General features: G+C 48.9%; 4 protein-coding genes across 5 annotated transcripts in view; 2 read left to right on the top strand and 2 right to left on the bottom strand.

Annotated features, from left to right (window-relative positions):
- Rad51d (RAD51 paralog D) overlaps positions 1-15505 on the bottom strand; it is a 16600-nt gene extending 1095 nt beyond the window's left edge. Inside the window, exons 1-10 of one of the 2 annotated variants that reach the window (XM_041664963.1) lie at positions 15251-15505; positions 14501-14562; positions 14221-14339; positions 10231-10312; positions 9862-9996; positions 9292-9387; positions 5705-5798; positions 5536-5606; positions 280-447; positions 1-112 (exon numbers count right to left, since the gene is read on the bottom strand). The exon at positions 1-112 is cut by the window's left edge and continues 1095 nt beyond it. In XM_041664963.1, coding sequence (XP_041520897.1) covers positions 29-112; positions 280-447; positions 5536-5606; positions 5705-5798; positions 9292-9387; positions 9862-9996; positions 10231-10312; positions 14221-14339; positions 14501-14562; positions 15251-15332 — 993 coding nt within the window. In that variant the 5' untranslated portion in view covers positions 15333-15505 and the 3' untranslated portion in view covers positions 1-28. The remainder of the gene's footprint in view (positions 113-279; positions 448-5535; positions 5607-5704; positions 5799-9291; positions 9388-9861; positions 9997-10230; positions 10313-14220; positions 14340-14500; positions 14563-15250) is intronic. The other variant, XM_041664965.1, reaches the window with a different exon arrangement.
- Positions 15506-17647: 2142 nt separating this feature from the next.
- Fndc8 (fibronectin type III domain containing 8) lies at positions 17648-27083 on the top strand. Its single transcript, XM_041663940.1, has 4 exons — positions 17648-17859; positions 24569-24938; positions 26165-26401; positions 26934-27083. The coding sequence occupies exons 1-4, from the start codon at positions 17648-17650 to the stop codon at positions 27081-27083; spliced, it is 969 nt and encodes a 322-aa protein (XP_041519874.1).
- A 1248-nt stretch (positions 27084-28331) lies between these two features.
- Positions 28332-37782, bottom strand: Nle1 (notchless homolog 1). Its single transcript, XM_041664920.1, has 13 exons — positions 37715-37782; positions 37467-37610; positions 36434-36651; positions 35279-35358; positions 34509-34585; positions 34283-34380; positions 33746-33938; positions 32973-33108; positions 32825-32871; positions 31265-31467; positions 29271-29430; positions 29103-29173; positions 28332-28614 (listed from the first exon to the last, which is right to left on the bottom strand). The coding sequence occupies exons 1-13, from the start codon at positions 37730-37732 to the stop codon at positions 28602-28604; spliced, it is 1458 nt and encodes a 485-aa protein (XP_041520854.1). The 5' UTR covers positions 37733-37782; the 3' UTR covers positions 28332-28601.
- Positions 37783-40521: 2739 nt separating this feature from the next.
- On the top strand, positions 40522-68729 carry Unc45b (unc-45 myosin chaperone B). The gene is made up of 20 exons (XM_041664982.1): positions 40522-40642; positions 40889-41056; positions 41561-41597; positions 42218-42393; positions 44151-44240; positions 45894-46061; positions 46571-46739; positions 50491-50661; positions 52784-52955; positions 54976-55276; positions 55659-55753; positions 55914-56055; positions 56381-56521; positions 57659-57786; positions 58621-58687; positions 60215-60328; positions 60657-60772; positions 61825-61942; positions 64136-64291; positions 67261-68729. Exons 2-20 carry the CDS (start codon positions 40889-40891, stop codon positions 67519-67521), a joined length of 2790 nt encoding a protein of 929 aa, XP_041520916.1. The 5' UTR covers positions 40522-40642; the 3' UTR covers positions 67522-68729.
- Positions 68730-69145: the final 416 nt, after the last annotated feature.

Raw genomic sequence — 69145 nt, 5'->3', positions numbered from 1 at the left:
GGGCAAGAACGCTGTCCAATCAACAGTGTCAGGTCTGTTCGGCAGGCAGTTCTGGGCTCTGCTCCTCAGTCCCCAGAGTCCCAATGTCTATCACCTCCTGCAGACCTGTGGGCTGGAAGGAGAGATAGGAGAGAGGGAGCGATAGAATCAAGCAATCTTAAGTGGCCAGCTTTTGCTTCAGGGTTTTGGCATCAAAGAATCCTTCAGGAAGATACCAGTGGGCGTGGAAACCACCCTCTCCAGGGCCCAAGATCCTTGGCATCCCCTGGGCTGGCTCACCTGGCGAGGAGACTTGGTCAGACACACTGTGCGTTGGCTACTACCTAATGTTCCAGCCCCTTCAAGGACATCCAGGAGAATTCGGGTACTGGGCACAAAGCTCCAGGAGCGTCCCAGAGCAGGTTTGAACCTCCTTCCATCTCTGTCTCGGGTCAAGTGGTTGGTCACCTGCAGGAAGGGACAGAGATCCATGATGGCAGTGCAGAGGACACCTGCCCTACCGCCTCATTATACAGACAAGAAATCTGAGATCTCTGACTCTCCCGGGCGGTATAACTTACAGCTGAATCTAGAGCTACAACCCAGGGCTCCTGATCCACACCCAGCTTCCCACAAAGTCCCGGTGCTTTGGGTCTGACACAAAGCCAGGGGCACCTTTAGTCATTCTCTCCTGTAGAGGAGCCATTGCTGGGTTTGGGTCTGCCAAAGGTATCCTGAGACCAGTGCACTCAATCCTTGGCATCTGGAGTGTGTCTGCTGGGGTGAGGGGAGTCCCACTTTGGGACTAATTTTTTTTTCCCCTTGGCAACTGCCCTGGAACTCGCTCTGTAGACCAAGCAGGCTGGTCTTGAACTCACAGAGATCCACTTGTCTCTGCCTCCCGAGAGCTGGGATTAAAGGTGTACGCCACCACCGCCCGTCTCTCTGGGACGAGTTTTAAGCAAGCCAGACACATTGACTATGATTCCTTCCCTATAGCCACGCACCCACAAACATCCAGAAGCCAGGAGAGGAAGGTCCAGGACCTCGAACTTGAACAAAAGAGCAGGGAAACAGTCTTTCACACTGCCTGCAGGTGCACAGATTAGTATATTATTTCCTCAAAAATGGGAGATGACCTATTTAAAACACATGCAGTTCAGTGTGGTGATGCATGTCCGTAGTTACAGTCCCTCAGGATGTTCAAGTAGGACTGCTACTTCAATCTAGGAGTTTGAGGCCAGCCTGAGCAGCCTAGTGTAAAACACATAAAAGTTTCAATAATTACACTCCTCTAACCCCAGCACTCAGGAGGCAGAAGCAGGTGGATCTCTGTGAGTTCAAGGCCAGCCTAGTTTACAAAGGGAGTTCCAAAACAGCCAGGGCTATGTAGAGAGAACCTATCTCAAAACAAAAAAAGGCAGGAAATACAATGTACAGAGTTATGCACAGGAGTGCTAGCTGTAAGGGCTGGAGCGTGGTCACCAGCTAAGAGCACATGCTGCTCCTGCAGAGGACCGACTTCTGTTCTTGCACTGAGCTGCTTCCTGTCCTAATAGTCTCCCCTCCCTAGAGGTTATTACAGACAGATCTTTGCTGTTAGTTTTCTTTTCCAAGCTCAGGAAGCACTTTTTTAAGTCTGCATACTTTTCATAAAAAGATTAAAGAGCTAAATATAAGACTCAAGTTGTTATCAATCTTTACACCCGAGGAACCACACTGATAGTCTATCCCTGTAAAGTCTTTTTCTTTTGCATATATTCTTACAGTTTTAGACAATTTTTTTTAAGATTTTATTTTTATAGCTGGGCAGTGGTGGTACACTCCTTTAATCCCAGCATTTAGGAGACCAGAGTAGGTGATCTCTGTGAGTTCAAGGCCAGGCTTGACTACAGAGCGAGTTCCAAGACAGCCAGGGCTACACAGAGACACCCTGTCTTAAAAAAATCAAAACCAGCTGGGTGGTGGTGGTGCACGGCTTTAATCCCAGCGCTCGGAAGGCAGAGGCAGGTGGATTTCTGTGAGTTCGAGGCCAGTCTGGTCTACAAGAGCTAGTTCCAGGAAAGGTTTGAAAGCTAGAGAAACCCTATCTCGAAAAACAAACAAAAAATAAAAACCAAAAAATTAACATCTCAGGCCATTATTTTCTGCATTCTTACACAGATCCTTTTTTCTATTTGCATTATTGAATAAAATAAAAGAAATAAAAAGGAAGAACATGACTGCTCCTAGGTATGGGGTGAGGAGGTTTATTGTAGATAATAAGGGAGAAAGCAGCCAGAGGCATCTGGAAGGGTCCAGAGTGAACATGACCAGCAGACTGAGCAGGGCCATGTGAGGAGAGGGGGGAGGGAAAGCAAGAAAGGAGCCACTGACCAAGAGAGGCAGCCTGTGCCAAGAGACCGGCGAAGCCAAAATGGCTGAGTCATATAGGGTCCAGACAAGCTGAGGGAAGGGACAGCCCCGGCCCCGGGCTGGAGAGTTCAGGGTAAGGGGCAGGGTATGCCAGCCAGGAGAACCCTGTAACAGGTAGGAACTGAGGGATGCTGGGAGAACCTGGCAGCCAGAATTTGCTTTGATATGTTAGGCATCTCATCCATTTGTTCCAGGTTTGGGACCTAACGATTATCATCTTTTTCTGTTTTGTTTTATTAAGACAGAATTTCATTATGTATCCCAAAATATCCTTGAATTTGAGATCCTCCTGCTGCAGCCTCTGAGTTCAAAGAGCAAAGCATGAGTCACTGTACCTAGTTCATGATGCAGATTCTTTTTTTTTTTTTTTTTTTGGTTTTTCGAGACAGGGTTTCTCTGTGGCTTTGGAGTCTGTCCTGGAACTAGCTCTGTAGACCAGGCTGGTCTCGAACTCACAGAGATCCTCCTGCCTCTGCCTCCCGAGTGCTGGGATTAAAGGCATGTGCCACCATCGCCCGGCTTGATGCAGATTCTTTACGATGGCCATTTTTTTTTTTTTTTTTTTTTTTTTGGTTTTTCGAGACAGGGTTTCTCTGTAGCTTTTGGTGCCTGTCCCGGAACTAGCTTTTATAGACCAGGCTGGCCTCGAACTCCCAGAGATCTGCCTGCCTCTGCCTCTCGAGTGCTGGGATTAAAGGCGTGCGCCACCATCGCCCGGCACTACGATGGCCATTTTTAAGGAGGGCATGAGGGCACATGCCTGCAATCCCAGTCCTGGAGGCTGAGACAGGAGGAGTCTATGGGTTCAAGGCTGGCCTGGGCTACAAGGTGAAACCCTGTTAAAGACAAACATACTTGATTTACTAGAATAATTCTTGGGCCAGATGGCCCAAACTCTTCTATCCTATAATGATTTTCCCAATTCCTAATCATGGAGTGTTTAAATAATTACTGCTTTTATTCTGTAATAAAATTACAGTGCTAATTGTGGGGGTAACGCCTGTAATTCCAACACTTGGGAAGGGGAGGCAGAAGGTTCAGAAGTTCAAGGCCAGCCTCAGATAATGAGTTCAAAGACAGTATGGGCAACATAGGACTTTCTTCAAAAGAAAAGAAACACTTTTATCATGAAAGGGACCCAAGGGGTTTGTGGGGGAGAATGAGGAAGTGGGGGAAGAGGGTGCTGGGGGATGGGCCGGAGAGAAGGCTCAACAGTTAAGAGCACTGGCTGCTCTTCTAGAGGAGGTTCAGTTTCCAGCACCTACACGGCAGCTCATGGTAACTCCAGTTCTTGGGGCTCTGACACCTTCACACCAATGCATATAAAATAAATTTAAATTAGAAAAAAAAGAGGGAGGCCCTGCTGATGACATCACATCTCATGGATTTCTTCAGCCCCTTTCCTACCATTCAATATTTTTTTTAATATTTATTTATTTATATGGATACAGTATTGTGTCTGCCTGCAGGCCAGAAGAGGGCACCAGATCTCATTACAGATAGTTGTGAGCCACCATGTGGTTGCTGGGAACTGAACTCAGGACCTTTGGAAGAGCAGACAATGCTCTTAACCACTGAGCCATCTCTCCAGCCCCCCCCCCCCCCATTCAATATTTAAACAAAATGTTTGAGCCCCTCAAAACAAAACAAGGCACAAAAGAAAAAACAGTAAACACTTTTTTTTTTTTTTGGTTTTTTTGAGACAGGGTTTCTCTGTGGTTTTGGAACCTGTCCTGGAACTAGCTCTTGTAGACCAGGCTGGTCTCGAACTCACAGAGATCCGCCTGCCTCTGCCTCCCAAGTGCTGGGATTAAAGGGGTGCGGCGCCACCACCCGGCCAGTAAACACTTTTTAAAAATAAAGATTTGTCATTATTATTTTGTTTTTAAAGTGTGTGGGGTTTTGTCTGCATGTATATCTATTCACTACATGCATGCCTTGTACCCATGAAGGCCAGAAGAGGGTGTTAGATCCTCGGAGACTGGAGCTACTGGGGGTTGTGAGCTGCCATGTTTGTGCTGGGAATCGAACCTAGGTCCTATGAAAGAACGGCCAGTGTTTTAAACAGCTTGTCCACCTCTGCCTTTATCCTATCTATCTATCTATCTATCCATCCATCCATTTATTTGTTTATTCATTTGTTTATTTATTTATTTATTTTTGAGACAAGGTTTCTCTGTGTAGTCCTAGCTGTCCTAGAACTCACTCTGTAGACCAGGCTAGCCTTGAACTCAGAGAGCCATCTGCCTCTGCCTCCCAGACTAAAGGTGTATGTGTATGCTGGGAGTGCTGATGCCAGTGGTGGTCAGATTCCCCTGGAGCTAGAGTTGAGAGCCACCCAATGTGCCTGGGACTGAGAACTTGACAGGGTAAGGAGATAGCACATCCTATAGAGAGAAAGTTCACTCTTTAGATTTACTTCAATAATACAACTTAGAAAGAATGGAGCTGGAAAGATGGCTCAGCAGGAAAAAGTGCTTTCCTGGAAAGTCTGGATGCCCGAGTGTGATCCTAGTACCAGGTAAAAACGCTAGTGGTTTGCATCTGCAATCCCAGTCCTGGCATCCTACGGAGACCGTTAGAAGCAGAGACAAGGACAATCAGTCAGACCAGAAGTGAAATGGCAGAGATAAGATTCATCTCAAAACCAAGGTGGAAGGAGAGAACTGACTCCTAAAAATTGTCCTCTGACCTCCCCACGTGTGCCATGGCACACACATGCCTGTCCTCTTCTGAGCATGAGCACATATACACCAGTAACAATGAAATAGGTTATAGAGACACAGAGCAAGAGCCAGGTGCTGGCGGCGCATGCCTTTAATCCCAGCAGGAGAAAGCAGAGGCAGGCGGATCACTGAGTTTGCAGCTAGCCTAGTCTACAGAATGAGTTTCAGGATAGCCAAGGTTATACAAAGAAATCCTGTCTTGAAAAACCAATCAACCAACCAACCAAACAAACAAATAAAAAGACCCCCAAAACAAGATAGTCCCTAGTCCAAACCCCTCTGACCTGTGGAAGCTGAGCTCTGCACTCTGGCCTCTGCCTTAAGGACTATTATAGTTTCAAGCTGACATTTAAGAGAAACAGAAAGCTAGCCTAGCTACACCTAGAAACCATGTTCATAGGAAAAGTCTCCTCACCACCACTGCCACACCCAGGTCCCGGGCCAGGATCTTGAGCTCTCGGGCCAGCTGCATCATCAAGGCCAGGCCTGGGGGAGGAGCAAAGGAGAGGGGCAGCAGAGAGCAAAAGGCCAGGGCAGGGAGGTGAAGTCTCCACCCTGTCCCCAGGTTCCCCCTCGCTACTTACCTTCCCTCTGCTGACCTCCCAGAAGTGGGGTGACCACTGCGGTGACAGAATCCACAATCACGACCTTCACAGTGCCTGAAGAAGCTGTCGCCTGCTGGGATGGGAAAAGCAGTGGTGGACCAGTGACCTCTAGGGGACGCCCGGGGCAAGCGCTCTACTAGAAGAGGGAGGCCAGCGAGATGGCTCAGCAGATAAAGGTGATTGCTGCACAAGCCTGGCAGATCAAGTTTGATCCCTGGAACCCAAGTAAAGACGGAAGGAGAGAACCAACTCCACAGAGTTGGCCTCTCTGACCCCCACCCCCCTATACACACGCAGGGTGGCATGCATGTGCTCACAGTTGTACATGTGTGTACATACACACACAACTGAAAAAATGAAGTTTAATCTTTTTTTTTTTTTTAAAAAAAGAAGACAGTCATAAACAACCTTTCTTACCCCAAATCTGGCTGTACAGGCCTCACTGAAGCACCTCCCCGACCCATTCAAAAGCATAACAGACTCCACTGAGGATTTAGAAGACAGGGATGGCTTAAGCCACAGGACACCATAAGCTCTCATTTGGGAACCCCATGCAGATTCCAGTGGCAATCTCACACCCAGCCTGTTAGCCCCCTCTCCTCTTCAGAATCCCCTCACTGCTGCTCAGTTTCACTTCAAATCCCCAGGATTTGCTTTATTTGCCGAAGAGTTAGCTCTCCACTAAGGCACCCAGGGTCTGGGGCATGCTGGGAATGCACTCTACCTGAGCTACATCCTCAGCCCCTTAGTCTTATTCACGTTTCCATCTCCTAGAGTTTACCTCCTAAGCCCTCCTCTCCCATAGCTACCATGGTTCCAAATAAAGACAACTGTTTCAGTGGGGCTGTGGTGGTGCACACCTTTAACCCCAGGACTGGGAGGGAGGGGGGTGTGCGCAAGCCTGGTCTACAGGGCGAGTTCCAGAACGGCCAGGGCTACACAGAGAAACCCTGTTTCAAAAAACAAACAACAAATAAAGACCGTTGTTTCTCTAAGAACCAGATGCCATTTCTCACACTATTATCTGGTTTCTTTACACACATGTGAGCATGATCCTAGCGTCTGTAGATCTAAGCTGTCTTCCATGCTTCCTTTCTTCTCTCCCTTACTTCTCAGATCCTGATTCTGCTTACATGTATTGTTTCCACTGCCCACTGGCCAAGCCTTGACTATTTGGCATTTCTGCTCTGCCTTTTGTGTGTCTCAGTTCCAGCCTTCCGGCCTCTGACTCCTAACCTGTTACCAATGTGTCTAAGAGGATGGCAGAAATGTGAGAAGTTAAAACCAACCAGCTTGGGGCTAAAGAGATGGCTCAGCGGTTGGAAGCATTGGTTGCTTTTCCAGAGGACCAGGGTCCAGTTCCCAGCACCCACATGGCAGCTCACAATTGCCTGTAACTCTTATTCCAGGGGATCCAGCAGATCCATCTCACACAGATAGAGATGCAGGCAGAACATCAATGTATGTAAAATACAAATAAGTAAAACAAACAAACAAACAAACAAAACCAACCGTCTTAGGCACTTCTCAGCTCTATCCAGCTAAACGGCAGAGCAAGCCCTTTGCTGCTTTTGCCGAGGATCTGGGTTTGATTCCAGCAGCCGCAAGAGGGCTCATAACTTTCTGTAACTAAGTTCCAGGGGAATTAAATGTCCTCTTCTTGCCTCCAAGGGCACCAGGCAAGCACGCCATGGATATACATTCATACACACAGAATACAATTTTTAAAACTTAAAAAAAAAAAAAAACAAGTCAAGAGCCATTCAAAATCTCCTTCTCCCTTCCTTATAAACATTAGTCTGAACATGTTCAGGTACTGGGTAGAAATCTCCTGACATCAGTGAGGATGGGCCCAGCCCCCAGTTCTAGATACGTATAGAGATGATTTTTTTTTTTTTTTTTTGGTTTTTCGAGACAGGGTTTCTCTGTGGCTTTGGAGCCTGTCCTGGGACTAGCTCTGTAGACCAGGCTGGTCTCGAACTCACAGAGATCCGCCTGCCTCTGCCTCCCGAGTGCTGGGATTAAAGGCGTGCGCCACCATCGCCCGGTATAGAGATGATTTGCTTTTGGCTACGACTGGAGGGATACCTCAGTGGCAGCGTTTGCCTAATGGGTATAGGCCTGGATTAGATCCCTAGTGTCACAAAAAATATTTATTTACGTATTTATTTGTGTGTGTGTGTGTGCGCACACATGTAGTCATGACACGGCACTTGGAGTCAGTGGATAACTTGCAGAAGTTAGTTCTTTCCTTCCACCATGTGGATCCTGAGACTCGAACTTGGGCTGTAAGGATTGGCAGCAAGGGCCTTTGTCCATGAAACTTCCTCACCAGATCCGTATCATCACAACTAAAAAAACAAACCTGTATTGGCAGCACGCGTCTTTAATTCCAGCACTCGGGAGGCAGAGGCAGAGGCAGGTGGATCTCTGTGAGTTCAAGGCTAGCCTGCTCTACAGTTCCAGAACATCCAGGGCTACACTGAGAAACCCTGTCTTGAAAAACCAAAAAACCAAACCAACCTGGCTAACTAAATGTAAGAAGAGGGATAAAGGCCCTTGCTGCCAATCCTTACAGCCCAAGTTCGAGTCTCAGGATCCACATGGTGGAAGGAACGAACTAACTTCTGCAAGGTATCCACTGACTCCAAGTGTTATGTTATGACTGTATGTGCACATGCACACACATACACACAAATAAATACATAATTTTTTGTTTTCTTTTTGGTGACACTGGGGATCTAATCTGCTAGTGGTCCTAGAGTAGTAACCTTTTTCTTTTTTTGTTGGGTTTTTCAAGACAGGGTTTCTCTGTGTAGCCCTGGCTGTCCTGGAACTCACTCTGTAGACCAGGCTGGCCTCGAACTCAGAGATCCATCTGCCTCTGCCTCCCAATTTCTGGGATTAAAGGTGTATATCACCACTGCCCAGCTACATTTTTGTCTTAATAAAAGGGAAGAGATAATAAAAAATCATCTATCGCTCACCTTGCTTGAATATGGAGCACATGTGGCTGTGGACAAAATGCTTGGGGCTACAGCAGCCACTTGCTGTAGTGGCGATTTTGAGGCAAAGAGCTAGAGAATCAGACACAGGACTCAATGCCAGCCTTCAGTATCACTAAAGATAATCAGATTGTCTCAAGAGTCAAGTCTCCTAGCCAGATGTTCTGAAGCATTATCTTTAATCTCAGCATTCAAGAGACAGGGCAGGAGGAATCTCTGTAAATTCCCAACCAGGCAGGGTACCTAGCAAGACCCCCCACACGCATAGTTTCCTAACTGATTTCAGTGAGTAATGCAGAGGTGAAGACTATATAATCCTCTACTCAAGGAGCTCACTGTTGTACAGGGCTGGTATCCTGTAAACAATGAAGCAGATGAATTGTGAATTAAGCTGCACGGAATTCCACCTGGGGCGCGGGCAGGCAGGGGTGGAGGGAGGGAGAGGCAAACACAGCTGGGCTGTTACACTGGACACAGGTATTCCAAACAGCGTCAGTGGTAGGACACGTGCCTCAAAACAGACAACACCTGGCCCGTTGGGTGAAGCAGAAACAGGCTCACCTGCTGGGCCATGGCGCCCCGTAGGTCCTGCAGCATATCCAGCATCCTGAAGATGTCAAACACATGCGCCACCTGTATCCTCCGGAGAGCACCTGCCTGCGGGGTGGGAAAGAGAAGCAGGGACTTGCAATAAAGAGCAATCATAAAGCTGAGAAGGCAAAGAGGCACTTAGACACAGTGCTGGCAGCCAGAATGGCAAATGGGTTTTGCCTAATGGGCTGGATCTTACAGTGGTGATACCTGGGCACTGAGCTGTAGGACATTCAGAATTCAGCGGGAAGGACAGATATGATTGATTAGTGATGCCTGCCCTGGCAAGAAATGGGCTGGAAACACAGATGCAGGGCTTTGCTGGCTCTGATTTACGGTATTCGAGGACTTGGAAGTTCCTGGAGAATCAGTGTGGGTGGCATCCAAGCTGGGATGATGACATTAACACGAGCAGCTCTAGGAAAGCAGAGGACTCTCCAGTTTCAAAGCAAGAAATGATGGTTCTTACAGATGGTGTAAAGAGTCATGGAGTCTTCTAGCATCGAGATTTTAAAGGAACCCAGCCATCTTGCCCCCTACCTGTTTCTCCTCGTCTTGGGTTCTAGCCTGTAGCAGCTGGAGGAGGCGGGACGCTGTCATTCCTCCATTGGAATCGACGTACAGTACATTCTGCTGCAGGCTGTGGGCCACATTTGCAGCCACACAGAGACATACCTTCAGAGACAAGATGGGGTGCTGGGTAAACCTAAGCCCTTGGAAGGCAGCTTCTCCACCATAGCCTGCCCAGATTCCAACAACATACACTGGCCAAGGCCACGTCCGCTCTCAGTGCCCATCTGGTCTGTTCTGACCTTGCAACCCACAGGGTCATCCGCAAGAACTCCCCAAGGAATCCAGGCCAATGCACCCACCTCCCCCAACCCTCCCTGCTGCTGGTCCCAAGGGTACCTGGGTTTTTCCGCTACCTGGGCCGCCCGCAATTTCAGTCACCTCTCCAGTATAGAGGCCAGCATCAAGTAGTTTGTCCAGGCTGATGGTGGAAGAGGAGAGAACGGGGATGGGCAAAGAGAGGAGAGAAGAAACTATTAAAAAGCAGATAAATTTGGGGAGTAAATTGGGCATGGTGACAGATGCCTTTAATCCCAACATCAGGGAGGCAAAGGCAGGCCTCTGTGAGGTCAGGGGCCACATGAGACCCTGACTTAAAAAAAAAAAAAGGAAAAGAAAGGAAAAAACATATTTGGGGAGATAGCTTGATGGTAGAGTACTTGCTTATCACATGCAAACCCCTGAGTTTGATCTCTAGTATTGGGGGTTGGGGTCAGGGAAAGTTGGCATTCACTAATGTAGAATCTTGTAACCTATGAACACGGAAAGTCTCTCCATTTATTTGGGTCACCATTGATCTTCTTCATTGGCATTTTTCATTTCCAGCATACAAATTCTACACGGGCTTTGTCAGACTTAGACCCACGTATTTCATTTCCTTAGATGCGACAGCAAATGGCATTGTGTTTTTAATTTCAGTTTTCACATGTTCATTGTGAGTGCAGAGAAGTGCAATTGATTTTTATGTGTTGATCTTGTATCCCCAGACCTTGCTAAACTCGATTATTAATTCTGGGAGTGTGTAATTATTTTTTATTTGCTTGTTTTTGTCTGCCTCCCTCATCTGGTAGGAGCACCCCGGGGGCAAAGACTGGGTCTTTATCCCTGTTGTGTCTCTGAGTGTTAGCACAGAGCTGAACGCCCTGCAGGCACACAGTAAATGTTACTGAAGAAATGAAAAGAACAGTGAGCGGCTTGACTGTCAAAACTCTGGCTGTGGAAACCTCGAGATGAACCTCAAAACATGGCCACTTCCTAAGCCCCTGAACCACCTGGAACAGGTTACTACCCTCCATGTGCTGCCCAGGACAGGGGCTGAAGTTTCTGTGTTGCATACAGGTGCACACACTCACACGGATACCTATACATAGTTATTAAGCTAAAATAATCTCTTTAAAAAGCCAGCTGTGGTGGTGTACATTTATCTTTTAAATTTTATTTATTTATTTTTGGTTTTTCAAGACGGGGTTCTCTGTGCAGCTATGGCTATTCTGGAACTCACTCTGTAGACTAGGCTGTCCTTGAACTCACAGAAATCCACTGACCTCGGCCTCTCAAGTGCTAGGATTAAAAGTATGCACCATCATACCCAGCTAAAATAAAATCTCAAAAAAAAAAAAAAATCCACCATGTACCAGACTACGAGGCTCCACCTGTATGACGTACTCCCAAACCTGCGTCCTAGACATTTCCCACTGTGTTTCTATCCCTGGCTTCTCCTCCGCTTCTGGAGTAGGGCGCCCTACTGTTATGTCCCCGTTACCTCTGAGTCTATGAATGTATGTGGAGGGACTCCGACCAGGGCTGCCTAAATGTGGGGGTTTCTCCCCACCTTTCCCACTGAACGTCCCATCAGTTACTCTTCCAGTCGTTCAGACAGCTTGCCTTCTGTTTCGTGAAGAACCTATTCCAACAGAGATGAACAGACAGAAGCTCTGGCTCGCAAGGCCTAACCAATCTCCCCCATCGACAGATCTCCCACGGTGTGCCACATGCTCTACTGCCCTGCAAAGATCTGCATCGCCCTCAGCACTCCGAGACCCACAACAAGAGTCCTGTTTAATGGTTAAATAAGATGCTGATGGTTCATAGTTAACACACATTTCATTAACTTTGACTTACTTCCAGAGTTTCAAAGCTACATCCACTATGTAGGCATGGCGCATTGTAGGGAAGTCTGAAAACCTAGCAAATCCCCTTTTCACACCTACCCCATATGATAGTAAGTCTTTTGTCACATGTCTCCTTCAACGTGTCTTCCACCGACACAAACCCTGGAGCAGCTCCACACAGCCCATACCAGTACCACCAAATCCCTGCTGGACCTCTTTGGGCTGGCCTGTCCACCCTGCACATCTCTGCTCCATGGCCTACAGATGTCACCTCCAGGCATACTGGAGAACAGTCCAGCCAGAATTAAGTCCTTAGACATGACCTCCAATGCCCAATCTACCATGCTGCAAGATCTTGAGTTGGTCCCTGAACCTGAACCCCCATTTCCTCACATACACTCATGATTTCAAGGGCAGCAAACTCTCATTAGGGGTTGTGAAGGACAGATGAAATGCATTTGTCATGCTGAGCAGTGGGTGGTGCATGCCTTTAATCCCAGCACTCGGGAGGTAGAGGCAGGCGAATCTGTGAGTTCGAGGCCAGCCTGGTCTACAGAGTGAGTTCCAGGACAGCCAGAGCTATATAGACAAACTCTGTCTCAAAAAAAAAAAAAAAAAAAAAGGAAATGGAAATATGGAAATGCATGCATGAATGCATGAAATGCTAAACACTAAACACAATGTCAGGGTCAAGGTGAGTCTGTGGCTGTGGTCTGCCAATGCCAAGGCTACCGGTGCCACCCTGAGCTCCCACCCCATGACGGCTGCTGCTGTAATCCTGCCAGGGTACCTTCTCATTGTTCCTTCTGTGGATGCCAGTTTTATAAGTTCCCTGGGCTCCAAAGCCAGTGTGCCTCCTCGGGGCACTCACAAGTCTCCCGTATACACCAACCACCATTCTTAAGAGCGGGAGCCTCACCCCACTCGTACAGATAGCATCTGCATGTGCCTGGCACCCAGTAGGAACCCAGCCAATGTTTGATGGATTACAAACACAGACCCCCAACCAGCGAGAGCAAGCACCAGACTACGCGAACCTTGCCAAGAGAATGTGTTATGAAAACAGCAAGGGCCAGACCAATCCAAAGACCTTTGTGATGGCAGTGTTATTCATCAAACTCCGCACAAACAGGCCAGGAGAGAGGTCAGGCTCACTTGGCCAGAAAATGCCAGTTGTCTTCCAATTCTTTCCCAACCCAAACAACAGAGCACAATGTAACTGCTCTTTTCAGAGAGTGAGCATGTTCCCGGCCACTGCCTCCTATGGTAAAGGCATCAGGCTCTGGATTATATATCCCTGGGCTCACCTCTGCCGGCCCCTCCTCTTAGGCTAACCACAATCTCTAACAGCTATAGCCTATGGCAGGGGTGCTCAATCTGTGGGTCCTGACTCCTCTGGGATATTGAACAATCCTTTCGCAGAGGTCACATATCAGATATTTACATTATAATTTATAACAGTAGTCAACTCACAGTTACGAAGTAGCAATGAAAATAATTCTATGGTTAGAGGTCACCACACCATGAGGAACTGTGTTAAAGGGTCAGACCTTACGTGCAGACTCCCAGGAAATCACAATCCTGTCCTGATCTCACTTGCCTTATCCCAAAGTATCAGGGACTCTACTGAAAAATGGGATATTAGTGACATCTTGCGTCATAGGACAGTGGCTCTTCACTGGGAAAAGTTGGCTCCCAGGAGATACTGAGTCATATCTGGAGATATTTTTGATTATTAAATCTAGGTGCAGGGGAAGTGATCTTGGCATCTGGTGGGCAGAGCTCAGGGATATTGCTAAATGTACAGGATATCCCTACCCCAGTAAATAATTACTTGGCCCCAAGCATCAATAGTGCTGAGGCTAAGAATCTCTGTCCTTTTACTCTAAGGAAAAAGAACTCTGGAGGGGTGGAAAGATGGCTCACTGGTTAAGAGCACTCACTGGCTGCTCTTCCAGAGGTCGTGAGTTCAATTCCCAGCAACCACATGGTGGCTCACAACCACCTGTAATGAGATCTGGCGCCCTCTTCTGGTATGTGGGCATAGCATGGAGGCAGAATACTGTATACATAATAAATAAATTAAAAAAAAAATTCTTTGGAGTCTGGATGCCTCTAAGTTCTTTGACAACTCCAGACTGCCCTCACCAGCCTGCCCGTTGTAGTCTCAGCATGAGAGGCTCGGCTTTCATCTTCTTGCCCAGGTAAGCATACAAACCTCCCAATGCCGGTGGACAGGATGGCAGTGGAAGTCTTCAGTTCCTCATAGAGGTCTGCTCCATTTAATGGGAAAGCCGAGAACTGCGCCAGCAATACCCTCCTCAGGGCAACCAGGGCCTGCCAATACGATGGACACTCAGGCTCCAGAACGCCAGACTGCCCAGCAACCAGCTTGCCCCGCCGAGCAATCCAGGTCTAGAGTTCCCCGCCTCCCACCTTTAGCTGGGGACCCGCTCTAGAAGATGCATTGGGATGGAGCTTGCACACCGTGAGCTCACCTTGTAGGACAAACTACATTTCTGGGCTACCTCCTCCAGGTTAGCAGCTGCCAGGTCCGCCACTGGAAAGAGACCAAGAGCAACTGATTAGCAACAAGAAAGGCTTAGCCTTGCCACGCTTGCCTTTTGGGAAATGGTGTTAATGTCTTGTTTTGTTTGTTCGTTTTTTTTTTTTAAAGATTTATTTACTTATTATGTATACAACATTCCTTCCATGTATGCTTGCATGCCAGAAGAGGGCACCAGATCTCATTGCAGATGGCTGTGAGCCAGCATGTGGTTGCTGGGAATTGAACTCAGGACCTCTGGAAGAGCAGTCAATGCTCTTAACCTCTGAGCCATCTCTCCAGCCCTGTTTTGTTCGTTTTTGTTTTGCGAGACAGGGTTTCTCTGTAGCCTTTGGAGCCTGTAGCCTGGAACTAGCTCTTTTAGACCAGGCTGGCTTCGAACTCACAGAGATCCTCCTGCCGCTGCCTCCCGAGTGCTGGGATTAAAGACGTGCCCTGGCACTAAGGTCTTAGTCTACTCCCAATCTCAAGCACGCAGGCCCTGATGCAGGACCCGGCGAGGAGCCCAGCACACAGTAAAGTCCTGTTTCTGGCTTGGCTCCTGTGAACCCAGCCTCCCTAGAAGGTCAGAGTATGGCCCCTGTAAAAGCGAAGCGCCCCGTACGAGTGCCAAGACCGTGGAGCCAATCCGCCAATCCCTGCGGTCGTGCCCATGTTGTGTGCTATGAGCCCACGAGGTCACCTGTCTTGATCCTTCGGCCCTTCAGAAGCTGGACGATCTCCTCGGTGAGGCCCGGGCACAGACCTGCCCTGAGCACGCCCATATTCCCTGCAAATGCGGGACGCCCCGGGGGCTGTCTGTCACGTGGGCGCCCACCGAGTGTTCTCCCCACACACACACTCTGGCGTCCCTCGGTTCCACTTCTGGAAAGGGTCCCGATGCGCCAGTGCGGGAGGAGGGGGCGGGAAGAGGATGCTGGTCCGGGTGAGGGACCCCAGCGACCTGGGCCCGCCCCCTCCCGGCGGACGCTTCCGGGTTCCGCGTCTGGCGCGTCTTCTGTGGCCCAAGCCTGCAGCGCCATCTGCCGACCAAGCGGGAAAACGCGGCGGCCTTGTGAACCGCGCCAGCTACCAGCCAGCCTCAGACACACACACACACACACACACACACACACACACACACACACACACACACACACACACACACACACACACACACACACACACACACACACACACTCTATCTCCCCCTTCTCTCCCCGCAATCTCTCTCTCCCTTTGCTCCCTCCCTCACCCCACCACCTCCTGAGAAGTCCCCTGTGTACTAGCCACCATTCGCAACGCTAGGGACACTCTCACCCTACCTATTGAGTGAAGCGCACCTGCCTTCTGGTAGGATTCATGGGAGACGACGAGAAGGAATCAATTCACACCATTTCAGATTGTATGATCCCGCGTAGTTCACAGACAGCACCCGCGCCCCTGGAGTTCCTAAAACAAAAGAAATTGCTTTAAGTTTTATCTCTTATCAGGTGTTTTGCCTGCATGAATGTCTGTGTACCGCTTGCATGACTGGCCCAAGGAGGCTAAAAGAGGGAATCAGATTCCCTTGGACTGGAGTTATAGATGGTTGTAAGCCATGGTGTGGGTGCTGGGATGTAAACCCTGGTCCTCCAGAAGAGCAACCGGTGCTCCGAACTGCTAGGTCATTTCTCTAACCCTTTTCTTTTGTTTTGTTTTTCGAGACAGGGTTTCTCTGTGGTTTTGGAGCCTGTCCTGGAACTAGCTCTTATAGACCAGGCTGGTCTCAAACTCACAGAGATCCGCCTGCCTCTGCCTACCGAGTGCTGGGATTAAAGGCGTGTGCCACCACCGCCCGGCTCTAACCCTATATTTTATGCAGGTTTTTGTTTTTGAACCAGGGTTTCTCTGTGTAGCAGCCCTGGCTGCCTTGGAACTCACTCTGTAGACCAGGCTGGCTGCAAACTCAGAGATCTGCCTGCTTCTGCCTCCAACTCCTGACACCTGGCATTTTCCAAAGATTTTAATGGGAGTAGGGGAATGCTTGATTATTTAGAACATATAAAATAAAGTTTACTATTTCGAAATGTTCTTTCTATATCCAGTGGAAAATATAAGGCATAAACCTGTGAGTGCGGTTCTGTCTCCCTCTGTATTTTGTAGCTGAAGGAGTTGGGACTCAGTAAGACTTCTATTCTCGGAGTTACACAGCTAATAAGCGCAGAACTGAATTTCAAGTCCACATCTAACAGCAAAGTCGGCACTATTGAACTTCCTCTCTTCCTTCCCCGGAAGTTGTGGGTGTGTTCTTTTTTTGTTATTTGAGACAGGGTTTGTCTATGTAGCCCTAGCTGTCCTGGAACTCTCTCTGCAGACCTGGCTGGCCTCGAACTCAAAGATCCACTTGCCTCTGCCTCCCGAGTGCTGGAACTAAAGACGTGTGCCACCACCACCCGGCTGCGGATGTGCTTTCTATCTGCACTCGGGCTCTCTCCGTAGAAGAGAAGTCTGGCCCGTTTTTAGAAATATTTCCCCATGCTCACCATTGTCTCTGAGCCTTTCAAGATGTTTGGTATTCTAGCATTAAAACCAGCTACTCTGTGAGCTACAACCCACAGCAAGCTTTCCCTGTGCCTAGGCTACCAGCCACAGTGGTATTTACTGCTTATACCAGGAGAAAGAGCCTTAGCATGGGTGGGCAAAGTCTTCCTCTTCAAAGGCTCCTTGGCTCAGCCCAGGTGGTGTTTCTCTGTCACTAACCTGTTCCTCCTTCCAGGACAGCTCTAAAGGGCACAGGTGTTAAGCCTTTTGAAGTCCTCAGAGGACAGAGCGACTGTGGCCAGAGGGGCCCTGCATGTGCCAGAAGAGGCTGTGAAGTTTGTTTCCTGGCTCTACCTCACCCCTGACACAGACTTTGGGTCTGTCCAGCTGCACAGGAAACCTCACATCAAGGGCAGGCTGGCCCCTAATTGTTACACTCTGTGATGATTGTGAAGTCAGCTCACAGCACACCCATCCCACCCAAACTAAGGGTGGGACCTTTGCCTCAGTTTCTCTCTGCTTCCTGTCAGCTGGTTGTCCTGCATGGTGGTGACAGCTCCGATCCCACCCACACCAGATGGCAACAGGGGTGTTCTGTAAAGTGGGAGGTGGGGAGGAGGCTGTACCGAAGAAGAAGGAAACCCTCAAAAATACAAATGTGGTTGACAAACTGCTGAAGCCCTGTCCGAACCCCAAGTTTACTAACCGGTCTATGGCTACCAAAGGCCTCCCGCTCTCCACAAGACGCAACTTAGTCAACTACTTAGAAGAAGACACCTCCAATGTCATGTAAGATACAATTCTGGGTCCTCCTTTCGAAGGCTCGGGGAGCTTTGCAGCCCACTCTGGGGTCCCTGGGAAGAACAAGACGGCAGGTCCCCATGCATCCCCTGAGCCCGGCGTCAGTTCTGAGTGCATGCGCATTGCTGGCTCTAGGAGACCCTTCGGGATCAGTTGCAGTTTCCTTGCTCTTGTAGGTGCTCGGCACCTGCACTCTCCCATTCCAGGCTTCTCCCCTTCATTTCTCCCACTTTGCTGTCCTTCCTGCCCTCCAGCTGAGGGTCACTGGTCCTCGTAGTAAGTCCAGGTTCCCTCTGCTTCATACCACAAAATTCTTTCCCTCTCGGCAAGAAAGTATAGTTTGGGACAAGGAGCAGGGAAGGGAGACCTCTTAGAGGAGGTGATGTTTGAGGGAGATCTCCAGGGGAGGGGTTTTCAAGGCGATGGCTGCGGAAATAGTACAACCATGGGGACCCATGAGTGAGCCCTGGGATTTGTTTAAGGCTCTGCTGTCACTGTCTCGAGCCACCATGTGGGTGCTGGGAATTGGACTCAGGACCTCTATAAGAGCAACCAGTGCTCTTAGAGCGCTCTTAACCACTGGGCCATTTCTCCAGCTCCAGTATTGAAATCCCTCATAATTTCTTTTTTTTTTAATATTTATTTATTTATTTATTATGTATACAATATTCTGTCTGTGTGTATGTCTGCAGGCCAGAAGAGGGCACCAGACCTCATTACAGATGGTTGTGAGCCACCATGTGGTTGCTGGGAATTGAACTCAGGACCTTTGGAAGAGCAGGCAATGCTCTTAACCACTGAGCCATCTCTCCAGCCCCCCTCATAATTTCTTAAAAAAAAATCCATACTTTAATTTTCACTGGGATCCACAGACTGTCTGCTGGGTTAGATTAGAGAGAGGAATGTGTCCATTCTAGGTCACCATTAGCTAGTGTGACCTGGCTAAAATGTGGAAACAGAGACTGCACGTTCATTTCCTGGCCACCCAGACCTGAATAATCACACAAAATTATATTAATTACGACACTGTTTGGACAATGACTCAAGCATATTCCTAGCCAGCTATTACATCTTAAATTATCCCATTCTATTACTCTGTGTGCCGCCATGAGGCTGTGGCTTACTGGTAAGTTTCTGGGGTCTTTCTCCTCCAGCAGCTACATGGAATCTCTCTGACTCCGCCTTCTTTCCTCCTCTAACTCTGTTGGATTTCCTGCCTTGCTATATTCTGCCCTGCCATAGGCCAAAGCAGATTCTTTATTAACCAGTGCTAATAAAACATATTCACAGCATACAGAGAGGATCTCACATCACCTCCCTTTTTCGTCTAAATAATAAGGAAACTTTTAACTTTAACATAGTAAAACTATGCATAACAAACCAGGTATCAAGCAAGAATTACACTTACAATATTTAGTCTATTTGTATTTGGAAAATTAAAGAAAATATCCTATCAGCTATTTTATCTTTGTGAGTCTAAAATTTCATATCTAATTTATCTTTTATCATAACTAAGGAAAACTATAATTATCTGTCTTCAACTCCATCAAAGACCCCAGAAGGATATAATATTACCTAAATAAACAGAAAGTGCCTTGTAAGCAACTTTCAAAACTCTAGATTTGACAGAAACATCTCACTGCCTGGACAGTCACCCAAAGTTCTTCTGTAACGTTGGGGCATTCATCTTCAGCCTACTGGCCCATAGTATCTGGCAGACTTTTCCAGGAAGCAGGAAATTTGAAAGATCAACCGTTTTGCCTATATTGCAGTGTGTCAGTCACTTTCTTTGGTGTCCTGCCGAATGTCTGGCAGTTTATTCTCTGAAGCAGGAACTCTGAAGTGCTGTCCCATCTTGTTTTGGCAAGTTTAGTGGTCATTTTAGGGGTCTAAGCATGTCCGGTTTATACAGTATATTGTGATCAGTCCAGACAAGAGCAGTTTCTTGCCCAAATGGCTAGCCTTGTCATAAATTCCATAATGAATTTCTTCAATGCCCATCAACCTCTCTGAAGTAATTGGTGCTGCCAGAAGCAGACAGGTCTCACTGCTGAAAAAAGTTTAAGTTCTTAAACCATTTTAAATGCCATATTCTGGGGGGCTGGAGAGATGGCTCAGCGGTTAAGAACATTGCCTGCTCTTCCAAAGGTCCTGAGTTCAATTCCCAGCAACCACATGGTGGCTCACAACCATCTGTAATGAGGTCTGGTGCCCTCTTCTGGCCTGTAGGAATACACGCAGACAGAATATTGTATACATAATAAATAAATATTAAAAAAATGCCATATTCTGTAGGCCTTTGACGTGTTGAAGATTAGTTATCCAACTGAAATATATCTCAATATATCTAGGACACCTAAGTAATGTAATTAAAAGTTTGATTATTGCAGATGACTATCTAATAATCTGTATTTCTTAACTATACATTACATCTTTAAATGATCTGAACAAACACAATAAACAAGACCAGAAATACATATATAAGCCGGGCGGTGGTGGCGCACGCCTTTAATCCCAGCACTCGGGAGGCAGAGGCAGGCGGATCTTTGGGAGTTTGAGGCCAGCCTGGTCTACAAGAGCTAGTTCCGGGACGGGCACCAAAGCTACAGAGAAACCCTGTCTCAGAAAAATAAAAACATATATAGTGTAACAAAATCAACCTTAAATTTGTATTAATAGTCCAAGATCCATACTAATGGAAAGTATTCATCTCTATGTCATATCCCCTTTCCTATTTTTTTTAAAAAAATTGACTGTGATCATTCATTGTTTATAACCAACCCTTTTAAAATAAAAACAAGGGGGCTGGAGAGATGGCTCAGAGGTTAAGAGCATTGCCTGCTCTTCCAAAGGTCCTGAGTTCAATTCCCAGTAACCACATGGTGGCTCACAACCATCTGTAATGGGGTCTGGTGCCCTCTTCTGGCCTGCAGGCATACACACAGAATATTGTATACATAATAAATAAATAAATAAATATTTAAAAAAATGTTAAAATAAAAACAAACATTTATAAACAATCATTAATTATTTATAACCAACCCTTTTAAAATAAAAACAAACATTTATAAACAATCATCATTTTGGGAATTTGGGTGTAGTTTTCTCCAAACTACTATCTGCTGTTTGTTGGACAAAGTATTTTTAGGGTTTGTGGAGACGTTTGGGGGGGGGGTCTTGTTCCATCAAACCACATTAATCTGTAAGGAATCCACAGGTTCTCATCCTCTGTGCAAACAAAAGCAGAACTTCTTTTCCAAAGTAACATATATTTAGACTCAAATTTTGAAGTTGAGATATCTTTAAAACATATATGTTGATTTAACTTAGCTGCCCCAGAATCAAATGTCTCTTTGCAGTCAAGAAATTATAAGAAAACATAATAATATACAGAATCAAGACTGTGTATATATCATCTTTATGTAACTTAGTTTATTACTTTTTAATATTTATCTTTACTTCTTTGATTTATGACTGTCTATACTCTTTCTTCCCTCTCTCTTAAGCCCATGTACATTTATCTAACACTGTGACCCATTCAGAGGTCTTTTTTGACCTCTGTGTGTCACGATTGCCAAGCTCCAGTAGGTGACTGAGACAGAGATTCTTAGGACGGTCTGAATAAATGATGCCAGCATCCTGACACTTCAGCCTACAAATACAGAACTTAAAGAAAAAGAACATCTGCTCCAAATGTCCTTCAAGGGCCAGTGTTAGGGTGAGGGATGAATATTCTAGACTGATCCAGGTATCTCAGGATGTTGGTGGTAGTAGGGAGCTTCATAAGGTCCATGAAGCAAACAGGAAGTAGGAATCTGGACTAGACTAATTTAGATTGGGACCTTTTTACAGAGCAGGAAATCTTAGCTGGTAGAAACCAGAATAACAATGATTAGACACAGAATCAGAAGTCCCAGAGCACATCACAAGGGAAGGATCAGTCTGTGATGTTGAGTTTTAGTCATAAGTATGTATGGGTCAAAGTTGTTCTTTTAAGGAGTTGAAAGCTAACTTTTTTGGATTGGATCACTTCATCAGACAAACAATGCAGGACCATGTATTTCCTTTATAATATCAAAAAATAGTAACAATACACATACCCATGCAGGGACTGGAGAGATGGCTCAGTGCTTAAGTGCACTGGCTGGTCTTCCAGACAACCAGGGTTTGTTTCCCGGCATCCAAATGATGTCACAACTATCTGTAACTATAGTTCCAGGGGATCCAATGCCCTCTTCTGGCCTCTGCATGCTTGTGGTTTACATACACACATGTGGGTAAAACACCAACACACATAAGTTAAAAAATAACAAATATTCATGTGACAAAAAGACATGAGATGGACAAAATGGTTAAAGCTTCTGCTACATGTATAAGTACAGACAATTCAAAACACAACACAGACCAAACACCAAGTTTTGTTGTGTGTGCTGAATAATGCCTCTTATTTATATAGCGTCTAAAGACATGCAAAGTAATAGGCCTTGCCTTGGGTTAATATACATATGCAACAAGCCTAAGATGACACATAGTGAATAACAAACAGAAAAAAATTACTCTGCTGGCTGTGTTTACTGGAGGATATGCAGTGTGAGAGAAGCATCCAGCATCCGAGTGTGTTAGTAATGCTAATATGTCTTAATTTCTGAAGTTGGATGAGAGCAAATAAAAGTGTAATATGTAAGTCTTGGTGTGTGTCTAAAATACCCCCTAATTAAAGCAAAAAACAAAAACGAATGGGGGATGTTTACTGTTCTTTTGTTGTGAGGAGATACCATGACCAAGGCAGCTTATAGAAGAAAACGTTTAATTGTAGGCTTGCTTATAGTTTCAGAGGAAAAGCCTAGTATCATTATGGCGGCAAGCATGGTGGCAGGTAGGCAGGTGTGGTGCTGGAGCAGTGGCTGAGAGCTTACATCTGATCCCCAAATTGCAGGGGGAGAAGGAGGAGGGAGGGCCTGGTGCCAGATTTTTTTTTTTTTAAGATTTATTTTTATTCTTTGTGCACTGGTGTTTTGCCTGCATGCATGTCTGTGAAGGTGTCAGGTCTCCTGTAATTAGAGCTACAGACAGTTGTGAGCTGCCATGTAGGTATTGCCTGGGAATTGAACACAGGTCTTGGAAGAACAGCCAGTGCTCTTAACCACTGAGCCATCTTTCCAGTCCCCGGTGCCAGCTCTTGAAAGCTCAAACCCTGACTGCTGTCCAACAGAACCCATCATACAGGAGTCTTGATGAATGACAGGGTAGATGTGATAGTGCATGATCTCAAGTTTTTAATAAAAATAAAAGTTCAAACCCTACATACAGTGATACACTTCCTCCAACAAGGCCACACCTTCTAATTCTTCATAAACAGTTCCACTAACTGGGGACCAAGCTTTTAAACATATGAACCTGTAGGGGCCATTCCCATTCAAACCACCACAGGGAACAGGGAGATCTACCCATCTCTGCCTCACAAGTGCTGGAATTAAAGGTGTGTGCCACTGCCACTAAGCAAGGATCCCCCCCCCCCCCCTTTTTTTTTTCAAGACAGGGTTTCTCTGTGTAGCTTTGGAGCCTGTCCTGGAACTAGCTCTGTAGAACTCGCAGATTCTCCTGAGTGCTGGGATTAAAGGCTTGTGCCACCACCACCTGTCTGTTTTGCTGTGCTTTTATTTTATTTTTATTTATTTATTATATATACAATATTCTGTCTGTGTGTATGTCTGCAGACCAGAAGAGGGCACCAGACCTCATTACAGATGGTTGTGAGCCACCATGTGGTTGCTGGGAATTGAACTCAGGACCTTTGGAAGAGCAGGCAATGCTCTTAACCACTGAGCCATCTCTCCAGCCCCTTATTTTTATTTTTGAGTCAAGGGTCTCACCACACAGGTCAGACTGATGTAGGACTTTTGATCCTCTCACCTCAGTCTCCTGAGTGCTAGGATTGCAGATGTGTTTGGGTCACCACACCCAGGGGAACAAGAGCATTCCTCCAGTGTATTGTACATAAAATAGACTATTAATTTTATATACTTCACAATATTGCTAAATGTCATTAGAGTTAAGTAAGTACAAATTACATTAAACATGAAGTAATAGTAAAAAAACTGTTAGCAAAAAATTATTTCAATTTATTACTTTCTTAGTAGGTACTTGCAGACATTTCTCTCTACTCTGGTTGGTTGCTGTGGTCATTTTCTGGAACACTTGTACCCTATTTTGGTGGGAGGATTTAAAGTTTTAGCAGTTTCTCAAATTGTGGTTCTCAGAGCATTTAATATGAGAACCATCTGAAGATCTTATTTAAAATGTAGCTTCCATGCCTTCTGGGAACCAGGAACCGATAATCTGCAGGTTTTTTTTTTTTTTCTTTTACTTCGAAACAGGGTTTCTCTGTAGCTTTGGAGCCTGTCCTGGCATTCAGTTTGTAGTCCAGGCTGGCCTTGAACTCACAGAGATCCACCTACCCACCTGTCTCTGCCTGGAGTGCTGGGATTAAAGGTGTGCGCCACCACTGCCTGGCAAGAATCTGCAGTTTAAGTGATGGATTTGAGGCCCAGCTGCTGCTGAGCCAGCATGTTCCAGGCTGTTCCACAGTTGGGGATACTGGTAGAGTGAACCCCCAGGCCATGTGCTCGGGGTTCCTCAGGCTGGATGGGTTGGGGTGGCCTCCTTCACCTGACACCCATTATCTTTTCCACTCCAGGAAGCAGATACCAGCAGATGATTCAGAATTCAGCTCAGATGACACTAGTCTGTCCCCCATTTCATCCACCCTGTTGAACCCCATCAAACTGGCTGTGACTCAGCCCAACAGCAGCTTCTTCGCTGGGATGCTGGAGGGTGAGCTGAACAAACTCAGTTTATCATCACTGGCCAAAAACACAGAAAAGGAGACTCTGGCCATCTGTCCCCATTCATCTAACGTCCAAATGGCCCCCAAGGGCCTGTTGGACCTCGACAACTCCGCACTGGACACAGACACCTCGTCAACACGCTCTGAGTCTTCTGTGGTCATGGATGTACCGGAGGCCCCCTTTATCTGTGAACACACCGTTGGCGATTCCACAGCTGTGGTATGTCTTTTTCTTGGCGAGGGCTTACAGTGTAGGCACCGACGTAAGCATCATGGGGAGTGTGAAGGCATCGCCACAGCATTCCGACCTCAAGTTCATGGTTTAGGAAGGGAGGTGGGCAGGGGTCTATGGAGTCTGGAGTTTTAGGGCAAGATGAAATGGGGTCACTGCTTCCCTGCTCAGTGCAGAAAGAGTAGTTTCTCAGGATTTCCAGCTGAGCAAGGGCTGGAACTGGGAAGTATAGAGGTGAGCAGTAGCCTCGGTGTGTCCCAGCATCTACCCAATGGCTACTGACAGTCATGTTCCTCCAGGACACCTTGTCACTACCTAGACTCCCAGGTTCCATCTCTAGAGAGTTTGTGCACTGTTTAAATAGGCCCAGGCAACAGAAACATATAAGTCCTTGGATGTTGAGTTAGATTTCTTTCTTTTTCTTTCTTTTTTCCTTCTTTTTGAGACTGGGTTTCTCTGTAGTTTTGGAACCTGTCCTGGAACTAGCCTCGAACTCACAGAGATCCTCCTGCCTCTGCCTCCTGAGTGCTGGGATTAAAGGAGTGTGCCACCACTGCCCAGCATTTTTTAAAAAAAAAAAACGTATTTATGGGGTTGGAGAGATGGCTCAGTGGTTAAGAGCATTACCTGCTCTTCCAAAGGTCCTGAGTTCAATTCCCAGCAACCACATGGTGGCTCACAACCATCTGGAATGAGGTCTAGTGCCCTCTTCTGGCTTGCAGACATATACACAGACAGAATATTGTATACATGATAAATAAATAAATATTTAAAAAAAACAAACGTATTTATTATGTATGCAGTGTTCTGCCTGCATGTAAGCCTATACGCCAGAAAAGGGCAGCATAGATGGTTTTAAGCCACAAGGGGATTGCTTGGAACTCAAGACCTCTGAAAGAACAGTCAGTGCCCTTAACCTCTGAGCCATCTGTAGTCTGTCATTTAGTTGCTGTGTGGTGTCCTCTCTGCAGGTGGAAAAGATGGTTTGCACAGGTAACTTTCAGCTGACCAATTAGGTCTATGGAATGAGAAGCACCTATGGTGGAGTGGTGGTGGAGCTCTTCCCCTTCCCAGTGCTGCTGGGCAGGTGTGGCTGCACTTTCCTCCAGACCTGCCTGAGTGAGTAGGAACAGGAATGGAAGTGCCACCGTGACTTATCCTATCCCCGTGGGCCAGGCCAGACCTGAGGAAACCCGGGCTCTCTCTTCCCCTAGATTTCCTGGACTTATGCTGTGGGTAAGCAGCAGGTCAGCTTCTACCAGGTGCTGCTGCAGGAGGCAACCAAGCAAAGTGACAAGGAGATGGCCAAGGTCAAGAACCGCCCCTGGATCTTCAACAAGATCCTGGGCACCACTGTCAAACTGATGGAGCTGAAGCCAAACACGAGTTACTGCCTTACTGTCCGTGCAGCCAACACAGCAGGGGTGGGGAAGTGGTGCAAGCCCTATAAAGTAAGTCGAGGCAGCAGAAAGGCCCAGGGCTTGGGAGGGAAGTCCGATCCAGAGAATTAAGGCACCGAAGGACAGAATCTTGGCCCAGATAGGTGAGACACTACAAGCAGGGAACCAAACAGGAGGCAGGAACCCTTGCCTCCCTAAATCTCATGTACTTGCTTAAGCCTGGGCCAACAAGCATTAATTCCAGACTGTTGTCTCCCGGGAGGTTTAGGGGTTAAGCTGTCCAGGGCCCAGTAGAAATGCAAACTGGTAATTAAAGTAGTATTGCTGCAGTGTTCATTTTCCAAAGCCCTGAGTTCTCATATACCACAACCCCAATAATTGTGGATGGACCAGGAATTGTGAGGCGAAAAGGGGAAGGGAACAAAGGAAACAGCTTGCAGGTGTCAGGCCCTTAGGGTAGAGAACTCCGCAATGACTGTGTTGCATAAGGCTAAGATCTAGCTCACTTAGCAGCAAGAGGGTGATGGAGATGAGGGAAGGGCCTGCCTGGGACAGCATCCTGAGGGTACTTGTTCTGTTTCAGTTTGCAACTGTACCTACTGACTTCAGCTTCCCTGAGAACAATCCCATCCACGTCACCGTGCAGCGCAAACAACCTCAGCGGAGAACCGTGTCTATGGCGACGGAGGAGATGCGGAGGCTGGAGGATCTGGAATACCTATATCCATATTAGGGGGTGTGGGTTGAGGTTATCCCTTGCCCACTGTCAGCCTTGGTCCTGGGTCCGCAGGGACCAGAACTGTGAGATGTACTATACCACCAAGCACCAAGCCCAAGAACCCCTAGTTACCCTGTCAGCCAAGGGCCTGGGGCAAATGTACTGGAACCTCACCCCTGGGTTGGAGCCAAGGATAGACACGAGCCCCATTCACCTAGAGACACCTCAGGCTGGGCCAGGCTCAGCCACTGCCCAACAGCTGCTAGGTGCCCTCCTTCCTCCCTGGCCTGGTTCCCAGTCCCTCATTAAAGAACTGAAGGCCCAACCAATACACTGGAAGTCTGCTTCATGTTGCCGTAATCCTAGACTGAGCCAGAGAACTAGCCTCTTGTCAGAAGCAAGAGTCCAGTACGAGAACAAGGATGGCTAGGTAACAGACTGAGAGCCCAGCTTTGGAGGAATGTTCTGGCCTGGCTAAATCCTAGCTCTTCCCCCTTATGAGGTACAAGAAGGTCATTGTGTCCTGGGGCTCTGCATAGCTCACTCTAAAGTGAGGCTCATTTAGGGACAGGCTCAGCCACTGTGACACAGAAGACCAACGTCTCTCCTGCAGTACTAGTCTTAGGTGAGGGGAGGCTGACCACTACGGGGGGGGGGGGGGGGGGGGACCGCAAAACTATACACACCCTAAATGGAGGTGGGAAGCAGACGGATCCAGAAACTCCTCCACATGACTGGAGGCCATGAACAGACAGTGCTAAGCCCGTAATTTACAGGAAGAGAAAAGGAAGGCAGGCTCTTGCAGAGTAAAGGCCCCAGTCAAGGCCTGAAATACTGGGATACCCTTTGTTCCTGTAAGGTCCTCAGAGCACAGTTTCTTGTCACACTGTGCCCACATCAGCTAGTGTTCCACACCACTGCCCTCCTCTGGGATGGCCCTGACTGTACTAGGGATCTGGCAGAGCCTCAGTCAGAAAGCCAGGCGAGGCCGTGGAAAGACTCTTCTACTACCAGAGTCCTCCTGAGCAGGCTGAGAACAGTCTCTAGATGGAATTTTAGTCGGTGCACACAGGCACATGGCCAGCATGACCAGACAGCACAGCCGCTGTCACACTGTTCTCTCCCTTACAGTGAAGTGGCAGCAAGGACAGATAGGAAGCATGGGCTGCTGTCCTACAGTGCAAGGGAGGGGCCAGATGGACCTTCTCAGAGTCCTTGACTGATCATGGGGGTTCTAGGACAAGAAACTGCATCACGAACACAAAATACATTATTTATTTGGCTACACAGCCAAGGTCTGGGCCTGCAGAGCTGACAGTCAGAAAAGGACCTGGGGACCGGGACCAGAAGCCTGGCTTTCCCTCTGCTGTCTGCAGCAGCCGGAAGTGTCCATGCTTAGCTCCATGCTGTAACTTCCTATGACTGTGACATGCAGACTGCCTGCCCCGGGCAGATGGCCACAAGGCAGTCTTTGGTCTCTGGAGGGCAGACCAGAGGTTGAGTCCAGGTAGGGTCAGGAAGTTGTAGAATTCTTCATCTTCTCCATCTGTGGGAGAGAGGCATGGGAGGGATCCATGCTGCCTACAGCCCTGTCAAGAGCCTGGCACCTGCTCTGGCTCTGAAGCCGCACACCTCAGCCAGGACCCCTCTCTCCCCCTCAATCCCTGTGATCCGGTGGGGCCCACCACCAAGCATCAAGTTGCTGTCACAAGCTAATGCTTCAGGTGTGTCACCTCTGTGACGCTCCTGTCTAGAAAAGTGCTGTGCCTGCACACTGACAGAACCAGGATCTGAACCCAGGGCCCACGAGTGCAAAGCCTGCTATCCTAGCAGCGAACTACCGCTGCACTGTGGAGACCTACAGGTAGGTCCCTCTAGGGTCTCCCAGAAACCCCTAGCTCTACCTCCCATGGAGAATCAGGCTCCCACAACCTCCCTCCAGAGCACAAGAATGCCCCTCTGAATTCCAGGCTGTGGTAAAGAGCAGAGGCCAGGAGGGCCGAACACCCCAGCTATTACCACACCCCAACTCACATCCGGAGGCACTTGTCTTTCCCGCCACTTGCTACTCTCTGGCCATCTGGACTCCAGTCGACAGCATACACCTAAATGGAGGACGTGGTTGGACAGTGGAGTGTAAGGGCAAGAGGACCAGCAAGTCAGGTCCAGGGCCAATCCCAGCCTCCCTGAGGTCAGCCTTACCTCATCAGCGTGGCCAGGCAGGTCTATGGCCAGTTTCTGGGCCTTCACATCCCACACCTTCAGTGTGCTGTCACTGCTGCCACTGACCAGCAGCCGGCTATCAGCAGACCAGGCAATCTGGTACACAGCAGCCACGTGGCCACGCAGGGAAGCCAGGTACCTGAGCCAGGGAAGCCAGTGATGGATATTAGGTCTTCAACACGTCCTCTATACGCATAGCAGTGGCCTCAACCTTGGCTACCTGCTAGCATTGCCTGGGCCTGTGCTAGGTCATTTTCATCATTATTGGCCATTACTACTGTGTAAAACTCCTCCTGTTGAGTTGCATTGACGCTGCCTCCTGCTAAGCCTCCAGACCTGCACATCTCTGCACGTCTGAAAGCCCAATGTACCACCTGCTTAGCCCATCTGCCTGGTGTCCTCCAACACAACAGGTGCCAGCTAACAGGCGGCATGGAGAAACAGTGGGCCAGGCCTAGCTGGAGCTTTCAAGTTAATAGTCTAGCTGTGACATCTAGATAAGCCATTAGGCCCAAGGCTCAGTTTCCTGGCTTTTTAAATTTTTATTTTTCAAGACAGAGTTTCTCTGTATAGGTTTTGCTGTCCTGGAACTCATTTTGTAGACCAGGCTGCCCTCAAACTCACAGAGATCCACCTGCCTCTGTGACCTGAGTGCTGGGACTAAAGGCAGGTATTTCTTGGCTTTCTAAAGGAACTGAATTACCATTTCAAAGAATTGCTGTATGAAAATACACAGCGAGGGGCTGGAGAGATGGCTCAGAGGTTAAGAGCATTGCCTGCTCTTCCAAAGGTCCTGAGTTCAATTCCCAGCAACCACATGGTGGCTCACAACCATCTGTAATGGGGTCTGATGCCCTCTTCTGGCCTGCAGGCATACACACAGACAGAATATTGTATACATAATAAGTAAATATTAAAAAAAAAAGAAAATACACAGTGAAAAACATTCCTTCTCTGCCCCCCCCCCCCCCCCCCCCGGCCACATCAGGCCTCTCAAGACTTTAGCTGACAGCACAATTAACAGGTGAGCTTTTCTGGACTGGAGTACACATTTGTATTTTTAAGATATATATATATCTTAAAAATACAAATATATATATTTGTGTATATATATATACACACACACACACACACACACATATATATATATATATATATATATAGAGAGAGAGAGAGAGAGAGAGAGAGAGAGAGAGAAAGAACTTTATCTGCATGTGCCATAAGAGGGCATCAGATCCCACCATAGATGTTGTGAACTACCATGTGGTTGCTGGGGGAGAGGGAGAGGTTTGAACTCAGGACCTTTGGAAGAGCAGCCAGTGCTCTTAACTACTGAGCTATCTTTCCAGCTCCCCACATTTGCTTTTTAAACCTTAAAAGAGATGCATTTCTTTATTTAAAATTTTTATTTTTGGTTTTTCTAGACAGGGTGTCTCTGTGTAACAGCCCCAGCTGCCCTGGAATTAACTCTATAGCCCAGGCTGGCTTCGGGCTGCATTTTTATTTTTAAATAAATACATGATTGCAGGTGCCTGTGGAGCTGAATACAGGCGTTGTGAGCTACCTGAGGTGGGTGCTGGGGATGAACTTGGGTCCTCTCACTGCAAGAGCAGTATATGCTCTTGGCCGCTGAGCCATTTCTCTAGACCCCTACATTGTGCAGTTCTGTCAAGTTTCCAGAGACGCTGGTGCCACTGGTGTGTGGCGCACCCTCTGAGAGCATCACAAGAGCAACAACAACAGTCCTAGCTACTGTTCATCTTCTCTAGGGCTGCTGCATCCCTGGCTCTGTGGCTAGCCCTAAAGTTTAGTGCTGGTCCTAAAGATGCCACCTTACTAATCCAAGTTCAGCCTATGTGTCACAGTGTGGGCTGAGAAATCAGACCCCACCAGTGCCACACGAGTACTAAGTGGTTGCACCGAGCTCAGGCCATCCCATGCTAAGAAGGGACAGTTCCTACCCCTGCACTCACTTGCCCGTCCTGCCATCCCACAGCTTGATGGACTTGTCGAAGGAGGCACTGGCCACGATGCGGGAGTCAGGAGAGAAGAGCACCTGGTTGATGAGGGCCTGGTGTCCTGTCATCCGTGTGAGGGGCTTCTTGTCCTCTGCTGGGGACCACAGGAATAAGGTGAAGTCGTCTGAGCCAGATACCAGCCTCTCTGGGCCTTGGCCCTGGGCAAGAAAGCACATCATGTTGGATGTGGTCAGATACTGGCTATGCACATAGCGATAGAGGCCAGAACCAGGGAAGCGAGGCCTGGGAGGGACATAAGCTCCCACAAAACTCCAGGTTAGGCCATAGGGAGAAGGAACTCTATACATATGTGGAAAGAATCCTAAGACGAAAAGCAGCATACAGAATGGTGCTAAGAGGAGATGGCTTTTGTGTTTTATGTATATACACTCTGTGCATGCTTGTAGTGGGAGCTGTGGGGTTGCATTCTGCCACCCAGCTCCCGCCACCGGCTAGCTTTTGCCCGAAATAACAACACACAAACTGTATTCATTTAAACACTGCTTGGCCCATTTCTATCTAGCCTCTTCTAGGCTAACTCTTGCACCTGGACTAGCCCATTTCTAATATTCTATGTAGCACAGCTAGGTGCGCTTACCAGGAAGATTCTAGCCTACATCCATCCTGGGTCGGAGCTTCATCGCGTGTGTCTGCCCAGGAGCCGGGAGCATGGCGTCTCTGCTCCAGAGAGCAGAGATGTCAGTCTGAGCTCACTTCCTCTTCCTCCCAGCATTCTGTTCTGTTTACTCCACCCACCTATGTTCTAAGCTATGAGCCCAAGCAGTTTATTACTTAACCAATGAAATCAACAGATTGATATACGACACTCCCACATCACATGCTGAGTACATGAACTGCCACACTGGTAGCACTGGATGCTTCCAGAAGGGATGCATGACTGTATGAAAGATGGGAGATGTTTCATGATCTTTTTGCATCTATTGAACCTTAGACCATGTAAATGTGTTCCTTAAGCAACGAAGGAAATATGAGACTACAGTAGGAAATAATACAAGTTAAATGATGCCTAGTTTTTAAGATTTGGAGATTACAGATGGGCAATGGTGGCACACGCTTTTAATCCCAGCACTCAGGAAGCAGAGGCAGGCAGTGAGTTCGAGATCAGTCTGGTCTACAGAGTGAGTTCTAGGATAGGCTCCAAAGCAACAAAGAGAAACCCTGTCTCGAAAAACAAAAGCAAAAAGATTTGAAGATTATAAAGAATGATAACCGAGAACAACTTTCTGGAATAAAAACACTGAGCTGGGGCTAGAAGGAAGAGGCCCAAGTGACTGTGGAGTTTCTGTGACCAGATGAGTAGTATGCGGTAGTAGCGCATGCCTTCAATGCCACCACTTGGGAGGGAGAGGCAGGCAAGTCTCTGAGATTGAGGCTAGCTTGGTCTACAGAGTGAATTCCAGGACAGTCGGGGCTACGCAGAGAAACCCTGTCTGGAACATCCCTCCCAAAAAAAGAGTCTTGAGCTGGAGCTGCATGCTGGCGGCACAAACTCACCCGCACAAGGTTGTAGCGGCGTGAGGCTCTCTCCTTCAGCTCCTTCACTGTGCAGGTACCAAGGGAGAGAACAGGACTGGTTAGACATCTGCCTAGGCTGAAGAACCGGCTCCCTCCCAGGCAGCCTGCTCCCCTCCCCCTCACTCACAGGACCCCTTCAGGTCTTGGGCATTCACTGTGGCTTCAGCAGGCTCAAAGGCCCCTGTGCGCAGGGCATAGTCTGTGCTAAGTGCCATGGTGTTCACCCAGTGGCCATGACCTTGAAGAGTCCGGCACAATACACCCTAGGGCAGAAGGATACAGGTCAGATATACAGATACACGCATACACATCCTAAGATCAGGGGGAGAAATCACACCCCATACCCCTCCACAGGATGGGCAACATGGCACAAGGGTCCATTACTCATGCACGGTTGGCCACCTTAGTCAGACCGCACCTGGAGGCTCCAGCCTCCTCATTTGCGAAGCTAGAGTACTGGCCTGTTTCAGGGTAGGGAGGTACATCGGAATACAAGGGTTTTCCTAGCCAAATGCGTCTGGGATGTGGTAGGCGGCAAACAGTTCTACAACAATCCAGAACCCCACAACACTGCAACACCAATCACTGAGCAACTGTTCCACAAGCACCGGTTGGATTCCCAATACAATTCTGGAAACATCAGACTGGCACCAGCACCCATAATCCACGAGACCGGTTTCTGAATCTTCCCAGCTCTCTCTTTTTTTTTTTTTAAATTTATTTAGTATGTATACAATGTTCTGTCTGCATGTATGCCTGCCCGCCAGAAGAGGGCACCAGATCTCATAGATAGTTGTGAGCCACCATGCAGTTGCTGGGAACTGAACTCAGGACCTCTGTAAGAACAGCCAGTGCTCTTAACCTCTGAGCCATCTCTCCAGCCCTCTTCCCAACTCTTACATCATGGGCCCTCCAGACTTTGATGGTGCGGTCCTGGGAAGCAGAGTATAGGAGTCCATCCCCTCCCCAGCGGAGGCAGGTGACAGACTGCGTGTGTCCGGTGAGGATGCGTTCACAGCGGCCTGCGGTTGTGTCCCAGACTCGTACACTGCCATCTTTGGAGCTGCTGGCCACATAACGGCACTCGGGGTTCCTGTTGAAGGGGAAAATGAGACCCCAGGTCTGACTCGGCAGTGCCTGTCTGCCCATAGTGTGTCTCGTTTTTCACTCAGGCTGAGGACAATTTTTGACAGTTTTCTGACTGCACAGCAAGGCTGTGCTCAGGTGGGTGACGAGCAGCCGCCTCCGAGCAGGCTGTGCTCAGGTGGGTGATGAGCAGCCGCCTCCGAGCAGCGGGGCGTGTGGCCATGGGAGGCCAAGCAAGCAGTCACTGCCTTCTGGACGCTTTTCTCGCTCTCTCCAGAAAATGTCTCTGTGCTGAGCAGGGGAAGGGGCAGATTTAATCCAGCTCATGCCTCTCAGCTTGGTGTCACTTACACATGAAGGGGCTCCCAGCTCAGGCCTGTGATCCACTTGCTGTGGCCGCTGAGGGTCCTGCCCACCTGCATCCCTGTGCTTGGGTCCCACAGGAGAATCTGAAGGACAGAAGCTCATAGAGTAACTTTCTGCAACCCGTCCCGCCAAACATCTCCTAGCTGCCCCCCAACACACCCTTTAAGGTTCCAGAGGCCACTCTCTATCCCTTCATCCGGATGTCTCCTACCTGGCCATTCTTGCAGCCTGAGGCCAGTTTCTTGCCATCTGGGGACCAGGATATGCTAAGGACCCAGTGCCGGTGTCCTATGAAAGCAGGGGAGGGAGACAGGAGAGCCGTTAATCTTTACCACTAGCCAATGCCTAGCAGGGCATGGCACACTGCAAACCCTCCTTAACCAACTGTCAAATAAACGAACTGAACTAAAGCAGAGAGAGAACACAGGCCAAGCACTATAGTGCACAGCTTACTGAGGTAACAAGGCCACTTTCTATTAAGTCTAGACTTGACATAAGAGACGGGGTGTTTCTATATACACCATCTCTAGGTGTATCTTAGAGAACCACCCTCATTCTCCAGATGCAAATACTAGAGTTTAGACAGTGAGTACGCCCTGCAGTGGACTCCCTGTGTGGGTCCCAGACCAGCAGTTAGAAAGGTACTGAGGCCCCATCCTCAAGCTGCTGAAACAAAAGCTCTAGGGAATATGGGGTGTGGGGAGTGGTTAGGGACCTAGCTAGCATCTTGCAGTTCAATAAGTCCTCCAGGTGATTCTCATCAGTGCTAAAGTCTGAAAATCTTTGTGGCAAAAGTTGGCTTGAAGTCAGGCTGTTCCCTGCTACCGATGGCTCAGCTCTTCCCCACATACTGCACTGGTCCAGCATCTGCTTGTTTCTAAGGAACAGGATGCTAATGGGTTAGATTCTTCTGAGTCCTACCAGGAGCTGCTGAGCTAACCACTCGGCACGCATTAAGACAATGGCTAAGTGCGCACTGACCTTTGCACGTGAAATGCGGTGTCTCAGTGCTGAGATCCCAGAAGCGCACAGTGGTGTCTCCGGAACCACTGGCCAGGTACCTGGGGAAGAGAGGCCGCTTGACTGCTGCAGTGGTGGGGCCCACCCTGAGACACTGCACATGAACATTCCTGCTGCCTATCCAACCATCTTCTGGGAACAGACTCTCCTTTCCTGAGAAGGAGAAACAGGACACTGATGCCACCTGGAAAAGACCCCAGGAGGCCACTTCTCGCTTCCTCTTTGCTGACAGGAACAGCTACAGTTATAACCACCATTTTGATGTCCCGTCCCCCCCCCCCCCCCCCCCCCCCCCCCCCCCCCGACAGGGTTTCTCTGTATAGCCCTGGACTGTCCTGAAGCTCAGTTTGTAGACTAGGCTGGCCTTGAACTCAGAGATCCACCTGCACCTGCCTCCCGGGTGCTGAGATCAAAGGTGTGTACCACCACCCTAATTGCTGGGGCTGAAGGCATGGGCCACCACACCCAGCTCAACTGTTCATATTCTTGAGGTAACGCTAGAAGAAATGATTCATTTTCACAGGGAAGGAAATGATGCAGAAATCTGACTTAAGTAACATATCTTGAAAAGAAAGGGGTAGCTCAGCAGGGCAGTGGTGGCGGACACCTTTAATCCCAGCACTCAAAGGCAGGCGAATCTCTGTGAGTTCGAGGCCAGTCTGGTCTACAGTGTGAATTCTGGGACAGCTAGGGCTGTTACACACAGAAACCCTGTCTCAAAAAAAAAAAAAATCAAAAGGAAGGGGATCGTTCAACTTTCCAGAGATCCGGCACAGGCTCTTTCTAGGCAGGTATCCTTAGCCTTTGGGAATCAAACCCCATTGGAAGTTTCTTGCCGGGCGATGGTGGTGCACGCCTTTAATCCCAGCACTCGGGAGGCAGAGGCAGGCGGATCTCTGTGAGATCCAGCCTGGTCTACAGAGCTAGTTCCAGGACAGGCTCCAAAGCCAAAGAGAAACCCTGTCTCGAAAAACAAAACAAAAAAAAAATTGAGACCAGACCTCAAGTCTATGACAGGCAGCCTACGACCCCCATGGACTGTAACTCGGGAGGGCTCTGTCCACCCCAGTCAAAGGCTGCACCTCTACATCCCAATGATTCTGCTGACGTCCTTACTTTCCCGTAGGGCTGAAGGCTACAGAAATGACGGCTTCGCTGTGGCCCTCCAATGAGCTGGTACACCGTGTCACAGCCCGGACTCTGAAGACAGCCTGGGGCTGGTAGATGATGTCTATGATTTTCTCGGTCTCCACAGACTGGGACTCCAGCGTCTTCCCCAGGGAAGACACAATCTCAGCGTCGTGGACGTAGAAAGCAAGGGGTAAGGGCTCCTCCTGAGGGCGAGAAAAACGGAGTAATGGGCAACTCTGCCACAGAAGGATGAGCCCTTGCCCTACGCTGAGGGAAGCCAGCTCCCCACTGAGCTGTGGGAGGACAGTCTTCTGCCACCTACTTTGCTTGGGATACCCTCACTATTCCCTACGAAGCACGGCCTTTTAAAACCACCGATGAGTAATCCGAGGCCACCCACAGAATTTTGGAGCCTTTTATTTGCATCTCAGAACACAGCGAAGTAAACATTAATATCCCCACTTGGTGGATTAAAAAAAAATGCTTAGTGCAAATAAGTAATTAGCTCAAAGGCCCAACCCTGACGACTAATTCAGGTCTTTGGTATTTTTTGGTAGATACACAGCATCATATACGGGCGCAACACTATGCTGCACCTGTAAAACGAATATTCAAAGGGATATTTAAAAAATCAGACCAAGGTCTGGTGGAGTAAGAGGGCAGGGGTCCACCAGCCTGCATTTCCTCCTCAACACAGGGCAGCATTAGTAACACTGGCAGAAAAGTTAAGAGCACAGGTTTTGCGTCTGGTCAGACCAATCTGGGCTCCAGTGCTCAATCCAACAACTACTGCCTACCACCACGCGAATAATTTAATCCCGCTGGGCATCTCTGTAAAATGGGGATACTTATGTTAGGCTGTGTCAAGGAAATACCACATCCGCTGAATTCAAAACACAGCCTGTCTGCAGTGGGTCGGCGTGGAGAACCTTTTTCCAGGGGCCAACCCACGCCACCCACTGTTGGTGAGCACTGGAGGGTCCCCGGAATGCCTGCGGCTTCGAGTCGGGGTGCTCACCTGGGCCAGCAGCGCGTTGCACACGAGCTGTAGCTTGTCCGGCGTGATGTCCACGGGCACGTCGAACGGAGAGCCCAGCAGTTGGCCGCCCTCATCCTGGAACTGCACGAGCAGCCGCTGCACGTCGCCCGCCGCCGCCTCGTCCTGCGGAAACAAGCCGGGAGGCAGTCAGTCCCCCCTCCGCCTCCCTCCGGCCTGGGGACCCCACGCAGAGCCCCCGCGTCCCCGCCCTGTGCGTGTACACCCACCGCCACATCGTCCGCCATCCTGCGTCCCCACGTGGAGGAGAAGCGAGGCGGAAGGATGGAGCGCCAAGATCGGGTCGCCGGGCAGCCGCGGGCCACAGTGCCCTCTGCTGTTCGGAGGAGAGAGTCAGGCGTGCAAGTGGCGTCCCCAGGAGGTCTCCGCGCCTTCTACTGTATCCCTCCTGCTGTCTTTCACACTTCACAACTGCGAGTCTTGTCAACTTCAGTAGATCACGGAAGCTAAAACGCAAAGAAGTTGATTGGCACACCTATCACAGGGTCGGGAAATGGTGGAGGCTGAGAGCGCCACCAGGGTCCAGGCAACATCCCCTATTCTCCTGAGGTGGAAATCCAAACCAGGAAACTATTGGTTTGGGTTGAGGCAGAAATTTTATTTAATAATTGGTTTGTGGGTTTTTTTTTTTTTTTTTTTGGTTTTTCGTTTCGAGACAGGGTTTCTCTGTGGCTTTGGAGCCTGTCCTGGAACTAGCTCTTGTAGACCAGGCTGGCCTCGAACTCACAGAGATCCGCCTGCCTCTGCCTCCTGAGTGCTGGGATTAAAGGCGTGCACCACCACCGCCCGGCTTGGTTCTGGGTTTTTATGTCATTAGTTAGTTAATTTATTTACTTTTGAGATAGGCTTTGGGTGTGTAGCCTAAATCGTCCTTGAACTCCGCGATCCTCTTGCGTGCGTCTCCCAGGATGCCGACATTACAGGATGAGCCACCGTGCCCAGCTGTCTTGACTTTTTTTTTTCCTGATCTCTTTCAAGGTGTGGCCCCATCCTGTATCCGTCCTTTTCCATAGGCAGTTTATTCTGTCCGGAACGGTGGTGGACAGAATTGAGTCTCCGTTCCCCTCATGCATAAGTCGAAAGAATACAGAGCTTATAAGAAACTAATAAAAGTTAAAGGAGATCAGAAAGGGAGAGCCCCTAGCAGATGGAATGGCTGTAGGAAAAGCCTCCAAAGGGCACACCTGGTCCTTCCATTTTCCAGATAGTGTTCTAGAAACTTTGCATAGACTCAATTGTCCTTCACTTCCCTTACTTAGGGAAGCCTTTCCTAGGACATTGTTCTTCTTGATCCGTGTTTTCCACGCATTCCGGCATTCCTCATTATCAGTCACGTCCCCTGGTGTATAGGAGACACAGAAGAAATGATTGTGGAATGAATTACTGAGTCAGGAGTTGAATGCAGGATCCCTTGGTCCAAAAGCTACAGAACCAAAGCCTCTCTGCCAACAGTGAGGTTCTTGTCACATTACCTCAGCCTTTGGACCTCAAGTGAGGATCCAGGCTTGGGATCTCACGAGAGCAGGGAATCCACTACCCAAGCACACACCCATTTACCATTCAAAAAGTGTGTGTTGAGATGGACATGGTGACCCACAACTCGGTTCCAGCTGTTCAGGTGGTGAATTGCCTAAGTGTCGGAGTTTGAAGTCAGTCTGAAGCCAGCTTGGAAAACAAGGTGAGAGAAACAACCAAATTCATGTGTTAGGGTTGGGCCTTTTGTTCAACAGGCCAGTGAGACCTGTCTGAGGTCCCATAGATGTATATCCACATTCTAAAACCACAGCTCTATTTGCAGAAGCTATCGTGTGTGTCCCCGTTTGTGGCTTTTCTTTGGTATCTTTCAGGTGTGTTCTGAGATGTATGGGAGGTGCTGGGAGAACAGAGGTGAGCGGAACAGAACCAGGTACCTGGGATGGCGATGGATGTTCCTGAGCAGCATCCTTGCCCTCTGGGAGCAGATGCTGAGGGCCAGGAGAGTTCTGTCTCTCGGTGAGGCTAGCCTTTTAAAGTTGGCTGCAGAGAATCCATCAAGGCCGGCTCCCAGAGAGAGCTCTCCGCCATGGTGATTGCTACTTTTTTTTTTTTTTTTTTTTTTTTGGTTTTTCAAGACAGGGTTTCTCTGTGGTTTTTTGGAGCCTGTTCTGGAACTAGCTCTGTAGACCAGGCTGGTCTCGAACTCACAGAGATCCGCCTGCCTCTGCCTCCCGAGTGCGGTGATTGCTACTTTTGAAAAGGGAACCTCCTCTTGTCCTGGGAGAGATCTGGATCAGAGGAAGGTGGGTGACAGCCCTTGAGCCCAGGGAATTCCGGGTCTGACCTAGTCCTCGTCCCAGTAGAGTGAGATCTGATGGAGAGGAGGAGAGCTCATATCCAAGGGGGTCCCCCTAGGTGGGGGACTGAGTTTATTCATCAGCGCAGGCAGGGAGGGGCACTCACACTCAAACGGCAGCCCCCCCCCCCCCCCCGGCCCCCACTCACAAGTCAGCAAGTCCTGCTGGGCTTTCCAAAAGCAGGCTCTTTGGAGCAAATGCAGGCACTATGAACAAGTATGAAGAGAAGGGATCGTCCTCCACTCTGCTCTCCTCCCTCCGCAGAGACTTTTCTGGAAGTCTCCAGAGGGACCTTGGCAGCTGCTGTGTGTCCAAGCCTATCAGCCCCTCAGCTGTCACTCTGCTCCCAAAATAGCCGTAGTGGGGGAGGGTTGTTTTTCTGGGATGGAGGTGGGGAAGGGGCGTCATAAGTTTGCCTAGGCAGGGCAGGTCTCTCAATTCCTGTCTCATCTGAATCTTTCTCCCACACTTTGAGGTGTGAGTCTAAAGTCTTGCAAGACTGCCCCTGAGTGGGGTGCTTAGGGGCCAGGGGGCAGTCAGTCCTTCCATGTGGCTGTGGATATCCAGTCCAGGCAGGGGAAAGGCCCTGTATCAATGACAGCCTCCAGGAGCACCTGCCCCTGTGGCCAAATATAGTCTGGAGTCACTGGCTGGGATGATAAAGTCTGCAGGGTGGGGGCTGGGAATAGCAGTCAGAAGCTGGCTGAGGTGAACTGCAGAACCCAGGAGCAGTACCTAGAAGGAGGCGTCTCCTGGAGACTGGGCAAGGAGAAGACCCTGAGGGCCTTTAGGCCTGCAAGGAAGGTGGGGGTGACATCTGGTTGAAAGAGAGATGGGAAACAGAGACTCTGACAACCCTCTCATTGGAGGTCAAGCTCCAAGCTTGACCAATGTCCTTTGCGGCGGGGGTGGGAGAAGTCACTGGATTTGGGGGTGCTGGAGTGGATCCCTTCCAGGCAGAATCCCCACCCTACACTGTGGCGAGGGAAACCTGGGGCCCTGGCTATCCCGCAAGAGGCCGACCGCCCAGGGCTGCCGGTATTCCCACAGATGGCAGAGGCGGAAGCGACACTACTGAAGGAGGAAGGGAACCAGCATTTCCAGCGTCAGGACTACAAGGCAGCCACCAAGAGCTACAGCCAGGCCCTGAAGCTGACGAAGGACAAGGCCCTGCTGGCCACGCTCTACCGGAATCGGGCAGCCTGTGGCTTGAAAACGGTCAGGGGACAGGACAGCATGGGTGGGCTGAGGGCAGTTAAGGGGGGGAGACGAGGGCGTGGTGGTCTGATAGAAAGGAGTCACCATCCTCTCACTATGCCATCTTGACCCCCTAAGGTGGAAACCGTGCCTCTGACTTCCCAGGCCACTGCTCTGGAGAAGCCGGAACCCACCACTCACAGTTGACCTAACACAGCTGCTTTTCATATGTTGGGCCACTGCTTTCAGAACCATCCCGTGGCAGCCCTTGTTCTCATTCCCATATTGAAGTCAAGAAACCCAAGGCTTAGAGAGTGTGAATAGCTCAGCCAAACTCTCCCAGGCGGCAGAGGAGCCGGCCTTTAAACCTGGGGTTGCCTGATGCCAAAGCCTGTATTTTTCTGTATCAGTCAGGGTCCTCTGGTAACCTGTAGCTCCCCTGCTAACTTCTCCCCTCACTGAGGGGCCACTGCTTGTCTCTGCCCTGGGCCCCCACTAATGCAATCTCTCATTCCTGTTTCTCAGGAGAGCTATGCCCAGGCGGCTTCCGATGCTTCCAGAGGTGAGCTCCATACTTCCCCCTTAAACTTCCTCAGCATGGCTGTGCAGGAGCGTGGACCTGGCTGCCATTGTTTGGAGGTGCTATAACAGTCTGTGGGTTCCGAAGGTCAAGGGCCATCTGGAGAAGGGAATGAAATATCTGGCAATATTTAGCCTAGGGAAGGCAGCTACCAAGTGGGATAGAGAGGGTTTAGCTTCACCTCAGGGGCTCTAGGGCCAGACTTAAGATAAAAGGGCAAAAGAGCAGAGAGGAGTTGAGGTAGGAATAGGGAAAGGTTTTGTGATGGAGTTGCTTGGCTGCCTCAGAACTATGAAGTGGGGAACACCCTAGTTCTGGAGATATACCGGCATCAATCAGATGGGCCCCTGATAGGAATCCTGTGCTAGAGGAAGCCTTGGGGATCAGATAGAAGTTAGGGTGCATGTGCTGGGAGAGGTGCGGGGGGAGAGGACTTTGAAGCTTTTTGCCAACATCGAGATTCTATGAATCCTTCAAAAAGATGGTATGAGCCAGCTAGTTCAGATGGGTACCTCTAAGGAAGACATCCTTCCTGGGCAGAGGAAGAGGGAGAGTAGTATGTAGCCCAGCCCCCTGAGGATCTGCCCGTCTCCTGTCTGTAGCCATTGACATCAACTCTGCTGACATCAAGGCCTTGTATCGGCGGTGCCAGGCTCTCGAGCGTCTGGGCAAACTGGACCAGGCGTTCAAGGATGTGCAGCGCTGTGCCACCCTCGAACCAAGGAATCAGAACTTCCAGGAGACCCTGCGGAGGCTCAACACCAGCATCCAGGAGCAGGTACCCTGGGCCCTTCCACAGGACTTTGGCTGCTTCCATCCCATTCGTGGTGGGGCGGGGGCTGAGCTAGGGAGGTTGAGATGTGATGACTGAGTCAGCCCTGCCTCTTCAACTGCAAGCTGGGGACATGGGCAGTGTCCGGGGAAACAGCCAGACAAGCACACCTATCTGTGAGAGATGGAGAGGATCTATGGTGCTGGGTGAGGGCTCAGTCTACTTAAAGCTGCAGCTCTTTTAAATTTCAGATGGAGGCTTTAAAAGAGAATTACGATCACCTGGTGAATCTACATTGTGACTCTAGGGAGACAAAGATATTCTGGGATCCCTGGGAATCAGTGATACTGTTGAGGGACAGAGGGTCAGAGTCTGTGGGAACTTGAGATCTTTGCTAGGAAAATGGACAAGACACGGAGAGCCTGAGCCAGGGGAGAGGAACCCTGCATCCCCCTCCCCCACCGACTGACTTCTTTCTTATTGGCCCCTTAGACGACTTGGCTTCCTCCTGTAAGATCAGGAGGGCAATAGCTCATCCAGCCATCTGCTCCAAGACTCAGTGACTCCTTGTGTGGCTGGACTGTGGCACAGTGTCCAGAGTGCAGCTTCAGTGCTGCGGAAATGGAAAGAGGGGCAGATGAGAAAAGGGGCGGGTAAAGGAGGAGCCTGCCCAAGCAGGCAGGAGCAAGGAGCAGTAGCTCTCAGCCAGAGGAGGTGCAGAAGGTGCTGGCTGGGTGATCATTTAGGCCACATTACGAAAGATCCAGAGTGGCTAGGGTTGGACGTGTGAGGGTCTAGACCTCCAGCCAGGATGGTTTCCGCTTGCTTGGCCAATGCATGAAAGCCACTCCTGTTTTATGAGCTGGGAGACAAATTTCTACTTTAGCCTCCACTTAAACATCTGGTAGCTGACTATCTATGAGATTCTAAAACTGGGCTGGTGTCTACCAAGCATGTCGTGGTGATTCTACGTGACAATGACTGTAACGAATTGGACTGATTGCTTTGTGGGTCAAAGAACTGATTTTGTTCACTTTTCTTTTGTTTTTGGTTTTTTGAGACAGGTTCTCTCTGTGTAGCTCTGGCTGTCCTAGAGCTCACCATGTAGAGCAGGCTGACCTTGAGCTCACAGAGATCTGCCAGCCTCTGCCTCCCAAGTGCTGGGATTAAAGGCATTCACCACCATCCCAGCTTCTTGTGCACCTTCCTGTCCCTGAACAGTGCCTGGCATAAAGTGGTTTATTCAGCTAACATTAAAAATATTATTCTCATCCTCATTATTATTGTTGTTATTACGAGGGGATGACGAGGCCAGAGGAGGTGGAGGTTGGCTCCTCCCCACCTTTTTAAAAAATATTTGTTTATTTATTATGTGTACAGCATTCCTTCCATGTGTGCCCACAAGCCAGAAGGGGTGCCAGGTCTCATTATAGATGGCTGTGAGCCACCATGTGGTTGCTGGGAATTGAACTCAGAGACCTCCGGAAGAGTAATCAGTGCTCTTAACCACTGAGCCATCTCTCCAGCCCCTCCTCCTCACCTTTATGTGGGTTTTGCGGATTATCTCAGGTCTCCCTGCTTGCTCTGCAAACGCCATTCCCAACTGAGACATTTCTCTGGCCCTGGTTACCATTCGCTCAGTGAATGTATGGGCGGGGGTCCAGAGTAGACCTATTATTTTCTGTGCTGAACATATGAAGAGTAGACAGAAATGATGTGGACCAGCTGCCTACCTCTCTCAGGGCTCCTTCCTCTCTCCTCAGCTCCGTGTGCAGTTTTCCACAGACTCCAGGGTGCAGACGATGTTTGAAATTCTTCTGAATGAAAACAGCGAGGCTGAAAAGAGGGAAAAGGTGAGTGATGCCTCATGCGTGTCAGCAGAGGGCGCTCTCTGCACACGCGTCTTGTGCTTGGAAGGTAAGAGGGCGGTGTCCATGAGTTAGCGGCACTAACCATAAGAAGGACCATGATTGGGGTGAAGTCATTGAGGTGAGTCAAACTGCAAGATCGATGGCTTCTTTGTTTAAGAGCAGATATTTTGTTCAATGTGAAATGTTTGGCCTTTGATTTTGACTCAAAAGTATTTCATGAAGCCTTACTTGTCTGGATATTGGGCTTTTTGTTGCCTCCTTACATTTTGCACCTACTGGGACTATCTAACTTGCCTCACTATTGTTTTGGTCCCAAGAAATACTGGCACATTCGAATAATGCTTTGTCTCATTTAGAAACACTGCAAAGAGGTCAATATTAAAAAAAATATTGAAGTATTTACTGGTAAGTCTTTTTTTTCCCCCCCACAAGACAGGGTTTCTCTGTGTAACAGCTCTGGCTGGCCTGGAACTCGCTCTGTAGCTCAGGCTGCCTTGAACTCACAGAGATCCACCTGTGTCTGCCTTCCCAGTGCCTCTGCTGTCTGAGGGCTGGCATTAAAGGCGTGTGCCACCATGTCTGACTGGAAACAGTCATCTTAACCAACTCTTTTGCTCGTTCTCAGGTTCATTTCGGGTCCTCAAGTGAACATTTGAATGTCTTGCCCTTATTTATATAAGAATTTTGCCGGTGGCGCCTGTGAGGAAAGATGGCATGTTAGTTTTGTGGTCAGTGAATTCACATGATACAAAAATGTACTTTACAATTTCTCTGAGGACCTAGTGAGTTGCCGTGATAAAGTAGTTTTGTCTGGAGAAGCCCTAAGCTGATAGCAACGTTCAGGTCACATTTACCTGACATTCGTTGCCTACCCCCAGCTCCCCATCTCTCTCTGCTTCTCCCTCCTGCTCTTTCCTCAGCTGTGGGTTCTCTGGCCCTCCTCCTGCCCTGCATCAGGGCCTTTGGAGGTCCATAGAGCTCAAGCGGGAAGACATCAGAGTGAGAAGAGCCTTGATGGCTTCCTAGTCCCTTACTCGACTGCTCCATTTCTTAAATGAAGTATCTGGGGCTTGGCGAGGTGCTGTGACCGGAATCAGGCAGTAGCAGGACCTGGGCTCTGACGCCTGGGCTTCTGCATTGCACTCTGTGGCCACCATCTTCTACCTTCCCCAGAGCCCCCACCGCTTCAGATTCCCTTGTACAGATAACAGGAAAACAAAATGTGATAGCCATGTTCAAAGAAATGATTTTAATATATGAAAAGCTTTCTTTCATGTTCCCATCTTTTCCAGCCCTTCTCCATCCACAGCAGATGAACAGTTTTATTTTTACATCACCACGGGCCGAGGGAATCTGTGACCCCAATCCCACCTGTTAGCATTGTTCCATGTGGCTGTGCTGTATCTGTGACCTCACTCCCTGGCTGTGGCATATTGCATCAAGTTGGTCCTTATGCAAGTTGCTTTGATATTATTATTACTATTATTATTGCTATGTTTCCAGGAGCAGGACTGTAAGATCTTGGACAGAATTTACCAGTGTCCCGAAGATGCAGTTGGTGTTCTACCCCTGCACTAGGTTTATGGCCAAGGCTTCCATCTGGTTTCCTGATAACCTTCATTGCTTCTCTCTCAGGCTGCCAACAACCTCATCGTCCTGGGCCGTGAGGAAGCAGGGGCCGAGAGGATCTTCCAGAGCAATGGGGTGGGCCTGCTGCTGCAGCTGCTGGACACTAAGAAGCCTGAGCTGGTGCTAGCTGCAGTGCGGACCTTGTCTGGCGTGTGCAGTGGACACCGAGCGAGGGTGAGGGCTGGGGGATCGGGACAGGTGGTGTGGATGGCAGCGGGTCCAGGAGGCAGAGGGTGGCACACAGTCAGGGCTGTGATCGAGCCCCAAGGGTCTCCTGCTTTCCAGCCTGGGTCATATGAAGCATGGCGCAAGAGTGCTCTGGGCTCTTTCCCTGCAAGCTGGAAGCGGGCTTGGCTGAGCAAAGGCATTGTTGGAAGTGGATTACAGGAAGAGCTGAATTCAAAGACACTGTAATGTACGTTTCTTCATATTCAGCCTTTGAGTTCAGTGTATCTTCTACACTTCTATCTTGGTGAGATTTCACTGTGTTCACAGACTCATGGCCTCCAGGACTCTATTATGGGATGACATAGCTCGGAGTCCCCTGAAGTACCTTTCCCAGCCTGTGAGCCCCACTTCCCTAAAGCATGAAGTGGATAGGACAGTCACCACGCACCTCCTAACCCAGGTGCCAAGCAGGAGGGAGGAGCAAGGCTGCTGACTCTGTTCCTGCTGGGGTCTAGGCTACAGCGATCCTGCACACAGTCCGCATAGACAGAATCTGCAGCCTCATGGCCGTGGAGAATGAGGAGATGTCCCTGGCTGTCTGCAACCTGCTCCAGGCCATCATCGACTCCCTGTCTGGGGAGGACAAGAGAGAACATCGAGGGAGAGAGGAGGCCTTGGTTCTAGGTAGGAGATATTCTGTTCTGGTTCATGTGGACTCCAAGGCAGAGCCAGTCCCTACCGCACTGCAGGAGTTGGCATCTCCTGCAGAGGTGGACTGGTTTGATTTTAGTGTGTGTGTTGGGGTTATAATGGTGAAAGTGGCACATAATACTGAGTGTAGAACTGTCAGCGTGTCCGTCTGGAAGGTGCTGTGGGTGGGTGGTGCCTACGGCTCATGTTAATGTGGCTGTGTTCAATGCCACTCAATTTTATACTTACAAATAGTAAAAATGGTAAATTTTAAGCTATGTATATTTCATCATAGTCTAACAGAAGCTCACTGGGAGACTTGGAAAGATACAGAAATCTATAAGAAGAAAAAATACTCTCCTAAACAAAACCCTACTCACTCAGATAACTCACTGGGTACCCTCTTCTTATCCATGTCAAAATATTTACATAAGTATCAATTAAAAATTGGAATTCTGCTCTAGGTCTTTTTAAATTGTCTTACCGAGCAAGGCCAATGCTACATGCGTTGTGGTTGGAATGTGAAATGAACCCCCCGGGAACGTTTCTGGGTGTTAGGAGCTGTTTTGGGCAGTTAGGGAACTTTTAGGAGATGGGGGTCTCAGTAAAGGAAGTGAGTCAGGGAGGTCTTGAGGTTTCCTGGCTGTTTCTCTGTCTTTCTCATCTGTGTGCCCCAATCCACACAGTGGAGCCCCATGTTTCCACTGCCGTAGCTGTGAGCCACTTTATCAATGCCCTTTCCACCAAAAGCCACCTCAAACCATTAACCAAAATAGAACCCTTCTTCCCTGACTTTCTTTGCCAGGTGTTGTGACCCAGTTATGAGAAAAGTAATTGATATGCACATAATTTAATAGTATTCTTTCTTTCTTTTCAGATAGGGTCTCTCTATGTAGTCCATACTGCCTTGAGTTCTCTATCCTCTAACCTCAGCCTCCCAAGTGGCATTGTAGGTGTGTACCACCAAGCCCAGCCCGGAGAGATGGCTCAGTGGTTAAGAGCACTGGCTGCTCTTCCCAAGGTCCTGAGTTCAATTCCTGGCAACCACATGGTGGCTCACAACCATCTGGAATGAGGTCTGGTGCCCTCTTCTGGCCTGCAGACATACACACAGACAGAATATTGTATACAATAAATAAATAAATAAATATTTAAAAAAATATTTTTTTTGTTTTTTAAGACAGTGTTCCTCTATGTAGCCCTGGGTATCCTGGAATTCACTAGGTAGAATAGGCTGATCTTGAACTCAGAGATTTGCCTGCTTCTGCTTCCTGAGTGCTGGGACTACAGGAGTGCACCAGCGTCCCTGTGTGTTATTAATACTCACTTTTTAGAGGCATGGCTTCTTTTTTTAAAAAAATTATTTATTTTTATCTTATGTGCATTGATATTTTGCCTACATGTATGTCTGTGTGAGGATATTGGATCCCCTAGAACAGAAGTTACAGCAGACAGTTAACCTGCCATGTGGGTGCTGGGAACTAGACCCAGGTCCTCTGGAAGAGCAGCTAGTGCTTTTAACCACAGAGCTATCTCAACAGCCCTAGGCCTGTATTGTTATTATTATTATCTTTTTAAAGATTTATTTATTTATTATGTATAGTGTTCTGCCTGCATGTATGCCTGCAGGCCAGAAGAGGGCGCCTGATCTCATTTCAGATGGTTGTGAGCTACCATATATATGGATGCTGGAAATTAAACTCAGGACCTCTGGAAGAGCAGCCAGTGCTCTTAACCTCTGAGCCGTCTCTCCAGGCCTGGGTTCTTGATTGGCCCTAACTTAACTACAGTAATGGCCAAGGAGTTGCTTGTTTTTTCTGGGTCAGACTTTTTAGAAGGTCCAAGCTGGCTTCGCTTGGATAGTTGCTGGTTAGCTGGAAAGGTTGCTCAGAAGCCTTGATATTTCTCCTCCACTGTTCCCCACCCCTGTGGCCTCTCTCATGGCTATCTTGGATTTCTATATGATATGATATCTGGATTACAAATGGGCCAGCTCAGGGAGTAAGTGCTTTGCAAACCTGGTTATACCCTCAAGTCACATGGCCAACTCAGAGCTAGTGGGGCAAAGGGACCACTTAAGACGAGAATAAGCCTGCTATTACAAGACCTCTCTATCTGCAAACTACAGTGTCAACGTTGCCTCTCCTTCCCTATGTGGCACATCCTCTCCTCCCTCTGTTGCTGATCTGACATATTGTAGAGCCCTTACTTCTTCTTTTTTTTTCTTTTTTTTTAAAATTTTTTTTAATATTTATTTATTTTATTATGTATACAATATTCTGTCTGTATGCCTGAAGGCCAGAGAAGGGCGCCAGACCTCTTTACAGATGGTTGTGAGCCACCATGTGGTTGCTGGGAATTGAACTCAGGACCTTTGGAAGAGCAGGCAATGCTCTTAACCACTGAGCCATCTCTCCAGCCCGAGCCCTTACTTCTTATCTGTCTTCATACTCCATTCTAGAACCTCTAACATCTCTCTAAGTTTCAGAAGATTGTCAGAGCAGAGCTGGGGAAAGGCTCTTGCTCTTTACCGTCCACCCCGGACAGGGTTAGTCCTGGCATCATAGACAGAAGCCCCAGTCCAAGTCCCAGACTCCCTTCCCAACATGTCTGAATCTGGGTGAAGAAGTGTCTGAAGGGAGTATACATGTCCTTCCTATAAGACATTTTTTAGACTTGTTTTATTCCTTGTGTATGAATGCTTTGACTATATATATGTATGTGCACCATTAGTGTGCCTGATGCCCGTGGAAGACGGAAAAGGGCATTGGATCCTCTGGAACTAGCGTTACAAATGGTTGTGAGCCACCATGTGGGTGCTAGGAAATCAAACCCTGGGTTCCTCTTTAAGAGCAGCTAGTGCAGCTGTGCAGTGGTGGTGCACACCTTTAATCCCAGCACTCGGGAGGCAGAGACAGGGGGATCTCTGTGAGTTCGAGGTCAGCCTGGTCTACACAGAAACCCTGTCTTGAAATATCAAGGGGAAAAAAAGTTAATTAAAACCACACGGAGTATCCTTGGATCTCTGCCAGTCATTGCCTGGAAGTAAGGGGTTTCCAGGAACAGGAACTCTTTGAAGACAAAGGGAATGTGGGAAGAGACAGTGGTCTGTGGCCAGAATGCCCTTGGGGGTGTTGCTTGAGGATTTTTTTGCTTTTGTGGGCAGGATTGTGAGATGAGCCACACTGTCTTGGGAAATTCACATGCTTACTGTACCGGAAAACAGTCTGAGGAGAGATTTATTTTGCTCACACTCTCAGATGGTTTATGGGGTGTTGGCTTGGTGCGCCATGCACTTGGCAGAGCACCAGGCATCATGCTGTGATAGCAGGTGGAGGAGGAAGCCTCCTCATGGTGGACGGGAAGAGGGGCGAGAGGGATGGAAAGGGGGGGGAGGGAAGAGGAAGAAGAAGGGGGAGGAGGAGGAAGAGAAAGAAGGAAGGAAGGAAGGGAGGAGAGAGATGGGAGGCACCTTCTGGGTCAAGAAACAGCTGTCCAGGATCTGCCCCATCTTCAACCATACTCTGCCTCCTCCCATTTCCAGAACCCTTTCAAACAGCATCATCAACGGACAGGCATTCCACACAGGAGCCTGTCAGGAGGATGCTTCAAATTCAAGGGGTAACAATCAGAAAAATAGTGGGTTCAGGCCTTCCAGAATCCTTCTAGAAGTTTCTGCCCTCCTTGATCCTCTCTATGTGAAATTTTCTATTGTCTCTACTTGCTCTTTTCCTCTGCTCTTCAGACACCAAGAAAGACCTGAAGCAGATCACCAGCCACCTGCTGGACATGCTGGTCAGTAAGAAGGTCTCCGGGCAGGGCAGAGACCAGGCACTGAACCTGCTCAACAAGAATGTCCCCAGGAAGGACTTGGCCATTCATGACAACTCACGCACTATCTATGTCGTAGATAACGGTGAGATGGGGGATAGGCTTGAGATTCAGTCATACTGTTAAGGGCAGGCTCAGGATACTTGTCCCTGTGTAGAGAGAGGAGATAGGAGATGTTGTCTGCAGAGTGTCTTCAGTCCCCACTGAGGTGAGTGGCAGGCATTAGTGTATCCCCTAGGGGCTGTTGACGCAGGTAGGTCAAGGCTCTGAATTAAGGGCAAGAACATATTCAGAAAGTAGTCAGCACCCCACAACATTGGGTTAAGTGTTTGTTTACAAACAGGACTTTACCAACCATTGGGGTAACATGCCTGAAGTCTCATGGCTGGTAAAACACTTAACAGGCCTTCCAAAGGGGGAGAAGATGATGTCACATGTATTTTATAGCAAGCAAAGTGAAACCGCTCTAGCAGTTAGTCACTAAACCTAAGTGTGAGTTGTCTCGCGAATCCACTGCATCTGTGCAGGAGTCACACCCGTGGCTTTAGAGTCTGCTGTGGTTAATTCTCCTGCAGCTTTTGTGACATATAGCTAAGACTTGTTCTACAAGGCTTAAGTCAGCTTCCATTAGGCACTGTGCTCCCCAAGCAGCCAGCCAACACAGTGTTGTGCTCCCCAAGCACCCACCCAACACAGTGCTGTGCTCCCCATTCACCCACCCAACACAGTGCTGTGCTCCCCATTCACCCACCCAACACAGTGCTGTGCTCCCCATTCACCCACCCAACACAGTGCAAGCACTTAGATTTTAACACTTGACCCTAGTATCCAAGGACCGTTGTCATGCTCCCCTACCTGAGCTGGCCTCTGCATATATTCTGAAAGCCGGCCAGCAACGGTGACCCCCTTCTCTGCACTAGGATCAAGTATGTGGCTTGTGGGATTAAATAGGTGGGGGAAAAACATTTTTTTTATTCTCTTCTTTGATTGGAATGCTGGGATCCAACCCGTGGGCCTGCAGTGGAGGCCTTCTCATGGGACTGCCCACCCTAGGAGAGTCAGAGCCGAGGTGTAGATGGTGGAGGTTTTCCTTAAAGTTGTAAAATATACACAGTATAACATTGCTGCCAATCACTTTCGGTTCCCTGCCAGCCCCCAGAACCCCAGGCTCCCGTGTTTGCCTCAACACTTCCTTCCTCTGACCGGGGTCACTGATATCTCTCCACCTCCAAGCTAGCTCTGACATTAGATGTTCCAGAGGCTTCATGGCGTGACAGTTCCTACAGTGGGCTCGACACCAGGCATGAGGTGTCCTCTGTGTGTGTCACTTGTGATCTCGTCTGAACGATGGAACTGATTGCTAAGAAGAAGGGCGATTGCTAGGCTCAGCTCAGGGAGCACGTATAAGCCCCTTGGCACTAAAGAAATGCTCGGAACAGCCCACCACTCATCTTTTGGGGACACGGGAGTCAAATCGGGGCCTTTCATAGGCTAGGGAAGCACCCTCTGTCACCGAGGTCTGTCCTCTCCGTCTGTAGTTCTGCTGAAGCCAGCTGCCTCGTCTGCATCGTTAGCTTTCAGTACCCATAGGTTTACACGCCCAGTTCCCACACTGTGTTGAAGGTAGGGCGGGCAAGGGGCTCGGTTATTAATCTACTTATTAAACATGTGATCTTGAATTTAGTCTGGTGGAGGAAGCCGTCAAAGGTTCTTCCATAAGGATGTGAGAAGAGATAATGGTAATAATTACCAAAGTAACAGCAGACCTTTGAGGAGTGGGTTCTGTCTCCGGATGGGTGGGAGGCCATTTCTGTACATTATCTGACTGAGTATTCAAGTCTATAAAATAGGTTGTGCTTTTTAACCTTTGTAAATGAAGAAACTGAGGCCTGGGGGAAAGATACTATGAACTCGTATATAAGGAAGCTCATACACAGTCCAGAAACGGCAGCGCTGGTCTAGACCCCTGAGATCGACTAGTGTTGAGTTTAGTATGGTGGCGATAATGGCTTTGCAACAGGGGGATGGCACCACAGAGGCAGAGTCAGGAGAAAGGTCAGGGCTTCCTTGTCCACTCTCCAGCGCCCTAAACTCTGGAGAGGCCGTGTACTGTCTGAAGCCATAGCTGGTGGGGAGCCAGCGATGAGATGTTTTTGAAGGGGACAGAACCCCTCAGGAGTCTCAGTCTCCTTGCTGTTACCCCTTAGGTCTGAGGAAGATCCTGAAGGTGGTGGGGCAGGTTCCAGATCTGCCCTCCTGCCTGCCTCTGACGGACAACACCCGCATGCTGGCCTCCATCCTCATCAACAAACTCTACGATGACCTGCGCTGTGACCCCGAGCGTGACCACTTCCGCAAGATCTGCGAGGAGTACATCACGTGAGTTCCCCGGTGGCATTAGCCACTTCTGGCTGTGTGGCCAGTTGCTCTCCACCTTCAGTAACTTACAGAAATAAAAGTAATTTATTACCCCTCAGTGGGATGGGTATTTGGGACCTGTGTAGCTAGCTTGAGACATAGCTACGTTGGCCGGGACCGCAGTCCTCTGATGGCTTGATGGCTTGACTGGGGTTGAGGAGTCTCTCTCCTTACCTGTCCCCCACCATGGATTTGATGCTGTGGTTTACAGTTAATTCCAGCGATTCTCAAATCTGGACATGATCCAGATTTCTGGGACACTACCCATATCTCAAAACCTGGGGTGTGGCTTAGGAAACTTCCCCCAGAGGGGCCCTAGGTGGGCAAAGACATTACCTTCACTCTGGGTTTCTTCTCTCTCTTCCTAGGATGGCATACTTTTTTTTTTTTTAAGGGGCCAGGGAAGAGAGAGTTTAGATCTTGTAAGACAAACGCATACATCTGTTGTTTTTTTTTTTTGAAAAGGTCTTACTAGGTAGCTCCTACTGGTTTAGAACTCTCTGTGTACATCAGGTTGGCCTCAAACTCACAGAGCTCAGTGCCTCTGTCTCCTGAGTGCAGGGATGAAAGGCATGAGCCACCATGCCTGACAAATTCATACATTGTTCTCACCTATGTATTTATTTATTTATTTATTTTTGAAAAAAATATAAATGAAGCCAGGCAGCCAGGCAGTGGTGGCACACACCTTTAATCCCAGCACTCAGGAGGCAGAGGCAGGCGGATCTCTGGGAGTTCGAGGCCCGCCTGGTCTACAAGAGCTAGTTCCAGGAAAGGCACCAAAGCTAAAGAGAAATCCTGTCTCGAAAAACCAAAAAAAAAAAAGAAAAAAAAGAAAAGAAAGTTTGCCGGGCGGTGGTGGCACACGCCTTTAATCCCAGCACTTGGGAGGCAGAGGCAGGCGGATCTCTGTGAGTTTGAGACCAGCCTGGTCTACAAGAGCTAGATCCAGGACAGGCTCCAAAACCACAGAGAAACCCTGTCTTGACCACCCCCCCCCCAAAAAAAAGAAAAAAAGAAAAAAAAATGCCAAATGAAGAGCTATCCTGAGCTCCCAGGCATGCCAACTCCCTCCCAGTCCTGTACCCCCACTAACCTTGGCTCTTAAAGTGCCTGTGGTACTTGTCTGCCTGAGTTTCAGTCTGTCTTTCTCATCCTATGAGTCCTCCTGTCCTTGGAGCTTGAGTCTTGGTTCCTTACAAAGAAGTCTGGTCCTAGCAGGCTGCAGGCAAAACTTTTTTATTGAGATGCAAGGTCCAGCTAAATGGGAGATGAAGCTCTAACCGAGTCATGGTCTTGCATGCACAAGAGGAATTCACCCTGGTAGAGCGTTCAGTCCTGATTGGTCCATGCCCCTGAGCTCAGCAGAAGCCAGCTTGTTTATAGGCTGGGGCTACTGGAATGAGGCCTGTGTCAGGAGGCCACTCTGCTCACACCTGTGTCTGCAGACTGCATCTCTGTGGCTGTGCCTATGGACTGTTGTTCCAGGTTGAGAAGACTGGAGCTGTTGGAGTCTCTCGTTGGTCCTTGCCTCAGCTGGAGGCTTCTCACCTTTCTCTGTGTAACCAGCAACTAATGACTTGTCAATCATCTCAATTTGAAATGAAACTTTTTAGGGTGCCCCAGCTCAAAACTCTTCAAGGAAGAGATTTTAGGGTGACTGCACTGCAGGCCAGTGCCTCCCTCAGTGCTGCTTCCTCCTCTGACCAATAATTCAACTTCTTGCAGGTCAATCTTCAAGGTCAGAGTGTGCCGCCCCAGGGACATACCCTGTGACCAGCCATGATGTCATTTGTCCTTAAGAAATAACAGTACTATACTCTTTATCTATAGACCAAAAAGCTGAGATTCAGAAAGGTTCTGTGAATCACCCAGTGTCACACAGCTCAAGTGTAGAGCGAATTCAAATCTTCCCTCACGTGTTGTACTCTTTCCGCCCCTTTGGGCTGATTCTCTTGACCACCCTTGTCCTCTGTCTTAGGGGCAAGTTTGATCCTCAGGACATGGACAAGAATGTGAATGCCATCCAGACAGTGTCGGGGATCTTGCAGGGGCCCTTTGACCTGGGCAATCAGCTGCTGGGCATGAAAGGTGTGATGGAGATGATGGTGGCCCTGTGTGGCTCGGAGCGCGAGGCAGACCAGCTGGTGGCTGTGGAGGCGCTCATCCACGCCTCCACTAAACTCAGCAGGGCCACCTTCATCATCACCAATGGCGTGTCGCTTCTCAAGCAGATCTACAAGACCACCAAGAATGAGAAGATCAAGATCCGCACGCTAGTGGTGAGTGGCCTGGGTGCTGAGTGCCAGGGACACCAGGATGGAGGAGACATGGCCCCCAGCCTTGAGGGGGTGCCTTGGTTAGGGTTACTACTGCTGTGATGAAACACTGTGGCCGAAAAGCAAGCTGGGGAGGAAAGGGTTTATTCAGCTTACACTTCCATGTTACGACTCATCATTGAAGGAAGTCAGGATAGGAGCTCAAACAGGACAGGAGCCAGCAGGCAGGAGATGAGCAAAGGTCATGGAGGAATGCTGCTTATTGGCTTGCTTCCCCTGGCTTGCTCAGTCTGCTTTCTTAACCCCAGGGGCAATGTTGACTGCAGGGCTACAGGACCCGACTTAGCCTTCAGTGTTGCTAACCCTTCCATGTCCCTCTCCGCAGGGCCTCTGTAAACTTGGCTCAGCTGGGGGCTCAGATTATGGGCTCAGACAGTTTGCTGAAGGGTCAACGGAGAAGCTGGCTAAGCAGTGTCGAAAGTAAGAGACTGGACTCTCTGCTTCCTCATGGGCCTCTGGGGGGTGTTCTGGATGTGTTTCAGTGACTTTGGGTGAGAAAAGACCCCCCTCACTGGGTCACTCTTGGCCAGACAGATCCCTGGCTCTTTCTGCAGCGGTTTCTCCTCTCCTCCACTTCTAGGTGGCTATGCAACACTGCCATAGACACCCGGACGCGACGCTGGGCAGTGGAGGGCCTGGCCTACCTCACGCTGGATGCTGATGTGAAGGACGACTTTGTCCAGGACATCCCTGCTCTACAGGCCATGTTCGAGTTGGCCAAGGCAAGAGTAGTCCTGATCTCTGACCTCAGGAAAGGGTGTCCGGCCCTGGCCCTCGGGGCTCAGCTGGCTGTGGGCTCATCCTGGCTCCACCCTCCCCGGTGAAGCTGGATTGGCTCTTTCATCGGATGGCCCTCATCTTGCCTGGTTGTGGGTGGACTCATGTCAGCCTGTGACCCTCTGGCAATGAGATCATGAGGGAACCCAGGCAGTGCCTGGGCTCTTCTGGAAGTGTGGGAGGGAGTCCACTAGGAACAGCCCAGAGGTTTCCACTCATCTACAACTAAAGCGGCTCCTTTGCATTTCTTCCTGTCCTGGGGGCCTCCAGACCAGCGACAAGACCATCCTGTACTCAGTGGCCAACACCCTGGTAAACTGCACCAACAGCTACGATGTCAAGGAGGTCGTCCCTGAGCTGGTGCAGCTTGCCAAGTTCTCCAAGCAACATGTGCCGGAGGAGCACCCCAAGGTGGGTCCAGGGCAGCTGGGGGGTGGGTGGTGGTGGTGGGGGAACTGTGCTGAGGAGACCTGGGGAATGCTTTGTGCCCTTAGACAACGACAATAGCAGCTTTCCCCCACTAGGTGGCACTTATGATTCCTGTCTTAATTTTCTGACTGGGGGATGGCTAACTATTTTGTAATTTGATTAAATAGAAACAGATGAATATTTTGCAATATTTGCTGATGACTTCATGAATACTTGTGTTTTGTTTCATGCTTCCAAGTCATAAAAATATGATTTTTCTGGGATATCCGAACTTAGGGATGAGTGCTGAGTACGAACTCAGGTTTCTAAAAGTGCAAATGTCAGCACCCCTACCACAAAAGATTGTATGGTGATTGCCTCTACACAAGGATATGTTTGTATACCATTTGCATATGAATTTATGTGAAAAAATGCTACCAGCTAGTGAGATCATTTGGATTTTAGAAGTCACGTCTGTGTTACAAAATGGAATGGTGTGCAGTAGAGAACTTGGCCGTAAAGTGCCATCATTTCCACAGGACCACTGCTGGCAGTTTCTTGTGTTACTCACAGGAAGGTTTTCTTTCTTTCTCCCCTGTATAGTTGCAATCAGAATATGAGTGTTGCCTTTGGGAATATACTCACGTTGCTGTCTCATTCTTCCAACTACTTCATTTCTTTGTGATGCAAGGGTTTGGATTCAGTGCCTCTTATGTGCTAGGCAGGTGTCCTATGACTGAGCTGCATCCTAGTCCTCCACCTAGGCAGGTGCTCCACAGCTGAGCTGCATCCCAGTCCTCCACCTAGGCAGGTGCTCCATGGCTGAGCTGCATCCCCAGACCTCCACCTAGGCAGGTGCTCTATCACTGAGCTGCATCCCAGTCCTCCACCTAGGCAGGTGCTCCACAGCTGCATCCCAGTCCTCCCCCCCTCCGCTCTTATCACTGGGTTCTGTTTCAGGGATATAGCACAATACATGCCCTGCGTGTGTGTGTGAGGTTTAAGCACATTTCCAGAGATTATATACCATGTCCCCCTCCTGTCTACTCCTCACCTTGATGATGATCTGTCATAATGACTCAACCTGGGGCTGACTAACAAGTGGTCCCTTCCCCACACCCACCCTTGTGTCCCCTCCAGGATAAGAAGGACTTCGTAGACATGCGGGTGAAACGGCTCCTGAAGGCAGGTGTCATATCTGCGCTGGCCTGCATGGTGAAGGCGGACAGTGCTATCCTCACAGATCAGACCAAGGAGCTGCTGGCCAGGTACAACCGGGGTGGGCTGGGGACACTGGGAGGCGGGAGGCAGGATGGAAGATTAGAATAGCGGAGACTAAGCGAGGGCTTGGAGAACATGGGGAAGAGTCCTGACAAGGCAGGCCACTGCAGCTGCATCAGGAGGTGACCCCTGTTCCTTTTGCTTACCTTTTCCTCAGAGATGAAGGGTAGACTAGAGAGGAAGCAGGCAGGTCTCAGTTACAGCGCAATGGGTAAATGCCATGACAAGGAAGCACGGAGGTCTGGCTAGAGTCCAGACAGTAGGTCCCAGCCACCCAGCTAGAAGGTTGGTGGGTGGACATCCAGGAAGGCCTCCTGATAGAGGTGATATCAACAGAGTCCTGAAGGAGGAAAGCAGCCAGCCAACTGCAGGGAAGGACAGGGCTTCAGGAAAGAGCAAACAGCATGTACAAAGGCAGTGAGGATGGAGGGGTAAAGAATAGAGTTTGGTTTCTCCTGTGGTATGTCTGTGGTATGTTATGAGTGGTGGTGGCATTACACAGGACCAGGACCAAATGATGCCGGTAAACAGGAGAGTTTCTCCTGGATTGGGGTAGCAGGGAGCTGTTGGCTGGAGCTGTCTCCAGAAATAGGAGTGGGACGGCTCTCGGAAGCCTTGCTTAGATTTATTGCCTCCCCCACCACTTAAGTGCATGGCAGTGTCCTTAAAGGGGGCTCTTTCCAGTCAAGGGCACACGGTCTGCCTTTCCAGGCTTCCACTGTTGCGCTGAGGGTTCCTGGCTCTGACTGGCTGTGCGTGATTCCTGGGAACGCTCTACAGGAACAGTGAATATTCATTCTCCCTTATCATTGCTTCTGCAGGGTGTTCCTGGCACTCTGTGACAACCCGAAGGATCGGGGCACCATTGTAGCTCAAGGTGGTGGCAAGGTAATTAGGCTGTTCTAGGTAGAAGGTGATCTACTGGGGAGGAGCACACACACACACACAGACACACAGACACACACAGACACACACACACACAACGTGTGCCTGCCTGCGTATCCTACATACACATTCATATATGTGGAACCCCCCCACCCCCCCGTCTCACTCCAAAGTCATGTACTTTAACGCCCCCTACCTTCCTGAAATACCCTCACTCAGTTATCTACACCGTGTAATTCACGGGCCCAAGCTAGTTCCTTCTTAATTTGATGATGCCGTGGGATCTGCTTTGGAATCCTATGCCCTCTCCCTGCTACTCTGGCTGCTGTGAAGCAGATCGTGGGCTTCCCACAGAAGCCTTGCAGTGGAGCTTTGTTCTTCTTTTTTGTTTTGTTTTTCAAGACAGGATTTTTCCTGTAACAGTTCTAGCTGTCTTGGAACTCGCTCTGTGGGCCAGGCTGGACTCGAACTCACAGAGATCTCCCTGCTTCTGCATCCCAAGTGCAGGGATTAAAACCCTGTATCACCACCATCCAGCTGCTCTCCTTCTTAGCTGTGCAAACCTGGGCACGTTACTCTCTCTGAGCTGTAATTTCTTCCTCAGCAAAATGGGGAGGAGCCGTCACTGTCTCACTGCTCAGAGAGTCATGGGAAGTAGGTTAGATACATTCAGCTCATAGATGCTGAATAAACAGCAGGTATTAGGATTAGATTTAGCTTGGGCAAAATGTAAAAAAAAATACCAGTTATTATTTATTATTATTGCTGTTATTATTGTTATGATTTGAGACAGAATCTTACCATGTAGCCCCAACTAGCCAAGTTCTTGCCCTGTATGTAATCCAGGTTGGATTTAAAGCTGTTATAGTCTTCCCGCTTCGTCCTCCTGCATGCTGAGATTTTAGGCCCATGCCACCACACCTGGAAAGAGTCAATTGGTTATTTTTTTTTTCCAAAATGTAGGGAGAAATGAAGGCAGGGACCAAGGGTTGTGAGTCCTTGACAGGTATTTCATAGATTTATATGGCGCTTGAGTTAGTCAGACTTTTGTCTCTGTGACGAACATCTGGCATGAGAACCGATGAGGAAGAGAGATTCCTTTGCGTTTATGTTCTCGGAGATTCCGGTCCACGGTGCCACTGGGGGTCAGAAATGAAGCAGGACCTCATGGTGGTGGAGTGTGAAGCCAAGCAAAGTTACTCAATTTATGAGTCAGGAGTGAGAGTGGAAGGAAAGAGAGGAAAAGGGGAGAGGAAAAACAAGATACACCCTTAAAGTCACAATTCCAATTGATCTGAGGGTTCGCTCAGAACTCTCAGGGTCCAGTCACTTCCCCATCACACTGACAGCTGGAGACCAAGCCTCCCACACATGAGCCTTGGGGACTTTGTCTACAGAGGAACAGTGCTCTAGAGCGCCTTAGGCTGGGAATCTCTGTGAGAGACAGACAGAGGGCAGCCAGAGCCATAGGAGGGAAAGAGAGGCTTCTGGTAGTCTGTGCTTGGCTAGTGACTGTGCTTTCCCTTGCAGGCCCTGATCCCCCTGGCTTTGGAGGGCACAGATGTTGGCAAGGTGAAGGCAGCCCACGGGCTAGCCAAGATTGCTGCTGTCTCCAATCCAGACATTGCCTTCCCTGGGGAGCGGGTAGGTATCTGAGAAGCGAGGGAGAGGGTGCTCCATTGCTCGTAGGGCCCTGTCCCTGCCACCTCCTCTGCTGAGAAAGGGTCATGATGCTGTCACAGGGAGGATAATGAGTCAGGGACACCTTGGACCCCAGGCCTGGCTCTACCTCTGATGAATACGTTTGTCCTCCTGAACTTCGCTTTCCCATTTGAACAGTGAAAGGGAACAATGTAGCCTCTCAGGATCCCCATGCAGATTCAATCTAACAGTGTGTGGGAAGGGAAGGGATTCATAACTGTAAAGCTTCAGATGCAGGAGACTGAGAGATGGGACTATCTCATCCCCACAGGTGTATGAGGTGGTGAGGCCCCTTGTGAGTCTCCTGGACACACAGAGGGATGGCCTTCAGAACTATGAGGCTCTCCTGGGACTCACCAACCTGTCTGGGCGCAGTGACAAGCTTAGGTAAGTAGGGCAGGTGGAGAGGGCAGAGGTCCACAGAGGTGACCATGGAGCATTTGGTTGCAATTTTGTATCTATCATGTACTGACTCCTCTGCTGGATGATGGCGGCAGAGATGAAGCAGGGACAGGAGGGGCTGTGAGCAGGCACCCTAAACAAACCCACAGGGGCTGTGTGAAGCCGAGGTTCCAAAGGCAGCTTCCCCTAAGGTAGAAAGGACCAGTCCACCCGATAGGTAACCCTTCTTGGAAGCAGAGGGGTGGTGGACTGTATTGTGCTATGTTTTAAGTGGCTCTTGAATTAAGGAAATATACTGACTCATGCAAATTAAGTTTGGGATAAATCAGTTAGGTGTGGTTTGGTGCAGGGACTGAAAAAGTTGCCAACAAAGCTACAGAGAAACCCTGTCTCGGGCTGGAGAGATGGCTCAGTGGTTAAGAGCATTGCCTGCCCTTCCAAAGGTTCTGAGTTCAATTCCCAGCAACCACATGGTGGCTTACAACCATCTGTAATGAGGTCTGGTGCTCTCTTCTGGCCTTCAGGCATACATGCAGACAGAATATTGTATACATAATAAATAAATAAAAAAGAAAAGAAACCCTGTCTCAAAACAACAACGACAAAACCCAACAGACAAAACAAAACAAAAAAATTGTCTGGTTACTCGCCATCCAGTCCCCTCCTCTCCCCTCCCCTCTGTTGTTTTAACTTTCAGATGGACTTTTCTCCTCTCTCATGGTCACAAGTGTGACACTTGACCTCATATACAGCAGGAAAAGGAAGAGAATTTTCTTTTCTAATTATTTATAATAAATATCTCCAGTGGGGTGACACATTCTTCCCAGAGCCAGTTGCTGTGACTGGGAGACATTATCTTGTCATTTAATTTATTCCATTATGTCTTCTGGAGGTGGGGTCAGTGTCCCGTACACTGTACAGGCTGAGGATGTGGGAGGGACCCCATGAAGATGGAGGAAGAACCAGCCTCATGCGCTCACGGTTGTGGGGAGGGGTACTCAAGGCCTTCTGCCCCTCACCCTTCCCCCTCACTCCAGGCAGAAGATCTTCAAGGAGAAGGCCTTGCCGGACATTGAGAACTACATGTTTGAAAACCATGACCAGCTACGGCAGGCAGCCACCGAATGCATGTGTAACATGGTGATTAACAAGGAGGTAAGGCTGGGGCTCCAGGGGACAGGGTGACCAAGGTGTGAGCATCAGGCTTGGGATGAGACTGGGGCTCCAGGGGATGAGGTGGACAAGATATGAGTATTGACCTTGGGATGAGGCTGGGGCCATGAGATGGTACTAAAACAGTGTTTTGATCAGAGAATCTAGGAGTCCCCAGATCACACCTAGATTAGGGCCCTGTTTCCCTTTAGGAGTCCTAAGGAAACATATTCATGGTGTAATGAAGCTGAGTCTTGGTCTTAGTGAGGTGGAAAGTGCCATTTTTGTAAGTTAATTAAGCCTGAATAATGTCATAGTATCATAGGCAGGCTATGATCAGGGCATGCAAGGACATGTGAGGCTGGAGATTTTTCACCTCTATACCTAATTCAAGTCTTATACCCTCTCCTGTTACCAGAGTGATTATTTATTTTTCTATTGCTGTGATAAAACACCAGAACCAAAGCAACTTATAAAAGGAAATGTTTGATTTGATATATAGTTTTGGAGGCTTAGAGTCCAGGATGGCAGACCAAGGGAACAACTGGGAGCTCATATCTTGATCCACAACCATGATGCAAAGAGAGAGCCGTGGGAATCACAGGAATCTTCTGAAACCTCAAAGCCTACTCGCAGTGACACACCTCTTCCACAAAGCCACACCTCCTAATTCTTCCAAGACAGTTCCAACATCTGGGGCCAAGTATTCAAACATATAAGCCCATGGAATCTTTTTTATCCTGACTACTACATGGAAGAAAATCCAATTTATGAAAGCAATTTTTGAAAGTCAGCAAGGATTGAGTTCATCAGGGAACTGGAAGGAAAAGGGTGTGTCCAAGGAGTCAGAGATGGGGTGGCCTACAAAAAGGGCACTGTGAAAGGGGGCAACCTTCCCTGGGGGAGCACCTGCTGCTGCAACAACAGAATCCAGCTACATAGTGGTCTTAAGATACAGAAGTTCATTCCTGGCCATGCTATCGTGTCATTGAGTTGGGGCTTGTCTACACAGTGACTGGGAATCAAAGCCTTTTGGGGCACCAGAAAGTGTCTCCCTCCTGCCACCCTGGAGTGATGATCTCTATTTGGTAGTGAGTAGGATCGACCATAGAAGGAAAACTATGGCCGGGCGGTGGTGGCGCACGCCTTTAATCCCAGCATTCGGGAGGCAGAGGCAGGCGGATCTCTGTGAGTTCGAGACCAGCCTGGTCTACAAGAGCTAGTTCCAGGACAGGCTCCAAAACCACAGAGAAACCCTGTCTCGAAAAACCAAAAAAAAAAAAAAAAAAAAAAAAAAAGGAAAACTATGCCACTTACCCAAGGTGGCCAGTCAGTGGCAGCTCAACTCTGCTTCCATTCCATCAGTGAGAATTAGGCCATGGCCACATCAAGGTGTAGGAGAGGGGAGAGCTGCAGTCCTTGGTGGGACAGCTGCTTCCAGTGACTTCCATCTGGGTCCCACAAGAGACGGCCATGCTGACCTCTTCCTTCATACCTCCCCTCTGATGGCCCCTGCTCCAGATCCCAGGAGATACAGAAGGAGGTTCTTGCCTGAGTATTTGTGACATTTGTCTTCTTCCAGAGACCTATATTTTGGATATTTTCTCCAAACAAATGTCCTTAACCTTGACCAATTAGATTTTGCTGTCGTTTAAAGTGTGGCAGAAGATGCTATGGACCTGAGCCTTAATAACTCTTTGTGACAGGTCAGAGGGCTGGGTGGGCATCAGGCAGCTGCTTCTGCTTTCAGGTGTTTGGGACGCTTCAGTCTCACCTGGTGGAGAGAGGACAACTACTCCCCAATACCAAGGAAATCTCCCTGATTGCCCCTGCTCCTGAACAAGTCCCCATGCTTTCAGGACTGCAAATTTTTTGCACAGCGGACCACATCAGCCCAGGACTGCGGGGGAGGTAGTCTGTGTTTCCCAAAGAGAAGCTGCAGCTTTTCCTAGAGTAGAGATGCAAAGAGAAGGGGCCAATCTAGGGGAGGTGGGAAATGTCCTTTTCCTCCTTAGCACTTGGCTGTGGTGATTCATAGCCCCTTCACTCAGGAGATCGTGGAAGAGCTTTACGCAGGCTCAGAGAAAATCTACCAGAGAGCCTGGGCCAGGGAATGTTAGCTGCCTCTTTCCGTCCTGTCCTTGGGAGGTGTAGGCGTGGGACCTCTCTCACTGATCACACACCTGCCTGGAACAGGTTCAGGAGAGGTTCCTGGCTGACGGGAATGACCGGCTGAAGCTGGTGGTGCTGCTGTGCGGGGAGGAGGACGACAAACTGCAGAACGCGGCAGCTGGGGCTCTGGCCATGCTGACCGCAGCACATAAGAAGCTGTGCCTCAAGATGACGCAGGTGGTAAGAGCAGGCCGGGGACAGGAGGGAGCTGGGTGAGGCATATGGAATCTCCCAACCTTCAGACCATACTGTCCCGGTTCATCTAGGGAGGCTGGGCTGCAGGGCAAACTTTCCTAGTCGGGAGTTGGTTTCCCAATGCCTAAAGAGGGGAGGCTGTGCCTCGTGGTCATTACCACTACTGCTACTGTTTGAACTTCCCAGGTACATTACCTAAAGTCCTCTTGCCATGGTTTTGTGGGTGCACATAACCCCTACTGAAGAATGATAATAACCCGAATCACATCACTGCTGAGGGGATCATGAGTTCCTCAGAGAAGGGTGGAAGGGGTTGGGACACTGCAGGAAGCTGGTGGTGGTTTGGTAAAGCGGCTGTAGGTTCCCTTCCATGGACAGGATGACGGCTGTTATGGTGAGGCTATGAGCGCTTCAGCAGCTGTAGTGGGAATCACACTGTTAGTCTCAAGCATGAGACTTTTTTCATCTCCCCCACACGGAGCCTAGCTCATGGGCATTCATCTCCATTGGAGTAAAAAGGTCAGCTCAGTTCAAACCTGCTCACATCTGGGGTAGAGGTTGGCTCCTTTACATGGTTAATTGAAGTGTGTGTGTATGTTTGCAGTGTGTGTAGTCTCTGAGTTCCATGTATGTGATTTTTGTCTTGTTACCAGAGGTCTCTGCTGGGTACTAACTCTCCTGTGTGAACTCTGGACTTGTCTCTTTTACTATGGCAAGCTCTTCAAAGCTATCTTGCCTCTAAGCATCACCCATGGAGACAGAACATGGTTCCTCTTGGTATTCGGATTCGGTAGATTGGGGTGTAGGAGAGAACTCCTGGCCTGGGTACCACTCCTAGAAACCAGTGCTTTAGAGTTGCTTCTCCTAGAGTAACTAGACGCAATGGCTCCAGAGGTTACGTGGTCAACCAGGACCCTTTGGTGACTCTGCATTTCTCCTAAGTGGGATGCTGCCCCATGGGGATATGTATATGTGTATGTATATGACATACCCACATATTACATCATTTAATATTCCCAATCACCTTGGCAGGTAGGGGATTATTAATATCCTCATTTTCCATTGGGAAACAGGTTTAGAAATGGCACTTGCAGCACAGCAGAGTCAGATGAGAATCTTGAGGCCTGTCACTTAGGTGAGGCCATGCAGACGGCAAGCGCTGAATGCAGCCTGAGGACTGCTCTCTCTGAATCCAAACTCACAGAGATGTTTGCTCTGCTCTGCTATCTCGCCTGTGTCCGTCCAAGGCCAGGAGTCAGCAGCTCCTGGCTGTGCTGTCAGCTTCCTTCCTGACTCACAGGGTGATGAGAGTGGCTGAACACTGGTCCACAGCAGTTGACTGTCCTCATGATCGTGCATGGTGGATGGAGAAAGAATGAGAGAATGCGCCTCGGATTCTTTGCTTATTCCAGTCGAAAGCAAGGCTGGAGGACATGCCTGGAGCTCTTGTCTCAAAGGGCACCTGGCTTGATAGAAGCGAGCATTCTCCATGTTCCCCTCATAAGGACTCTCTTTCCTTGACTTTCTGTAGCTTCATTCTGCCGAGATGTCCAGCAGGCCTGTCCTTCTGCTTCTTAAGATGTTTAAAAAATAAATGGACGGGGCTGGAGAGATGGCTCAGCGGTTAAGAGCACTGGATGCTCTTCCAAAAAGGTCCTGAGTTCAATTCCCAGCAACCATATGGTGGCTCACAACCATCTGTAATGAGATTTGGCGCCCTCTTCTGGCGTGCGGGCATACATGCAGGCAGAATGTTGTATACATAATAAATAAATCTTTAAAAAAAATAAATAAAACCCTACTGCACGTACTGGCTTTGGGGGAGCCTAGGCAGTTTGGATGCTCACCTTACTAGACCTGGATGGAGGTGGGCAGTCCTTGGACTTCCCACAGGTCAGGGAACCCTGATGGCTCTTCGAGCTGATGAGGGAGAGGGACTTGATCGGGGGAATGGGAGGGAAATGGGAGGCGGTGGCGGGGAGGAGGCAGAAATCCTTAATAAATAAATAAATTTAAAAATAAAAAAAATAAATAAAATAAATGGACGGGAGCTGGGGAGACAGCTCAGTGGATAAAGTCTTTGTTGTGCAAGCGTGAGGACCAGGGTTAGAATCCCTAGCAACCATGTAAAAACCAGACAGGCATGGTGGATGCCTGTAACCCCAGTTCTCCAGGGACAAACCGGCTTGTTGATACAGCTCATCAGTGAGCAAGGGGTTCAGTTGAGAATGCTGTCTCTCCAAATAAAAGCGGGCTGCAAGCAGGGTGGTGGCGGTGCACACCTTTAATCTCAGTCCTTGGGAGGCAGAGGCAGGAGGATCTCTGTGAGTTTGAGACCAGCCTGGTCTACAGAGCCAGTTCCAGGACAGTTGGTGGTAACACAGAGAAACTCTGTCTTGAATAACAAAACAAACGAACAAAGAAAGTGGACTGTGACTGAAGAAGACAACTGACACCAATTTCAGGCCTCCAGACACATTCACAAGCATACGTGTATGCTCCCGCATACTGTATGTGTACCTATGAACATGCATACACATACAGGCAGTATATATATATATATATATATGTGTGTGTGTGTGTGTGTGTGTGTGTGTGTGTGTGTGCCTGCCCATTTTAGTTTATTACTATTTACAGATATGTGGTCATAGTCAAGTTATTTAGTTGTGTGTATGACTGATACTTTCTGTTTCTCTTGTTATTAAGCCTTCTTTCTGCCTCCTCACTGATTTCTTTTTTTTTTTTTAAATTTATTTATTACGTATACATATTCTGTCTGCGTGTATGCCTGCAGGCCAGAAGAGGGCACCAGACCTCATTACAGATGGTTGTGAGCCACCATGTGGTTGCTGGGAATTGAACTCAGGACCTTTGGAAGAGCAGGCAATGCTCTTAACCACTGAGCCATCTCTCCAGCCCTCCTCACTGATTTCTTAAATCCTTTTATTCTGCAGACAACCCAGTGGCTGGAGATCCTGCAGCGGCTTTGCCTGCACGACCAGTTGTCAGTGCAGCACCGGGGCCTGGTCATTGCCTACAACCTGTTGTCAGCGGATGCTGAGCTGGCCAAGAAGCTGGTGGAGAGTGAGCTGCTGGAGATCCTGACTGTGGTGGGAAAGCAGGAGCCGGATGAGAAGAGGGCGACTGTGGTTCAGACAGCCCGGGAATGTCTCATCAAGTGCATGGATTACGGCTTCATCAAGCCGGTGTCATAGAGAGGGGGCCACAGGGTGCTGGGGTTGGTCCTGAACTGTAAGGAGCCTTGACCTAGGCCCTCCCAAAGTCAGTTCAGCTAAGAATCACAGGAGTGGCAATGAAGTCTTGTCACAAAAGAAAGACTTAGTTGTCTCTTGAGTCGTCAGTCTTCCCCTTGGTCCTGGGAAAGTCTGAGTGTTCCTCTGGCTGCCTTACTTCCTGCCTCCCTAAATTTGTCAGGTCCCAGGATTTCTAGGATAACTTCTGTCTGTGATCAGAAAAGGGGAAGGACAATTCCCTCTGTCTCTTTTCTGAAGAGCAGAATAATAGACTGTAGGTTGGGATTTTTTTTTTTTAGGTTGGATTTTTTTATATATATATATTTTGAGAAATTATGTAGTCGCAAGGTAGGAACTAACAGGTGTGTGGCCATAAAGATCAATGCTGTTGGTCAATTTGGATGCTGATCTCTGCTGATTTCTATGACCTCTCTCCCATGCGTTGAAACCATGTGTCTCAGCAGCAAGTATCCTGTTCAAGTCCCACACTCACTTCACATCACCCAACCTCACTGGAAACAGTTCATGCTCACAGTGGTATGTGGTTTGTTTGGGAAAGTCTTCCATGAAAGATGGATAAGATGACTGTCAACAGATCAGCTCAACATCCTCTGAGCAGAACATAGATAAATATTAATGAATGTGTGCTTGTCATGCAGGGAAAGGTCTGACGTTGCTAGACCCAGCGGTTCAATGCCATTACCAGCCTTATTCTCTCTCTCTGTATGTGTGTTTTCTTCCTCTTAGTTCCACATCTGGTCTCTGCATTCCTCTGAGGTGACCTCATTTTGTGACGAGCTCTCTGCATGTGCTAGAAAAAGCAGAGCCTAGCAGCTCTGTTGTACATAGTTGCTATGATTCATTACAGAAGAGAAAGGACTGGGAGCCTTGTAGATCCCCACGGATGACTAGTGTACCTAGCTTGGGTCCTGCTTCATGCATGAACCGATCGTATCCAAAGGTAGATGTTCATTGCTACACCTGTGTCCTGTATGTAAAATTTGGGGGTGAGGAGGAGCCTCACCTCGACCCAGCTGACACAGACTGAGTAGGGTTAGTAGGAATGTGTCTCACCACACAAGAGTATACTTTGGGCAAATGAAAAAGAACGTATATACTCTGATCCTACTGCACGTACTGGCTTTGGGGGTGTTGTTCTTAATTCCTGTTTGTCCTATGGGGGTAAAGACGATTACGCAGGGAAAAGACACAGACACGCGGCGGTACCACGTGGTACACTTTTTAATGGGAGGGGAAAACACACTAGGAAAAGTGAAAGGAAGGGACAAAGGGAAGGGATAATAAAAAGGGGCGAACTTGTGGCTTGTCCTTGCTTTTAACAGAGGATGCAAAGGCTTCTGGGAAATGTGTCCCGCGCTTGCCGTACGCTGGAGTCCAGAGGGATGTTGGGAGTTGTAGTGTTGCAAGGGAACAACAGGGGGATCCTAGGCAGTTTGGATGCTCACCTTACTAGACCTGGATAGAGGTGGGCGGTCCTTGGACTTCCCACAGGTCAGGGAACCCTGATTGCTCTTCAAGCAGATGAGGGAGGGGGACTTGATCGGGGGAGGGGGAGGGAAATGGG

Source organism: Microtus oregoni, unplaced genomic scaffold (genome assembly GCF_018167655.1).
Source record: "Microtus oregoni isolate MIOR12 unplaced genomic scaffold, Mior012 000015F_ref0000493, whole genome shotgun sequence".
Taxonomy (NCBI): domain Eukaryota; kingdom Metazoa; phylum Chordata; class Mammalia; order Rodentia; family Cricetidae; genus Microtus; species Microtus oregoni.
The sequence above is the reverse complement of the archived record's forward strand: the minus strand, read 5'-3'. Positions and strand labels throughout refer to the sequence as shown.

Coding starts and splice junctions, on each gene's coding strand:
- Unc45b (XM_041664982.1), top strand. CDS start 40,889: ATGGCAGAGGCGGAAGCGACACTACTGAAGGAGGAAGGGAACCAGCAT. Junction 50,662..52,783: donor TATCTATGTCGTAGATAACG/GTGAGATGGGGG, acceptor GTTACCCCTTAG/GTCTGAGGAAGATCCTGAAG. Junction 58,688..60,214: donor TAGCTCAAGGTGGTGGCAAG/GTAATTAGGCTG, acceptor TTTCCCTTGCAG/GCCCTGATCCCCCTGGCTTT.
- Fndc8 (XM_041663940.1), top strand. CDS start 17,648: ATGGCAACAGGGGTGTTCTGTAAAGTGGGAGGTGGGGAGGAGGCTGTA. Junction 17,860..24,568: donor GAAGACACCTCCAATGTCAT/GTAAGATACAAT, acceptor TTTCCACTCCAG/GAAGCAGATACCAGCAGATG. Junction 26,402..26,933: donor AGTGGTGCAAGCCCTATAAA/GTAAGTCGAGGC, acceptor GTTCTGTTTCAG/TTTGCAACTGTACCTACTGA.
- Nle1 (XM_041664920.1), bottom strand. Junction 29,431..31,264: donor TGGGATGGCAGGACGGGCAA/GTGAGTGCAGGG, acceptor TCCCTGGCTCAG/GTACCTGGCTTCCCTGCGTG. Junction 29,174..29,270: donor TGCCTGGCCACGCTGATGAG/GTAAGGCTGACC, acceptor TCCTCCATTTAG/GTGTATGCTGTCGACTGGAG.